At 34.1% G+C, this 72,089-nt stretch overlaps 1 protein-coding gene across 1 annotated transcript; it reads right to left on the reverse strand.

Moving 5' to 3' along the window:
- Positions 1 to 9,281: 9,281 nt before the first annotated feature.
- Positions 9,282 to 31,539, reverse strand: LOC103721995 (nuclear pore complex protein NUP1-like). Its single transcript, XM_008812399.4, has 9 exons — positions 31,105 to 31,539; positions 26,842 to 26,888; positions 21,424 to 21,548; positions 19,040 to 19,226; positions 17,994 to 18,308; positions 17,781 to 17,867; positions 14,479 to 15,231; positions 13,894 to 14,348; positions 9,282 to 11,313 (listed from the first exon to the last, which is right to left on the reverse strand). Exons 1-9 carry the CDS (start codon positions 31,355 to 31,357, stop codon positions 9,714 to 9,716), a joined length of 3,822 nt encoding a protein of 1,273 aa, XP_008810621.2. The 5' UTR covers positions 31,358 to 31,539; the 3' UTR covers positions 9,282 to 9,713.
- Positions 31,540 to 72,089: the final 40,550 nt, after the last annotated feature.

A 72,089-nucleotide genomic window follows, 5' to 3' on the forward strand; every position in this document is an offset into this window, starting at 1 on the left:
CATAATTTGTTGTGATAGGTAACTCAACCTATATACAAACATATTCTATAGTTTCTAATGATACCTAGAAACTCAATATAGATTTGTATAATATATATTTTTCTCTTGAATCCAACTTCTGAACTACACTTGAAAACGGTCTTAGTGAATTCTAAGTTTAAAATTTGGGACAAGAGACCATGTATAGTTAATTATTTAGTTCTAAAACCGGATCGTTATGTATAAGATACCAATATATCCACAACCATATTTGTTTTATTTGACAAACACAAATATGGATACAAATGTTAGTTACATGCAAATATTTATATCCATATTTGTTTTAAGTGTATTTGGATATCAATTGAATACTATAAGTATAGATACAAATATAAATATAAGTCAAATAACTAAACTTTGTAACTATAGAATCAAGGATACTACTAGAATTAAAGTTACTACTAAGTAGAATGTAAATCAAGTTAATAGTATGTTAATGTGGTCATTTATTTTTCTTAAAAGTTCATAAGTGCTATACAAAATTAAATAGGGTCATAAACAGAATTAGATATTTGGATATGGATTGGGTTCTTTGACGAATATAGATACATATATGAATATTAGTTGGATGCTCCAATTTCTATCTATATCTGAATAAATTTGGATATGAAAATAGACCTGGACGGGTATTATCTAGTCCACTTTCACCCCTATAATTGTTATCAGATTAGTTTACGTCAATTTAATCCAAATAGTCTTAAGCCGATCTCTTATTAAGGAGAAGTTTGGTATTGAATGCAAGCATGATTTGGGATAGCAAGGGTTCTCTCTCCTAATCAATTACATTGTCATACCTCTAACTCAAAATCACAAAACAGGGATGCCGCAAGCACCACATACTCATTGGAAAATCTCTCTACAAGCATGCAAAGCATCTCATCATGATATCATAAAGCAATACAATGAAAATAATTTCATTAACTAAAATCTAAAATTCAATAATTAATGAATCAATCTGACAAATAACGTTCAAAAATCTTACAACAATTACACCTCAAATAAAAAAATAAAGAGATTATACTAATAATACTAAATCTAGACTAAATTAATATTATCAAATCTCGCTTCTAGTCTCACTCCTATAGTAGTATTTACATCCACTTCTAAGTATCTAAATCTGTAAAGAAAGAAGACGTAATGAGCTCAACAATCCAGTAAGTAATTAATAATTTAACTAGATAAATCAAGTAATATAAATAGTAATTTTACTAAAAAATAAGCATAAGAATCATATCAGTTCACAAACTAAAACTAGATATGCAGTATCATAAAGACATCAAACATGCCAAATTCGATCTTTCTTAAAATTCAAGTTTCCTTCATAAATCTAATTTCTTTCAAAACATCAAGTTCATCTCGGCAGTTATGAACTATGACCATACTTATACCCTATTGTTAAGCCATATAATAAGCTTAGAATAGTATGCAGTATCATAAAGACATCAAACATGCCAAATTCGATCTTTCTTAAAATTCAAGTTTCCTTCATAAATCTAATTTCTTTCAAAACATCAAGTTCATCTCGGCAGTTATGAACTATGACCATACTTATACCCTATTGTTAAGCCATATAATAAGCTTAGAATAGTCAAAATACTAAAGCATAACCTCCACTAGCAGCATATCGATATGCCAATATATAACCCTTACTGGAAGGGTATCGATGTCCCAAGACATAACCCCTACTAGTAGGGTATTATATGCCAATATATAGTCTCCATTTGCAAGGTGCCGACATATAAACCTACTCACAAGGTAACTATATACCAACATATAACCTCTACTAGCAGTATATCGATATGCTAACATATAATTTTCACTGGCAGGATATCGATGTACCTGCGCAAAACCTCCACTGGAAGGGTATCAATATATCAATGCATAACCTCCACTAAAAGGGTATCAATATATCAACACATAACCTCCATTGGCACAGTATCGATGTACCAATGTATGATCCCCACTATCGAGATATTTATACATACTTTGGCTGGAAACAAATCCATCTTAAATAAAAGCTCTTTTTATTCAAATATATATATGTGTGTGTGTGTGTGTGTGTGTGTGTGTGTGTGTGTGTGTGTGTTTTATATTCCAATTCAAAACATACTTTAAACCATACATACGATGTCAAAATCAATCAAGCAAAATCTATATCAAAATCTATACATTCGATCATAAATCATATAATATTCTAGATAAAATCATATTCAATAATAAAACACTCCACGTAAAATTCATAAATTATAATAATTCAATTCAAAAAATATTTTATAGTTTGCTGCTAATAAATCTAAAAAAGTTAAACATCACTTATCTTGCAAGTACAGTCACTCAATAAATTCTCTACTCTAAAAATCTTTCTTAGAGCCTAATATTCAAAAAATATATTTTTATCAAAAATTTAGCCATGATTTTATTTTAAGAATAAAAATTCTAAGTCCCAACACTCTCATGGAGCTAGTCAAGCAGGAGTGCTCAATATTTCAGTTGGTTCGGTCATAGTAATTTCATTTGATTATGGTTGAATTAGGGTACAAGTATTTCAATAGAAATTAAAAGTAACAATTTTAATGGTATCTCACAAAGGCTAAAGTAGAGGCTGGTACACTGCCTGGCAACCATGGGTATAAACCACCTTATAGTGGTCAACTTATACTATAGCGGGCTCCACAAGTAGGGCCCATGGGTCAAGCATAGACAATCAAGTAGACCAAGTCCAACTCTCTATTGGCCCAAATTAGCTAGATGTTACATATATATTTAACTTGCATACATAATGTCAATAAACTATTAGAAGATTTTCAAAATGATATTTTTACCTCATAGAACTAGCTTGAAAAATTTAAATTAAAACATTATTTGAAAGCTAAATTCAGCCACTAATTGTTAGCTAAATCATAAACCTCTTGCTAAGACTATTAAATGGAATTTTAAAATGATGATTTGTTTTGGTTAGATTAATAATAATTAATATGTTTCGATAGATTTATAATATTTCAATAGTCATTTTGTCTCTTTGATAGAAAAATTAACAAAACGCATACTTCATTTTATTTTCTTGAATATTTACATATATTTACTATGTAAAATACTTAAAGGATATTAATTCGTTCTATTCTACATATTTTTCTACATCAAATAATAATTTGTATGAATTTTATAAATTTCTACTATTGGAAAGTAGTATAGGATGTTGATCTATGTGATATAAAGTGAAGTATTTAAAAAAAAAAAGTTTAGCAATAGCTGGCATGTTTTTATTTTAACATAAAATGAAAAGTATATATTCTATCTTATTTTTTGTATTTTTTTAAATGTTACTACTTAAATTAAGCTATCACATTTATTTTAAAATAATAAAAAATATCTATTTCAATTATGTTAAATGATAAAGATTTAACCTATCCAAAAGAACAAAAATGAAGTATGTTTATCATTTATCAAATATAAAAGGATATGGATAATTGTTGGTAATAATTTAATTGAAGTATTGCTCTTTAAATCACATGGATCTACATTCTATAGTATTTTAAAATTAACATAAATATATTATAATCATAAATCATCTAATATGTAGAAAAATTTCAGAAAAATTTAATATATAATGCAGAAAAATATGTAGAACTAACATAACTATTTGATATGCTTTACTTATTTTAATATCCAGATGATTAAAATAAAGTATGTAATTTATTAATTTCTCTATCAAAAAGGAAAAAGTTGTTCCATAAATATGATAAATTAGTTGAAGTAAATTAATTTTATCAATATAAGTAAAATGAATTATTGCTTTCAAGCATTATCAAATATCAACCAAGCGCTTAAAAGATTTATGTTTTATTCAATAGTTAGGGGCTCAATTAGCTTCTAAATATTTTCTTAATCTAAATTTTTGGAGCCAGTTTTGTGATGGTAAAAAAGGTTATTTTCATATTTTAATAATAGATTGATGGTGAAGTCTAATGTCAAAATAATCATACCTAGCTAAGGGGAAATATACAAAAAGAATTGGATCTAGGAGAAAACATGCCAAGCAACATTACAAGGAATATATGTAGTTGGACATTTATATAGGGATATGTATGTAAAAGTCCTTTTTAAAGGCCTATTTGATAGATGGCATACCCACGATTAGGCTACAAGCTGGTCGAATTAGATCGGGATGGGTGGAACCCAAATTCAATCCATATTTGAATCGGATTAAAAGGTTTGAATTTAAAACCTAGTCCAATTCCAATTAGGTTGGATAGGATCAGGTATAATATTACTTTTACTAATCTATCAGATTTTTCAGCTCATTTCAAGTCGACAATAATTATAATACAAATTGACAACCTAATTTATCATTAATATATTATACAATAAAATAATAGTATGCAACACGTATCATTATGAAAAACATATTCTATATAAGATTTGATTGACGACTACATATAGCTATAATTAAGAACACATACTATTCACTTGTTATACATACCAAATAGAAGATTAATATTCAAGGAGAATCTAAATTATATGTTACACTAGTCTAGGATTGGTTAGGTAGGTTTGGGTTTGAATTGAAAATTTAATGATCCAAAACCAATTCATATTAAAAAATGATCATGTTTTTGAATCCAAGCCTAATCCAAATAACTTCAATCTAAGTTGAACCAAAATTTAATTTTTGGTGGTTTCAAATTGAAGAAGGATCAATCCAATCTACTTGCAAGCCTAACCACGAAATAAGGTATTTATTCTATAGTTATGCTGCCAACCAAAAAATGACCAGGAATAAGAGATGTACAACGCTGTGGTAAAAGTGGGCCTACATGAATAAGAGATGTATAATGTAAACTAAAATTGGTGGAATAGAGCTATTATGTGGAGAAGGGAAAACTTATCCTGTCTAATTACCTTTTCACTTCTATCTACTGTGTAACCTAAGCAAAAAGTGGAAAGTAATCTTGTCTTTATGGTAAAATGAAAATCCGTCACTAAATCCAATGCACTTTATGTCCTCATCTTATTATGCGGTCGAAGATAAATAGACAGCCCATGAAAAATATTCATCAAAATATTAGGGATTGCAAGATAATAAATATGTTACACAAAAAAAAGGAAGCAGCATTCCTGTACACCATTGACTATTTTGTAGTATTAGGAAGACCACCACTCTAAAGGAAAACAAAGTCGAGTAGTGATTGCTTCCCGGGGGATTCACAAGTATTCAGAGTTATGTAAATGGCTTCAACGTCCTAAATAATGCCAAATCTGTTACTCATCCAAAATTAAGTTCCAAGATTAATTCAAATATTAGCAGGCAATCCAAAACAAATGGTCATTTTATATCAAACCATTTGTGAGAGATATATTAGGCCAATTATTTGTATAAGGAGTCAATATCTAGTCAAATAGTATCTATTGGATATTTTATAGTTGTAATGTGTTAATTCATATTGTATGTGACTTCTTGAGTTTTTTTTGACACCATTAATCATAGTTGATGTTCCACCTAGATAAAAAGGTAGCCATTATATGTATCTTTCCGAAAGTAGTCTTATGATATGAAGAGAATTGAAGTGTCTGTCTATGGTCATGTGGTAGAAAAATGAAGAACGAAAAGTTGGTACACCAATTCAAATATAGTGGTGGACCCCACTTTATATCTTCTCTATCGTAGTTCCTACTCTATCCCAATTTCTTCTTCCTCTGATGCTTGAATATCTATTATTCCATCATCAGTTATTATCGGAGTATTTGTTTGATCTCTCAGCTTTCTTCTAGAAGATATTTCCTTTCTAAAACAATTGTTTGCACCAAAAATAAATATGATGAACCTTTTTCAACATCATGAGAAGATACTCGAACTATATGAAGAATGCTTAGCTCAAATGGAAGGCGAGTCGAAGGCTTCAAAGAACGACCGGATTATTTTGAATAACTTCAAACCACAGTTTCAACTGCAGCAAGTGGAGCTTTCCCAGTTAACTATTAGCAAGTGTGATACAAAGTTGAGATCAATGAGAAGACAAGGAATTAATTATCAAGATTGATGAAATTGGAATTTCTCCCCAAACATCCTAACATGGTAATACTTCATCTTCCAAATTCACCTAAAGATTTTGCACCTCTCCCACCATTTCTTGAACTCTACATGGTTGAAGCAGCATTGTGTGTATGGTTAAACATTCCGATCAAGTTTAATATCGTACAATTTCGGTCCTAGATAAATAAAATCTGAAGTTCTAGATTTCATCTCAGGATTAGACCATGCCCCTCATATGATTTGCCAAGAGAGCACCAGCAGAAGGAAGCTTTATAATCTGATATGAAGAACCATTTGGTTACTCCTTTGAAGATTAATTTCCTAAAGGAAGCACCAAGACCATTCATCATGAGGATGAGCCATCAATTTTTGGTAGATTGCAAATTACTTGATTCAGTTTGTATAAAGTCGGATGATCAAGTTAATACACTAAAGACGCAAGGAAATTTACTTAAACTGGAGAATTCTAGGATGTGTTTCATGTACCATCTAATAAAAGGAACAATGAAGCAATTATTATGTATCCGCTCATTCTTAAAAGCCAGATGCCAAGCTCAAATTTTATTAGTCAAGAAGTCAGAGTCTAGTCAATAGTACTTATTGGATACTCTATAACTGGTAATTAAGTTTCAAATATCTGGTAAGGAATGTGGAACATGACTGTTGGGCTTTTAGATGATTAATGATAGTTCATGCATGTGTCTCTTAATATTTACAAAGGCAATTATCATGTCTGTCTAGAAAGCAGTCATGCCATATAAACTCATCATGTGGTAGAATAATGAAGAATGAGGAAATGGCATAGTTGAATTTATGCCTTTGATTATAGTGAAGGCTTCCTCTTTATATCTCCCCTCACCTATTTTCTTCCTTCCCTATCCCAATTTATTCTTCCTCTTGTACTTAAATGCCTAAGATTCCTACATCAGCATCAACAAGTCAGTTTAAACTCTAAAATATATCATTTATTTGGTTCCTCCCTCATATTAGCATTTCTCTCAATACTTTGTCCTAATACATAATTTTCAAAATTTAAATATGACCATCCAATGAGTCCCAAAGATTAATAAATGATTGCATTGGAGCAACCGTAAGATTCCTCAGTCGTTAATGATACATACTGAATTTGGAATTCTATATGAGGCACCAAATAACAAAATACAATTACAACAGAATCAACCTTATAGAAGGTAGTCTTTCATGTCTTGTTAGGCTAACAACTTTACTAATGTGAAACCAACAAGCAAATTCTGAGTTATCATCCCAATAATTATGAAAGAAGAATGTACACCATTTTCGATACTATTGAATCTGAATATATTAGCCTCAATATAGAACAGAATTGGACTACAAACTTGACAAATAAATCTTCAGTAGAAGATTTAACGATTTCAAATCAATGATGGAATCTATATATTGAAGATATCATATATCTTTAGTAAAAGATTTAACGATTTAAAACCAATGATGGAACCTATATCTTGAAGATCCATATAATGATGTAACCATAGAAAATAATGAGAAAGCAAAATCTTTTATTTTGGAGATCTTTTACATAAGCATCAAATGGATGAAAAAATCATCAATGGCTTTTGTAGCACAATACTGTATATGGCTAATCAAAACCTATGGAATTCGAATTATGAATATTATAAGACATCTAAATTAGGTTCAAATAAGGGGATTTTTCATTGATACGTCTTATCACATATTTTGGTGCACTAATGCAACCGATATTTTTTATTTTGTACCACTATATATACATATATATATACATATACATATGGCTCTTCAACATGAATGACCGATCATTGCTATTGGAATTGTTAGATCTTTTGGCAAGTGTTTAATGTGTAGTCTAACTTTAGAATATTCCCCACATATCTAGTGCTCAAATAATTTAGTAAAGAAAAATAAGGAGTTATTAAATGATTTTAAGGTGTATAACCATAATAGGACATGTAACAATACATGCAAAAAGTGAATGACAATGCTTAGGCTGTATTTGGCATCATCAACAATTTTTATTTGAAAAAATTTAAAAACAAGATCTCTATTTCACTTATTTTCTAAATTTCTAACAATAGAATCCTATTTGGTGATTGCTAGTGTCTTTTATTTTTCACAACAAAATATAAAAAATATCTTGGAAGCAAAAATTAAAACCATTTCAATCCCTAATAAGGTAAAATTCATCCCTGATCCTTGTGTTTTAACCCCTCCCCAGATCTTTTCCACAACCACATTATCATATTATCAACCAACTTTCTCACTTCCCTACCATCCTTTCTTCTTCCTCCCCTCCTCTCTATTCTCTTCTCCAGCTTTGATTTAAGCATGTTCTTAACTCTCACACTCCCCAAAACCTATCAAAAACCCTCTTTTCTATGTTTTTTTCTTATGGGATTTTCACCCTATTTTGCATATATTCTAGTGAAGCATTAACAGAGATGCCTTTCCCTGTGAGAGGAAGGAGTTGGAGCAGCAGCAGCGGCAGGGGATGGGGCAGGGGCCACGATTGAAGCAGTGGAACACAATGAACATTGGCTTTGAGGTGATAGCGGTGGCGGTCACCAACATCCGCTGTCATGATCCCCCCCCCCCCCCCCCCCCCCCCCCAAAATTAAAAAGATCCCACATTTGCCCCAAATTCTATTACCAATGTGATGACCGAATTCTGCTCCAACCATGTGCTACTCAAAAATGAGATACACCATCTCGATACCGAGATCCGTACCAATGTCACATTATTACTGTCTCGCTAAACATGTTACAAAAGCTAGTTCAACGTACTAAGTATCGATACGCCACCCGTACCACATACACATACCAAACTGGTACGCTATGCTACGCTCCGTACAGTCCAGTTCGGCATATTCTATCCATCCAGTTCGGTACAATATGGTATAACTTGTTCAAAAAGTTATTTTTAAACATGGTGAAAGTAAAAATTCCTCACATCTAAATTGTACATAAATTGTAATTTTTTTTATAAAATAAAAAAATAAAAATAAGAGAAATATCTTTCTCATATCAGATTTCATGCTTTCACCTTTAAAAATAAAAAACAACAAAAAAATTGATACCCAACAAAGCCTTAACACTAGCAATAGACTACTTACTTCTAAAAGACCTGGTCCAACTAATGTCACAAAAAAAATTCTGATCTAACAGTGACTGGTAACAAAGATACAGGCAAGCTGCATGATTCTTTGTCATAGGAATTGGAAAATACATAACTGCAGTTGCAATCTCAACTGTGGATCATATAAAATAAATAACCCAGCAAAAATGTACAATAGAACGCAGACCTGATACAAGATAACATTTGATGAGATACATGATGTCCAATGTTACAAAACAAAGTACACCATGCATGTGCTTGATAGCAACACAAGACATACTCCTTACACTCGCTAAAGCTACTCCAAAATTGGAAACATATAGCTAAATGGGCGCAGAAAGCAAAGACCAACCGACTTTGCAGTGCTGGAAAAGACACAAGAGCCTTGATAGCAGAAAACCTAGCACCAAAGCTGGAAATAGTAAACAATCATTACCTTTGCTTGAAAAATATTTGGTCATCATAGGATGAGTCAATGTTGATAAGAATGTCATAAGTCTTTATTGGGAGACAGATGTCTTATTTCTTTCGTAGCTTGTCTCGTCTTACTTTCACAAATTTTCGGCCAGACTTGTCCCCACCACCACTACCCAAAGAAAAGCTTCCTCCTGAAGGAAACTCTACATTACCAGCTGCCTGAAATGGGGATGGATTTCGAGAGGTTGAAGAATTTGGATGGCTACCAAATTGGAAAATGGATGATCCACCTGACAATGGTGCCGCAAGTGAACTGCTTGGTTGAGCAAATGTTGAAACCATAGAAATCTCTGCCTGGTTAGTGTCATCAGCTATGCTGTCCTCAACATTCATCTGATCACTTCCAGTAGATCCTGAGCTAAAACCAGCAGATGCAGTTGACATTCCAAATACAGGTTGTGCAGAAAAAAATGGCGTTGTAGTACAGCCCGCTGAAGTGAATGCAAATACTGAGCCTGATGATGAACCAAATGCAAATGAACTCCCTGGTGCAGATGTAGACAATCCAAATAAAAATCCAGTAGATGGGGATGCAGTAGATCCAAAACTGGTACCAAAGACAGATGATGTGGATGGTTGAGAACTTGAACCGAGTAAACTAGTAGTAGCTGCAGAAGAGCTGGTCCCAGGGTTGGAAGAGTTGGTACCAGCTGAAACAGAAAATCCAGAACTTGAACTAAAAGATTTAGTACCAGTGGATGCATGCCCAAATGGTGAACTACCAAAACCAGTTGAGGAAGAAGTACTGAGTCCAAATGTTGGAATTGACAGAAAGGAACCTATTGGACTTGCTGAGCTTTGAGAAATGTGTGAGACCCCACTTCCAGATTGGGCTGACTGTGTGCCAAAAATAGATGCAGATGTAGCACCAAAACTAGCAGCAAGGTTCTGAGAATTGTCAACAGCAACAGATGGACTCAAACTACTAGACTGCCCTGAAGCACTGGATCCAGAAATGCTGATTGCACCTGAAAATGCTGATGATGGTGCAAGGACAGATTGGCTGGCACTCATACTTCGTGCAGGAGCAGTGGAACTGCTGCCCATGCTTGAACTTGCACATACTGTTGCCACAACAGATGAATCACCACCAGTGTTTGAAAATGCAAATGGTATTGTCAGAGCAGATGAAATGCCGCTGCCTGTGCTTGAAAATGAAAATGTGTCCAGAGCAGTAGAACTCCTTGAGCTGAATGGTGATGCCTTGGTAGGCTTTGCCCCAAAATCCATGATATCAGATTTATCCTGGGGAGGAGAAACTGATATTGGAAACCCTTTTGAGGTACTAGACCCAAACTGAAGTGTATGAACTGCGGAAAATGTAGGTACTGCAGGTGATATAGATAAACCACTAGAACTGATTGCACTGGAATGGCTGGTGGAGAAAACCGAGCTCACAGTGATATCAGAAAATGTCACAGCTGGAGAAGTGGAAAATGAGGAGTTAGAGGATGAGTGCAGTGAGCCATTGCTTAAGCTTGGAGCAGTTGAAGCACCAAAAGCAAACATAGCAGGTGTTCTTGATGTTGATATGCCTGAGGAAACTGCAGTTCCAGCTGATTTGATCAAATCTCCACCCTGCTGCATTTCACCACTTCTATTCAACTTCGAGTTGTCATCTACAATTGCTGAACTGTCATTGCTGCAGCATAGACCAAAAAAAGAGTTAATTCAACTCAAGAAATGCATCTAAAACTTGTGAAGGTACAAGCAAAGAATCAGACTAATGTCCCAATGTCAGTAAGATACTAAAATTTCATTACATATTTATTATTTATTATTAACACTAATAAAATCAAAGATGCAATGTGCTAATAAGGAGATGCTGCTAGCTTCTTTTAGCTTTCTACAGGTAACACTGAAAACATAGATGTCAAGTTTTGATAACCAATGAAAAACAATACAATGGCTCTAAAAGTACAATTTCTGAGACCAACGTGGGTGAAAAGCACAGCAACCATAGTCATGAAGCATTTTGCCAACTATTTGGGTCAGTGTATAAGTCTATTCACTAATTATCCCTATTAAGGGCAATCAAAGCCATTATTCTGTCCTTCCTATATCCCTTCCAACAACTCCCATCCTAGACCTAGGTCTTTCGCTCCTTTTTTCTAGGCCTCTTACTACACGTTACAGAACATGCTCTAAGCGGATCTCATATCTTTGTCACACATGTCGCTACCATCTCAATAAGTTTTTTATCACTTTGTCTTCAACCATTGCCCCTTTGCAAACTAGTTTCCCACCCTTCTTCTTTTACCTTGCATCCTAAAATTCTTATTTCCATATTAATCACTCAACCTTTTCATGCCCAACACTCTAAAACTATACAATATTTCATGGCCTATTGCTGTCTCACAAATTAGCCCTTAAATCTCTGCAGCACACATCAATCAGATAACACCCTACAAATATCCTTCCGCTTATTCACTCAGCTCTAATACTATTAGCTATGTCATCATCTCTCTCACTTCTGTTGTATAGTCCAGACTAACAAAGTGGGGAAACACCTTAAGCAGAAAGTATTATGCCTTTCCACAGACCAAAATAAAATGGTTACCTACAACTCTGACTATGTCCGCCAGCATCGAGCACATGCATTGCACGTGATTTCTTCAAATAACATTTAATGGATGTCGTGATTCTACCATCATGATTAAAGTAAATTTCTAATGAATATGAATGGGCATACTTAATAAAAAAAAAATAATCTGTATAAAAATTAAGATTTAATTTTTCAGATAAGACTAAAGCTTACGTAGCATCAAGAATGTATAATGGATGTGATTTCTTCAAGGGAAGTAGCAATTGATGGTTATTATGTTCCCATCCATCATGACTAGAGCAGCTTGCTAAATAAAAAAATATGAAGGAATATGCTTAATAATAAAAGATATATTCTATATAGAGATTAGGGTTTAGATTTTTGGAGGAGATATATCAAAGATGGAAATAGTTTCTTTGGAAAGATTAAGTTTATATGCCATTTTTATTCTAAATGAAATAACGTGGTGGTCCAACTTTCCTTTTCAAAATAACAGTAGAAGGAAGAAAAGAGAGTTTCTATGCACAAAAAAGCTATATGATTTGTTAGACTTAGGTCCAAAGCTAGACTCAATTTTCACATGTTAATAACTCTAAATAGTAAAGATACCTCATGCTTAATTATAATTAATAAAGCCCCATCCTATTTTTCTATCTAAATTATTAAAAAAAGAAAATAAGGCTTCTAAGCAAGGTTCATACTAATGCATACCACCTGTACTGAGCATAACATATCATACCGATGGTAAACCCATACTTGGTATGGAAGGCGTACCAAGTGCTGGTACCCCAAACCGACAAGTACCAATACTGTATGAACATGTTATTGGTATAGGTACCGAAATCGGTATAGCAAACCTTGCTTCCAAAGGTACCTGACACTAAATGGATAGATGCACCCATACAGCCCACATAACTCATGATGGTTTTTTCCATTTATTCCTCATGATTGGGATTCCCAAAGTCTATCAACATTATGTAAGCATAATATAATATTTTTCACTACTATTATAATGGGAGAAGCATACCATGTGGTCTGGTTACAAAAGGCCAATCAGCCACAAAAAAATTCAGACACGGTCGGCTTCTCACATTAAAATGTTAGAAATTTAATTGGGCATAAAAAGGGGGCATTAGGTGTAGGAACCCTAGAAGAATAGAGCATAGCTTTTAGATAATATCTCCTCATCTAATTCTAATTTCATATATGCTGACAATCTTGGCCATTTACCTACTTAGAGGTCCAAGCAGTAACAAGTTTATATAAGTTAATCTCTCCTTTTTGTAGGCTATAATGATGAAGTTATTTCTCTTTAACTTCCAAAAAACATTATCTTGAATTAAAAAATATCATAAATACATATAACCCAAACTGCAAGATTAAACTTTAGGCATCCTGTAACAACTAATCATGATTTACAAAAACAGAAGATTACAACAGAAATTAAACGCTGATACATTCCTCAAAATACCTGTCTATATGACTAAAAGACTCAGGCAGGTGTAAGTAAGAAATGATCAGTGTCCTACAAAGAATAATTGTTTGACTAAGTCTATTCTTTAAAGGAAACTTTTTCATACAAGGAAAAGAGAAAAGTAGGAAATACAATGACAATTAAACAGCTGTAAATTTTTAAAAGTAAAAGAAAACCCAGTTCATTCAGTTTTTGATCCTGACCTCACACTAATTTTCATGCCAGCAGTCTCACTGAAACCTGTTGTACTCACAATTGATGAAAATGTAATGGTCGACTCATCTTTGGAGCCAAAACTAAACGGAGCATCTGTTTGTTCCTTCTGATAAGATGATCTGTGAAGCAGAAGGCTTGGCATGGCAGGTTTTGGAGGTGGCTGGGAATGAGTGCTGGGAGCAGGTGCCACAGGAAATGCAAAGCCAGTGCTTTTCTCAGAAACAACAGGTTTAACGGAACCCTTCATGTCAGCTTCTCCAGTAGATATGGAACTTGGAGAAGGGATGTGTTTGGATGAATATATCAGAAATCTCTTTGCTGTTGCTGACTCAGAAGTAACATCTTCATGCTTTAATATCTTTGCCTCAACATTATCATCTATAGTGTTTACTGGACCAGAAGTGTCTTTGTTATTATTATCATCATCCAGCTCCAGCGAATCCTTCAAAAAATGATAAATATAAGTCCATGTAATAAGATAAGTAAAACCACATAAAATCAGGATGATAATGTTCATATATCCAACTGAAATTTTGCTATCATATCACTAGAATGCATATAGAGTTTCATACCTCAGGTGCGATGCTTTTAAAAGCTAGATTCTTTTGTGAAGGAAAAGCAGCAGAATCTGAGATCCTAACATGTGCAGAACTGTCACCATGCATGGAATCTGCGACATGCACAACAGCATCATCTGCGCTATTGCTTTCAGATGCTGATTTAACTCCTGAAACAGAAGATTTTATGGGGCTATTTTCTTCCACCTTGACTTGCTTTTGAGGAGTATTTCTGATATCTAGCAGAGGGGAATCACTGACAGCATCCAAATTATCATGGTCTTCCTCATTTAGAGACTTAGATGAATCTATATCCTTCATGTTTTCAAAAACCCGTCCACGTAACGAAATATGAGTTAACTTTGAAGGTGATTCATCCCTAGAAAAAGTGTTTGCTCCAGATGATCTCTCTTTTGGTGAAGGCACTAATTTATCAAGCTGTTGCAATATTTTCCTGGCAGTCTCAATTGACTGCAGCGGAGTGAGAGCAATATTTTCATAAGCTTTTCTATTATCTCCCTTTTCTGAAATCTGTAAGTCTATGTTATCATGCTTCTGGTCATCCAGCCCAACAGTCTTTTGCATTGATGCAGAACCTTGGATAAAACCATTGTCAAGTGGAGTCGAGGGACTAGGAAGAAGATTTCCAGGAAGTCTTGAGTGTATATCTTTTGTAAGAGATATCATATTAGACTTCTGGCGAATTCTTCGTATAGGACCAACAGATCCAAAATCACTATCTAAAGCCGAAATACCTCGCTTCAAGACCTGCTCAGAAATATCAATAGCACATTCGGTAATCAGATCATGAAAATCTGATAGATCTAAAGAAATAATATCACACTTTGCTCATATGCCCTGCCCCAGAATTAATATATGCCATTATGTTCATCTTAAATAAGACAGTAACACACATAGTTACGGCAATATAGACAATAGTAAACTGTAAGAAGGGAGGTTAAATACAGTAACAAGGTTTTGAAACCGGGTGAGGGGACATATCTTAGAAAACATGAACAGAAGCAACAAGGTCTGGGGTAAAATATGTAACTATGTAACCTGAATCAAAAATAAATAGACATGAAGTTTTCATAAAATGACCTATACTGATAAGTCTAGTACATTGTTGTCGTGGTTCTCCATTCACAAAAGGAAACATAAAAAGCATTATCTCAAAACACTTCAATATATTAACTCAATTAAACTCAACTCAACTAGGCTTTAATCCCAAACTAGTTGGAATTGGCCATATGAATCCTTTTCCTCAATTCCAGTCAGCTTAGGATCATATTTTCTGAAAGATGTTGATATATTAAGTCCTTCCTTACTACATCTTTTCTATGTGACTTTCAGTCAACCTCTACCCTATTTTCCTTGTACAATCAAATCACTCCTTCGTACTAGTGCATCTCCTATATTGTACATATCCAAACCATCTAAGTTATCCTTCTCTCAATTTATTCTTAATTGGTGCTACATCCATCTTTTTATGAAAGACTTTATTTCTTATTCTATCTTTTCTTGTATTACCACACATCCATATCAACATTCCCATTTCAGCCAAACTCATATTGTGTACATGTTACTGTTTCTATTTGCCCAACTTTTTATATCACAAAGCATAGACACTTGAATGGCTATCCTATAAAATTTTTCCTTCAATTTGGCAAGTATACGATCACATAAGACCCCAGTTGCAACTCTCCATCATATCCAACCTACTTTAATCCTATGGATAACATCCTCTTCGATCTCCCTTTCCTTAGGAACAATCAATTCTAAATACTGAAAATGATCACTCTTAGAAACTTTATGATCCTCAATTTCCACTCTATTTTCATTTCTATTTCTAATTTTACTAAAAATGCATCCCATGTATTCTGTTTTGGTCCTACTCAACCTAAAATCCTTGAATTCTAATGCACTTTCCATAATTTCTACTTATGATTAACCTCGACTTTAGTTTCATCTACTCTGACTATACATCCGCAAAAAGTATGAACCTAAGAATATCGTCCTGAACATGCCTAGTACGGTCATCCATAACTAGCACAAAAAGGTAAGGACTTAGAGCAAATCCTTGATGTAAACCTACTAAGATTGGGAACTCATTAACATGAAAATCAATAACATGAAACTCATTATGGTTATGGACAAAGGTTCACAAATAAGTTGAGCATAAATGCCTCATATTAGATCATTTCAAACTTTCAGAGATGAGGCTACTTTCTTTTCAAATCAAATTATCAAAGGCATTCCAAATATCAAATTCACTCCTAGCAGCATAAGTCGTCTGATTTTATCTTTTCTATCAACAATTGACAATTTATTATTGAACATTCTTATCCACTTATGTTTATCTAGGTATGTTGTTCAACATGTATATTAACCAGCTATGCTAAAATAGTCCCTCAAACAGTAAATGTTAATCCCCAAATATAGCATTATAAAACTTATTCTGGATACTGTCACTCCATGAATAAGAGCTTGTTAAGCGGTAAACCAGGTCCCATAGTGGTCAGCTAGGAAAGTCCAAGAGGCAACATTATTAAATGTGCTACCTCAGCGCCTTAGTGCCCCTTACTCAAGGAAGGCAACTTCCATGTGCACTTAAAAAGCATGCCTTATGCGCACCTTGCTGAGACATTGAAGCACAGAAACACATGCCTTTATGATGAAGCATGTATGTTGTTTGTGCATGTGACAGTGTGTGGTCACAAGTACGTTGTACATGTTGCATGCTGCTATGACTGTTTGGTGTGAACATTCATATCTGCATTGTGATTTATTTGTCATATAACTGTCTGTGAACATATTGAGCATCATGAATTCATTACAAATATATATACACGCATGCATTATGTATGCATGTATGCACACAGATATTTGTGTGCATGGTGCCTTTCTAAGGCACACATCTTGCTGTGAACCTTGCACCTGGGCTCCAAGAGATCGTGGAGCCCTGATTCACCGGAAGCCTTACTAACTAGTGATTTGGACTATTGGGTCCACTACTATTAGCACTTTATCATTTGCTAGGCAATGCAATTTCAGTAATTTATGCGGAACCTCCTTGGAGCACTCCCAATCATGCTAAAGTACTCCAAGTTATGTCTAAAATTTGGACATAAATGGAACCAGCCAATTTGATATTCCAGTCTAGGGAGGGCCAAAGTCCATTTTTCCCAGTGTTATCCCACTTCAACCCTAAGTTTAAATTTATCAGGTGCTTGGCTAGCATTCTATGATAAAAATAGCATGCGGATATACACCTTGACAAAAGAAAAGGCACTACAGGACTAGAAAGAATGGGCTACCTGCCTGCCACCAGAATGCAGGGTGCTTGCTAGAGCCTGGTGAGATGATGATGGGCCATGAGAGACATTGTTGGAAGGTCCTGCACCCTGAAATGACAGAACAAAAGTTGTAGTAGGAAAGAAGAATTACACAGACAATGAACATCTATGAGTTCCATATCAGTTATATAAAAATGAGAGAGCATAATCAGTTTCCATCACATCAAATAATACCTTCATGTTTGCTGTAGGATGGACCTTAAAATATGGAGAACAGGACATTCTATATATGGCTGATCTGCCTCTTGGTTTTGGTGTCATAAAACCATTTTCAGGGAGATCAGGGGTTTCGGAAAATCGAACAACAGACTTTGGCATAACGGATAGGTCAAATGGTTTTGATATACAAAGTGAATTACTTGGCATATTTTTATCTCCATGAAAAACTTGGCTCCGCAAACTTAGAGCAGAAGAGGGCACTTTTGAAGACCTAGACCCCATATATGCTTTTGCAAGTTCTGCTGGTGAAGCAGCTTCATCCTCAGGAATCTGCAAAACATCATTAGATAAATACATGTAGAAAAAAAAGCAGAATAACAGAAAGTATATCAGCAGACAACTAGCTGAAAGTTACCATCATTTTGAGGGGAAGAAAATGTTTTATGAACAAACTTATGCATGGGTAGAATTATCTAAGGGGATTAAAAAAATGAAATTTGTGAACATTAAATTTTACCACCACAAATAAATTTTGGCTTTTGAAAAAAGGATCATGGTTTTATAGAAAGCATTCAGCAAATGAAAGCTAAAGATGAAGAAAAACAGAGGTGTTATTAACCATAACTTCTTTACTAAATTCATAACACCTACCACTCCTTTCAGAACTGTTTGAAGTTTATCATGAGGATAAAGCAGTTGGTTCTCCAGACCAGGCGAATACAAGACAAAGCTTGATGAATTTTTTATGATATGACACATAATATTGCTCTTTCAAGATATGTATGTTATATTTTTAGATAAGTGTTTACTACCACATAGATTCCCCATAGCAATGGCGGATTATCAAGAGGATGAGCTTTGGTGCAACGGTAAGGTTGCTCCATTGTGATATGAAGGTCATGAGTTTGAAATACAAAAATAGCCTCTCCGCACATGGGATAAGGCTGAGTATATCCCACTCTCCTCAAACCCTACAATGGCCGAGCCTTCTGCATTGGCCACCTTTAATGGAGGACTACTAAATCATAGTTAAAAGAACTTGAAAAGCAATTGCGACATACAAGTTTTCTTGCAATTAAACTTTTTGAAGGAGTTGAACAATCTTGTAATGATTTGGAGCCCCCTACTCCATTGTCTTGTGCTGAAACAACTGTCTCTTCCTTTTCTTCCTTATTGGTTGTAGGTTTTGACATGTCTGGATCAAAAGTTCTTGAGTGCAGTAATTGTGTCAAATAATCAAACTCAACCCTGTTTAACATAGAATGTTATTAGAGATAGAATCCTATGGCAACAGACAAAATAGTCTGCAAACATATGCATAACAAATATCAGATGACTAGGAAATTTACTTAAAAGTAAGAATTGCCAAATAAGCAAGAAAGAAAAGATGTTCTGAAATGTTCTAAACAAGCTCTGGCCACACCTGATGAGATTTGTAGGTTATAACCAAGGATTGAAAATTCAGTTCTGATATTGGTTTTACTTAGGCTTATGGAGCATCGGTTTTGGAAATCTTAAAAGTTTTGCTCCAAGTTTTGAAGCTTTTCAAAAATCACAAAAAAATCAGAAAAATGAAAAATCGAAGACAAATAAAAGAAGCCAAGAAAAGTTACAGAAAAACACTTGGACATTTTGTGTAGTTTCAACAGTTTTTGTCTGAAGTTAATGATGCATTTACTTAGGCTTATGGAGTATCATTTTTGGAAATCTTAAAAGTTTTGCTCCAAGTTTTGGAGCTTTCCAAAAATCACAAAAATTTCAGAAAAATGAAAAATCGAAGAAAAATAAAAGAAGCCAGGAAAAGTTATTGAAAAGCACTTGGACATTTTGTGTAGTTTCAGGAGTTTTAATCTGAAGTTAATGATGTATGTAAGTTCATCAAGTGTACTTATTTTTTGTACCATAAACAACAAATATTAGTTTACTTACTGAAAATTTAGCAGAAAGTTTATTATATTTAACAAATGCATAGCTTTTTAATGCCCAGTGTATTCAAATTGTTTTTTTTTACTTCATCTTTTTGAGCAAATAGGACAGGTGCTTTGTTTGTAAAAGTTTTTGGTAGAATTCAAAATTATTTCTCATATTTTTATTATAATGGTTATTTAACTAAATGGATGTAAATATAGATTATTATATCCAAGGTTCGCCGTCTCGGTACCGGACCCTGTACCGGTGCCACACTAGCATAGTATTGGAACCAAGGTCCGCCATACCGGTACCGGTCGGCGTACCGGTGGCGTCCCGGACCGGTACAAAACCTGTCCCGTACCGGTGGCGTACCGATCCGAACCGGTCCCGTACCGGTTCTTCAACAATAAATTACCGGTACCGGATTTCACGCTGATCCGGTACCAGTCCTAGGCCGGACCGGTACATACCGGCCCGTACCGGCCGGTACGGACCGGTACGGCAGACCATGATTGGAACGGTACGGTACGCGGTTCTTTTGGCATACCGAGTGTCATACACTACTAGTACTGGTACCGGCTCTGAACCAGTACGGTACAGTACGCTTGGTACCGTCCAATTCGGTATGGTACGGTATATCATGATTATATCTTACATTGAAAAGATGTCACTGCTAGAATGAAAGTTTCTTATGTTTAGTTGTTCACACTACCGTCCGGTTCGGTACGGTACGGCATACCGTGATTATATTTTATATTGAAAAGATGTCACTGCTAGAATAAAAATTTCTTGTGTTTAGTTGTTCACACTAGTCTTTATTAAGTGCTATAATAGAGACCTTTCTGGAGTGTTCGACCCATCTGGATTATATTTATCAATCATGAATAAATATCCCCCTCTTTCAACTCAGGGAAACAAAAATGACCTGAAACTAACACTACATAGCTTCCTTACTTGAAGAAATGACCTCAGTATGATAATAAATACCAAAATATGCTTAAAAGCATCATATATACCTGGTTTTGGTCAGTTGCAGCCAAAACCATAAACACCAAACAAATCCCCTTTTGGGGTTTTCTTTTTTTTTCCTGCAGGTGGGGGGGGGGGGACGACAAATGGCATGACAAAAATCTCAAGAGTATGTTGGAAGACTGATAACCATATCTACCCATATCTACCTGACAAAACCTTAAATTGTTTTTAGAAAAATAAAGGGAATAAGGTGTAGGCAATAAAGAGGAAGGTTCATGATCCCAACAACTCCAAGATTTTTGTGGTACTTTAATACAATTAAAATATAACACCCACTGTATCCTGAAAATCTTGGACTTAAAAAATCTACAACCTCTCCCATTGCCCTGTTTCTCCCTTTCTTTCTTTCCTTTCTCAGCTTGAATGGGAGGTTTCACGTTATATATCTCAACCACAATTCACATGGATAAGGAAGCCAAGCATCAAGACATCACTAGATAAGCACTAGCTATACAAAGTAACATTTTAATCAGTTCTCGAGTATCACATGGTAAGTACTTTCCTTGTGAATGTTTTCTGCTTCAGTAGTTCTTCAAGTTCAGAAATACCACCGATATCAGGATTATTCGTTTGCTCAACTTCATCATTTCTTCTATTTTCTAGCAATTTGGATGATCGATTCTGCAGCTGGTAATTCCAAACAACAAAAGATATTATTAATAATAGATTTATATTTTTTGGTGACTAATAATAATAAACTTATAGTTAAAAGATAATACCATCATGGATTTTGTGTTCCAAAGAAATAATGAATAATGAAAATTTTGAATAACCAAGAGCAGAGACATGATGAGATTAAATGTGAAATTGCAACAGAAAGAAAGAGTATCATAAGCAAGTAGCAGTTATGCACAGGAAAGGCCTTAACATAATTTTTGAGGAATAAAGAAGATATGGATAACAGAACAAGGAGGGCAAGTTCAGAGAAAGACACACACCCTCAATGGATATCAACTTCTTGGTAGCCTGAAGCACAAAACTAAGGAATCTATATAAAATAATAGTAATTACTTTAATTTAATGCAATTAAACTACTGGATGTTTTTGTTTACATCATGTCCTATTGATAGTGGTTGTTACCTGCATATTAAACTGCAAATCATACAAGCAGTGCTATCTGGACACTTAGTAGAGATGCTAGTATTTAAGCATCACCAAGTGTTACAAATGGAAGCCACCAAATATCTATGCATAAGATCGTGGTATATGTATAGTCGCTTTTTTGATGCATATCTAACATAGAAAAACTGAGAGAGATCTAAACAAGTTAATAGATCAACGATGAGTTTGTAGCATTTAAAAACGTCGTTTTAGGGAAAGATACTTAAAACCGATCCTTATGAAGAACCAGAAACTCCTAAAGCTATAAGTCATTAACATGAGAGGGAAAAAAGGTTTTGAGAGATCACATCTTGCTGCAGGAACACAATAGAATTCAACATGCCTAAGATTAAAAAGGACAATGTAGAGGCCAATTGAAAATGATTCCTAGCATTTTGAAAAGTCCTGAGACTCCAAAATCTCAACCTTAAATTCATGTCTGCAGGGAAAACAAAGTTCCCAAAATCCAGCTTGTGCACCTATGTAAAAGATAGTGATGCAGAGGAGAGGGTCAGGATGTTTCCATTTTAGGATAGATGAAAATGTACAGAAATGGAAGAAGAGCATTCTAGGGCATCTGTTCCAACAATTATTTTTCCCTCACACAGAAATAAAATCATGTGTTGTGAAACTACAAAAGATTACATTAGAGAAAGAGCATTAAGGAAGCCTAGGAGTTGCAACAAAAGAGGATATAATAATTAGAGACTGCTGAAAATAGTACAGGCATGTGCAATTTGAACATGGTAAGGCACTTGGTACTCAAAATAATATAAATGAATCAAGAAACAAGTTGACCTATATCAATCCTAAACAAAAGCTTTGAGACATTTTGAGATAATTTGCACTGACAACAAATGAAGACCTTGAAAAGAATAATTTATATGACATAATATATCAAGAACAACAGTAAGGTTCACTGATTTTAATATAGTTATTATAAAAAAGAGGATGATTAACCACACTCTGGAAATGCCTCTTAACTGCAACTATGTTGATCTGCTAAATGATATAAACCTTGTTCCGACAAAAGAAGGAACAATATGAGTAACCCTTTTATTTTTTTAATAGGAAGCTGAGGTATGGAAATTCTGAAAGGCATCTCCTAGCCACTGATTTGAGTTGAAATTAGATCTTCCTACATGTTCCAACCAATACTGAAATTCACAAACTTTAGCTGGTATGAGTGTACATCTTGATATGTACTCCATACTTCTCATAATTAGCATCAAGACACTCAAAAAACTATATGCAGCATTATGTCACAATAAAATAACATACAAAAACATCATGATATATATTAGCTGTTATTCATTATGTTACCAGAAAAATACAACGGTTAAACTAAGCATATTACATAGTCAGACCGCAAGTAAACTTAGAAGGCCTCTTGCATGTGTTTGCCAAGTAAGCTCTTCATTTTTTTCAGGATAGTTCTAAAGGCATTCAAGAGACCGTTGCATACCGGTTGGAAAGAAACATAGTCAAGAAACAGAGAGGAATAAACCAAAGGTTGAAAAATAGCATAGGTTAGTAAACAACTATAACAAAAAAGAAAAATTGGAAAGATAAAACATAAACAAACAAGGCTGCAGTTATACAACCTCCATATTGGAACTCATGAAGAACTCTGAGAGGAATACTAATGAACAGTATCAACTTGTAAACAGTAAACCCATTAACTTAGCTTGCATTGCAACAGTATAATCTAATCCAATTTCATAGTGTTTTCAAAAGCTTTTCTTTAGACACCTTTATTCCTAGAAACGCTAGCATCATTTTAACACCATGAGACATGCTCTCTTATTCCAGAAGTATTTTGGAGATAACATGAATGGAGTTTTAAGCATAGATATCCTCGATAGTAGCTTAGCAATCAATAATTTTCTTTTTAGCCCAATTTACCATGCTGTATGAAGCTTGAAAAATATTAAATCCTTAATTCATCTGAGCATATAAGGAGATTCAGCATCATGGAACATTATTATCGTTCACTCCATATACTAATTGTGTACGCTAGAAGTACCAAATAATACCTCCACTGGTGAATTTTAGATACCAAATAAACCAGCATATTAATTTAGAGTAATCAAACCCCTGTTCTTATGTTTACTTTTCGAAGACACCAAATGCATTCAGCATAAACTATCTCAATTTCTATAGAGATCATCATATATCACATGATAAATGGGTTTTATACATAAAGTCTTCTTAGATTTAGAAATGCAAACCCCAAAAAACACCTGCCCTCTACCCAACTAAGTTTTCCCGATTCTTCTGCAGTTTTACATATGTCACTTCCAAATAATATAAAGATAGGGAAACTAATGTTATTCCGAAATATAAAATGAAGTGCAATTTTACAGAAATGAACTCAAACCAACAGAGAATTATAAAGAAAACTTAGATTGATTTTGTGTCATCAGACCTATCGACGATGGGGTTATATAATATTAATTAGAATTTAAGGATTATTTACACTAGAAAGTTTTACCCAATGTTCGCAATCTCGATATTTGAAACCGTATTGGTCCAGTACCAGCATGATATGGCACCAAACCAAACCGCACTAATAGAAACATACTGGTTTGGTACCGGCTTATTATTTCTTGCCATTTTTTATGTTTTATTTTTTAAATTTTTGGACTTTCAAGGTTATTTTAACGTTTAGGGATCTTTAAATTATGATTTAAGTATATCTTAATGTTAGTTTATTTCACATTGGTCCAAGAAGATTGTATGATTGCTTCATCGATGCAACTGTAATAATTAAATATAGATTTGTAATAATTAAACAGATGATACATATTTTTGAGTTTGAAAACACGAATATCGAATTGATTTGAATTACAAAATGTATACCATTGAGTTCCTCGTGGAGTGTCTATGGCTCTATGCCACTCATACATATCAGATCTTGTTCATAGTTAGGGTTTTAGAAGACTTTTATAGTTTGATTTCACTTGATACATGTAATAATTTATAAAATTATGTAAAAACTATGCAAATTGTCCGAGAAAATATATCCTAATTGCCGATACACAATGCCAAATTCTCCATGATGTTTAGTTGAATTAATGATGATTTAAATTAACATATATATATATGTTACATATTAATGCAAAAATGGCTGAATTACTTCAGAAAAAATTATCTATATAGAATACTAATTCATATTTTCATGATTTTTTAATCTAAAAAATTATATGATCAACAACAATCATGATTTTTTCTTCAATACGTAGATCACCCTTAAATCTATAGCATATCATAAAATCAGGCCAAAAATATAAAATTTTAGCATGATTTCCTTTGATTTGACCAATTCTTGACCTATTTTAGGCATAAAAATGGAAAAAAAAAGAGAATGAAGAGGAGGGACTGACTTATACCTAATTTGACTTGAATTTGAGGTCAAAATCAACAAAACTCTCTTTTTCCCTGATTTTTTCTCACAAAATCTATCTCCCCTTTGTAAATTTTTAAGAAAAGAGCAAAGAATGGCATCCGAAGGCATTTTTTCTTTTTTCTCACAAGATAACCTAAAACAACTCAAGCCATTTTGTAGCAAGCGGAACCAGGCAGTTCCACTTAGTTCGAAGCGGTTTGGGCCGTTTCCACCAAGTCCCAAACCGATAGGCCAGTCAGTTCGATTCGACATGTCCAAATGGGGTGATTCAGGTCAGGTTGGCAAGCCTAGCTTTACCTAATATTGAGTGAAACTTGTGCAATTTACTAAGGCATGCAAAGATTCAGATGAGGAAAAAACAACATTCGTCAAAACTTCACCTCTCATTAAGAAAACTATTCATTTTTAACACCATATGTTTGAAAGATGCAAATTTCTTTTGGAACAATGACTCATTAAACAAGCCAATCAGAGTCATTAAGAGGATGCAAGTCATACAAAGGTCCCACTTGAAGAGACTAAAAGAAAACCCCATCTATAGTGTAAATGTGATCCAGAAGCCCCATAAGAACAACTTTCTTAACATCTTGTGGTTCTTTAAATACACAATCAAGAGAATTTGGGGCCATGGAGAGATTCTATATAGACATGAAGGACAACCAGTGAAAGAGCGAGATTGACAAAGATTTCATTTCTCATTCACAGATATGACATTGACCAAATTAACGTTGTAAATTATATATGTCAAAATTGCAAATATGTGAAGATCCTTCTTATGACCATAAGCTTGTGAGAGTATGCGTGTTTAACTGTGTTGCTACACAGTTCCACATGCAGCTTAGCCCACACATGCTAATATGAAAGTACAATCACTTCTACATACTGATGACACTTAGCAAATAAAACTTTCTTTGCAACAAATCAATTTATCTCTGTCAATTGCTTGGTATCCAAATATAAAATCTATTATCTACCATATCAAAACTTAGAATCTTTGCACAAATCATACATTTCACAGAAATCATATTGTCAACATAAAACAGACCAATGAATTCTTCACAAGAATGCAAAGAAGTATATAAATACCTATGCTTCGCCAAGTCCAATAATAAAAATTTGATATACCATCCAAGCAAGAACAGCACAAACACAATATCATAAAAATAGCATATAAGGTGGTGATCACTTAAAGATCTCCATAAAGAAGCTAATTAATTTAATATACCAATACATATCCACGGAAAACACAGCACAACTCTGCTTATATCAAAGGGTAATAGAAAAAATGCATCATTTCCAAAGTCAAAAAATAAGAAAACCAATTAAACAAAGATCTATATCAGGCCTAAATTCTAGGAAATATAACTTTAAAAAAATAAAACTTAATGCACTTAATGTACTGCTACTTACAGTGCACGCTACTTCAGGAACTTCTTGGCTCGATAGATGGTTTCCTTCTGTACAAATAGGTCAATATATGGTTATTTGGAACACAAATTTAATTTCAAGCGGTAAATTTGGAAAACATTGATACATTCCAGGCACTGCAGTAGAAAATAGACAAACCAGTACATAAAAAATAAGAGATTCATCCAGATAAAAAGCATACTATGGTTTATGAGTAACTGAGTGAATTAGCAAGTAACTAACCAACTCCCTGCATAAAACAGAGCAATACAGCAACATTGGCATCAAGAAATACAAATCATTTCAAATATCTTTCTAGGATCTGCATAAGGGCATAAGAGTCCAGCAATAAATAAGTAAAAGTTTTGAAAGTATATACAACAAGCCCTAGTGGCAACGGTTGATATCAAGCCCACAATTTTCAAGGTCAGCCATTACTGTAATTGCTCATCATACACCTGAACCGAAGTCTGCAGTGTTACTGTATGTAAGCAATAACCGACCTGATATTCACTAAATTAAATACAACAGCAGTATTGGATGACAAATTCATGCCAACATAAGAAAAACATATTTACAACAAAATATCATTTTCAGTTCTCATACACCAGTTATGGAACTGCATTAGGTAAACAGCAAACAACCCTATAACCTCCATTCCAAAAGATCAACTTGAGCAAGCAGCTAACTACGTAGAAACCATGATAGATCTTATTTAAAGCATCCCTAGTTAGGGGTGACTTCTGGTCACTCCAATTTTGAGGTGTAAAACTTACACAACCAGCTCCTTGTATGTCAGAAATCTAGTTATATGCTTTTGGAAAAGGTGTAACACAAGCAATTGGGATTCAGCTAACAAGGAGGACAAGCATCATGCACTGATGGGTGTACAAGTATTGCTCATCCAACCAAGTTGCAGCATTTAACCTGCTGCCAGGTCCTAAACCACTTCCAAGAAGAAACATAAGGATATATGCCTGCGTGTTATTTTTAACTATTTGGAGATACAGCATGCTAAGGCAGGCTATAACAGTTCATCAGATGTTCCTCTCAAGGGTGAAAAATAAACATTACTGCTGCACACCTGATAATAATTACAACAGACCTTAGAAGAAAAACATCGAGGATCTTTAGGCACTAGAATTCTCATTTTCTATTTACCCTTTATAGAACTACTATAGGGTCGACAAATCCGATTGAACTGATGATTCAATTCTTTTCTGTTCTAGAACAGAGCAAGTGTGACCGGAACTGCTGAACAATCAGCAATTATGATCATATATAAGGTATGGATAAAAAGAATCTGTTGAACCAAACAAGCTTGATACAAGAGTTATTCAGACAACCAAAAACCATACCATCCAAACAGATCACTTATTTATCAGGTACAGTTCCTGTTGACCAACTAAGCGAGAAAGCTGAAAAATTTCACAACCTGCAAGAACTGCAACATATCTTGATTGTGACCAGAGTAATTGTTGGAGTGATGTAATACCTCATCAATCAAGGAAATAGTTTGATATTATACATCCAAAATAGCCTGTAGCCCCTTGCATATCATACTCAGACATTGTGGTAAGCACATTATACAATTATATAGAGTCAATATCTTAACCATCTTCCCCTGCCCTCCCTAACAGACTTGCAGAAATTGGCATGACTCTTTGACTGTTTATGAATAAGTCTATTAAGTCCTAGCCATGTAAACTAGCTATAAGGATAAAAGTGGCTGCACGCATGCAGATAAGTTACACAAACAGAAATACCGTGTATACGAATACTGGAAAAAGTGAAGATTTATTCATGGTGCTTCTTTTTCTTGAACATAACATTTTGTTTGTGATCATAATTACCATGCTTATTCAGCTGAGAGGTGAGTAAGCTGGGAATGAGATATGGGAGTCAGAGAGGGTAAACCAAATGACCTCTCCCATAAGCGAGATACCACATGATACTTAGCCTGTGTACCAAAAAAGATAATATCCTTCTACTCCTACCAGAAATAAAGTTATCCCGAAGAAGATGTCGGAGCTAGAGGTAAAATTATCAACCAATTTGGGACAAGTTAAGTGAGAGAAAACAAACAAAGCTAAAACGAGGAGAGAACAAAATGAAAAAGCAAGCTAAGTTGGCAAATGAATTATCATATGATGTAACAACATAAATTATTGACAGACACACTCAATACAAGTAATCATGCATCAAGAAATACAAGGGATGTTCATATAAGCTCACAAAGTGTTGAAATCAAGCAGACACATAGACCAGTTTGTACACATAAATGAAGCTTCATATGAGCCTAACAGTAATAAAGAACACATGGACCAAACAGAGGTGTAATTAGATGAAAACAATTATGGCCAGCAAGAAAATGTGACCTTAAGCCCACCAAAGTTAAAGCATTTAAGATGCATGGTCACCAACTATATGTCGATGTTGCTTTAAATGAGTAGCAACAGAAGAATCAACAAGTCAAGACACTTATTATTGCCATACAGCAGAGTGATCTTACGCCATATGAGGAAAACCAAATTAACAGAATCACAACAGCTTTCTATGAAACTCACTTGATGGCAGCAAACTGTGTTCTGTAATTGCTAAAAAAGTAGTACTTGTAAGCTAATTGGCCTCATTAAACTAAAATTACATCTCACAGAGATATATCTAAATATCACAAGTTTCACACTCATGGCAGAGTAAAGCTAGCCAGCTAGAGGTCATGATGTAAGAGTAGATCTCAACTACACCGTACAAATGGAATAGTTGCTTACAACAACAAACCAAAATTTCATAGCCAAACTACGGTGGCATTAGGTCCTGTGGTGTTGAGGATAACAATGACAAAGAACAAACAAGTAGTGGTGTTGGTGAAGAGGCAAAAGATCAAGCAGATTGTTAGCCAAAGAAGAAATGATCCAGAGGGACAAGTTGTAGCACTTTAAATAGAGTAATTAAATAAATTTAAGAAACGAGTGCATGCCAAAAGTTGACAAAAAGATTGTCGAAGGAACTAAGACACAAATGGGCAATCAACAGGAGTAGTAGGAATAAACTGAAAAGGGTCAACATAGAGCTAAAACTCGAGCAAGAGTTCAAATGCAAATCCAATGTGAAGACGAAATATAAGAAATGGACCTCAAACCAACTGAACTAGTCTCTGGTTTAAATAGCTTTCACTAGAGGCAAGGTGGTGGTTCCCTCACAAGAAGAAAACAAGACTTGCTTAGCCCCCTATTGTAGATGAAAAAGGCATTAAACAACCCTAATGACCCAACCACATTTGCCAAAAGCATGTCAAACAAACAGAAAAATACAGGCAATAATAAGCTAAATTAAAATTGATGATTTGACGGATAAATTTTCAGATGTTGATATTGAAAGGTTAATAGAGATTGTGCCAGAGAGAATCTAAAGCTGCAGCATCTGTGCACCACAAGTAGAGTTAAGGAAAGAGATAGTAAGAATTGATTAACATTATGAATCCCAAATATCAAAAGCTTTTGTAGTTTATAATATAAATGATCAACCTGGCAGAAATAATATGATATATTTAGGCTTGTAAATTTCAAGAGTCTGAAGATAGAAATAGGATAAGAGACATATAGCTGAGGCTTGAGATTGCAGGACTAGCAGTGGAAGATGCATAATCACCAAAGAGGGATCAAGTTTTAGTACTAAGAAATACCAAATTAGCCGGTATTCATGTTATTCAAAGATGCCAACTTTGAAAAGTAAACTGAATAGATAGAATAATAAAGGGATGACTTGAGTTCCTGATAAGCAGCAACATAGTCCAAAATATGGGCAAGCTCTAAGCAATCAATGGAATTGATCAACCTTCCAACCAGAAAACAATTTTCTTTGGTAGTTAAAAAAAAATAAACAATAAAAAATCGGAAAAATATGCGGCAAGAAGTAACTTTAGATACCCAAGATGGCCGGCAAGAGACATAAACAACACGTCTTCCGAAAATCTCCTCATTTATTATTAAAATCGTAAAATTGATGTCCCCTTCAGGTTATCAGTCCTTCAGACCCAATCAAGAACCCTTAAAATATACAGAGAAGGGCCCTTTCTAAATACATACTATCTGGAACTCGTTTTATTGATTACAGGGTTCTCCTTCTTGCCAAGATTCACAAAATCTAACTCACAAAGCACGAGTTAGCACCAAAACCCTAGGCATTCCAAAACCCTAATCCAAGAACATGCACATAATAACAAAAGGAACAAAATACAAAGAAACAGAAGTGGGGAAATCCAACCTGGAGCTTCCGGTAGCGCCGCGAGACGCTTGCCGAACACGGAGGAGAAGATCCTGGAGGCGCTGCTGGCGATGAACCGCGAGGCGGGGTCGACAAGCTTCGACAGCCATCCGTTGCGGCCCGCCTCCTCCGTCCGGCCCCTGAGCCCACGAGCCACCGCCGGCGGGCGGTCGTAGGGCGTCGCCGCGGCCCTCCTGTGCGGCCGCCGCCGGAACTTCCCTCCGATCCCTCCCTCGTATCCCGCCGTCGCCATCGAAGAAACCAAGAGAGAGAGAGAGGGAGGGATAGAGAGGAGATTGATGAAAGAAGAAAGAGTGGAAACTATGAAGCCAAGCTTTGGGTTATTACAGTAGAGAGAGAAGGGGGGGAGGAGGGAAGGGGAGAGAGAAGGAGAGAGAGCGGTCGGGTCACCACCTCCATTGCCGCCGTATACCTTAAGGGGGCGTTTGGTAACCCCCACATGATCACCACGGTGATCCAAGAAGAGTGGCAAAATATGACCCGACCTGCCAATCCAATTCGTATTTGATCTACCATAAACTGGTTTGGGTTTGGCTTAAATAGATTCGGATCATAAATAGGTTGACCCATTTAACTTGTTTATTAATTGGATCGGATATAGGTTTTCAATGTCTGACCCATTTAACCCATATAACTTGTTTAATAGATGAGCCTCATTGGGCCTGATTTTATCCTAAATAAAATAGATGAAGGTTCCAAGAGAACCAAGATCCAATGGCTGGGAGATCACCAGATGAAAACTAACTAAAAAAAATTAAGAAACCCTAGAGCCCCCACTCTTTTCCTCTTTCCCTCCTCCATCTCTCCCTCTCTTCCCCCGGCTGTCGAGCCGCCAAAGGTCTCCCTCCGGCCGTCGCCCCTCTGTCGAAGACCGAAGCCGGCCATTGCCTCCCTTTGCCGAGGCCTTCAATGATGCCGAGGAGGTTGGTGAGGAGGGACTCGACGAAGACGGCAGCGCCACTAGCGTCGGGGTCGGAGGAGGGGGCCAAGGGTCGGAGGATTTCATCGAAATCCGGAGGGTCGTCGGAGAAGCGGAGGAGGGAGTGGTGGCCGCGGAGGGAGATGCAGGGGTGACGGCCCGGGGCTTGCCGTGGTTGGGGTCGTGGGACCTTCTGACTTCCGAGGCGGGGCTTCCGAGAGGTGCACGGCGGCTGCCGGCGGCGGATGAAGGGGGAGGCGGCGTCTTTGGGGCTGGAAGGGTGAGGAAGAGGAAGGAGGTCTTGCCATCTTGGAGGAGACGGGTGACGTTTTACCAAAAAAAAAAATGAAGACGGGTGAGGCCGTGAGGGGAGAACGGGGATGAGAGGGGGTCGGGTCTTAAACGGGTTTCTTGACTTGTTTACCTGTTTATTAAACAGGTAACCCGACCCGTTTATTAAACAGGTTAAATGAGTCGGGTCGGATTACCTGTTTAATAAACAGGTCGGATTTAGGTTGTAATTTCTGACCTGTTTAATAATTTCAGATTTATGATTTTTTGACCCGACCTGTACCTGACCCGACCCGTTTATACCCGAACCGACCCGATTGCCACCCCTATCTAAGATCCCCGGTGATCCAAATGTTGGGATGATTTGATCCCCAGTGATCTAGGGTCCACTAATTAATAATTTTCGGATATCCATAAGTAACTTATTTGATCCAAGATCACCGACTACATAATACCACAAATATCTCTGATATATCTTAGATAGATTTTTTATGTATTTTTAATTCTCATGAATCAAAAATATAAATCAATATGCAAATTCCTATAATAGCACCATAATTTTGTCACATATTCTACTTTTAGTAGATCTTATCATATATTTATTAATCATATAAAATATATTATAATAAAATATTAATATATTTATCAATATATTAATTATTAATATATTCTATAAAAATATATTTATTACTCCTATAAATTATTAATCTTGTAAAAATATGTTATTTTTCATTATAGAATTAATATTTTTATTTATACTTATAATAGATTTTTTAATATTAATAATTATTTTGACTAGGAAAATAAGGTAAATAAGAGTAATATATTAAATATTTTCATTATATAAATATAAAATATAATAATATATTTCTACTATAATTTAAAATTATCCTGCAATAATAATAGGATAATAATATGATTAGTAATATATTATAATATATTATAATATATTATAATATATTATATATCATTAATATAATATATAATATCAACATAATATTACACATATATATAACATAGACATAATATATTGATGATATATTGATATATCAATTTCTCTGCTAAATTGAGGGGTATTTTTGTCTTTAACTTTCAACCCAGGATCACTGTTCTCGGGTGATCTTGGATTTCCGACCTCAAGGATGGATATCCCATCACCAATTTGGGTGGTGATTTGAAGAGTGAAGGTGATTTAAGATCACCGCCACGTAGGATCACCGTGGTGCAACCAAACGCGGTGATCTCATCACCTCCATTCATATCATCTTTGATTCTGGGATGATGAGCCCATACCAAACGCCCCTAAGGTACGCATATCCCTACGGACCTCTCGCAGGTGAACCTCGTAGTATTAATCGAGAATCTATCACTCACAGTTAAACTGTCAATAAGAACCCTCAAATACGAGGTCCAATGACACTGAATTGGGTCTATTGCAAGTCCTTTTCTCGGTCTATTTTTTTTGTTCATTGGTCGGGTTGTTGAGCGTGGGTTACCACCGTCCTCCAGAGCGGAACCCTCCGAGGAAGCAATGCAGCGGACAACGTTCCCGGCGAGCAAGTGCTCGAGCGGTAGGTGGCCCGCAGTGAGAGGACGCCTGTATTCACGGGAGAGTGAGAAGAACCAGCCGACTACTCACCGTACCTTACGTCGTAGATGGGTTGAATTGGACCGGATCATGGAACCTGGCTCAACTCAGTCTTTTTTCTGTTTAGGTTCTAATATTGAATTCAGACCCAATACAATAGAAGATCGAATTGGGTCGAGTTTATATATAACTTGGTTCCAACTCAAAAAATTTAGATCTGAATTGGATTTATATATAAAACTACATCGTAGAAGTATGACACGACTTGGATGCTAGGTATATTTCAGTGCTCCTTTTTGTTGGCTTTTTTGAGCTCCTATGGAGGAAACAAAATGAATAGAACATATTTACTTAAATATAAAAAAGGAGAAATTGTATGTCATTGCAGGCTTAAATTTAGATGCACTTCAACATAATTGCTTGTGTATAAGATTTATTATTAGCCTCATGAACTTAAACTGCAGAGAAAAACTTGACATATGCATGGACCTTATTTTGGTGTGATAAGCTTAACAATACCAATACATGCCATGATTAGTGCCTCAGGATATCAAACCGATGTGCTGCTTCTTAAGTAAGTTCTGATGTCTATCTTGCAAACTAGCAACCATAACCAAAATTGCCGAAAATTCCAAACGGACCAGGTCGAGTTGGGTCGTAGGGTTGGAAATCCAAAATTATCCAAATTTCAAATCGATCAGGTCGGGTAAAATTCAGAAAACCCAAACCCAACCCCAAAAATAGGATGGGTCCAATTTTAGAACCCAACCCGAACTTACAGGTCCTTTAAAATGGGTCGGATTGGGTCTAAGCAAATCAGGTCATGAGTCAACCCAACCCATTTGCACCTTTAGTTGTACCTGGCGGTAGGCGGGTTTAATTTAGGAGTTTGATATTGTATTAGTTACTTTCTAAAGAGGGATTTATATCATGGTAACATGTCTCTTCACATAGATGGTTAAAGTCCGCCACTAGATTGATCGGAACGTCTATATCTCAAGGCAGGTGCATTGGACGGATGGTATTACTAGTTTGATTGGAGATAGGAATCTCTCCATGCTTTTTTTAGTGGTTTATAAGATTTGAATGTCCAAAGCACAAAAAAAAAAGAAGATTTGGATATCCAGGGCACCCAAAAAATTACAAACTACATGAATATACGCTGCGGGGATGGAAGTTTGTCATCCTGGCTAATGAACATTAGAAAATGGTGATAGATCAAGGAGCAAACGCTAGATACCTCTTCTTACCAAGGAAAAAATAAATGAATAAATAAAGAAAAGAAGCTTCTTAGAGCATGGTGAAGAAGTTATTTGACCCCGACAAGTGCCATGCTCATGACAATTCAACTCAAGTTGTCTTCATGATAACATATTTTTTTTTAGGCCAAAATCCAAAACCAAACATAGTTCAAAATAAAGCTAGTAGCAATGGTTTGAGAGGCCTCTAGTATCCCTATACTAGTGTTGTGATTCCAGATGATTTATCCAAGAAGAGGAAGTGCCATTGAATGTGTCGCTACGATCCCATCAAAGAAGGGCAAGGGAGTCTACATTCAATATCTCAATGAAAATTCTTGCATAGAATTGTAGGGGCAGAAAAAGCCCCTTTTGCAATTTTTTTGAGCTAGCTTATTTGCTCATGTTCTGCCTCGTCATATCCATAGGCTTATGGGGCCCTTGTGCGAGGTATATATTATTCCATCCATAGGTTTATCTGAAGGAATCACAGTTGCAAGGGGGACGGATGTGAGTCATGTTCAATTTACTCATGTAAATAGGCAAGAGGTTTTGGGGATTATTAGTTTGCATAACAGGCGCTCTGATAGTTTGCAGTGGAATTTTGAATCTCATTCAAAACAATTTTATTTTATCCATATTCATAATATGAAAATTTGGTGGAGTCTACGTCATTATTTGATGTACATGAATTCATATCATGGGACATACCTTAGTGATGATATTACTCATAAAAGACTTCACAAATGCAAATCCTCCTAAGTTCACACGCGATGCCTCTTCTCCAACTTTGGCTATCCTTTTTAATTGGTGAGAAAAGTTTCTTATATTTCATCTCTACTTGCTCTCTCCTTTTATAGAGGAAGGATAATAACATTTCATTCAATGACATTCATTATAATGAAACTTCTCTTATTCATGTTTCTTCATATACTAACATTTAGTCTAACATATTCATTCATATAATGAATGAAAATTAATTAATCAATTAATATTCATCTAATGAATAGTAAGAAACTATGTATAATATGACCCTTCATATTATGACCTTTTGGATGCTAATTAGGGATATTCTCTGGTAAGCCAAAATCTAATTTAGTTTGGCAACTGCAATTATGCCTATTAGCAAACTATACTCTCACCCAAAGAATAGAACATGTAGTGAGTATCCCTTGTTACATTATATTTCCATATGATTTTCTTCATCAACTAATATTTCATATGAACTTTTGAATTGATATGGACCACCACAAGACTATCTATTAGTAGTTCACGTGTGTTCTTTTATTTAATTAAATTAGACAATTTCTCAAAATTGTACCGGCTGGATTTCAAATTCAATTCTAAGGAACACAGTCTTGAATATTCTTTTCTTCCTAAGGAATGATGAATCCCATTTTTCGATGTTCATGACTCTTCACAAATCTCTATATTTTATTTATGCAACCCAATATGTCCGTATATAGTCTTTTACTGGACATCAACGGTTGACAATGTCAAAGCTACACAAACTCTATATGAGATTATGTAACATCCTTAGGTCGTTAAAAAATTATGATTATGTGACTAGAACCACTCTTTCATTCAGACAGATTTTATGGTCCAAGAGTGTTCTAATATGTGGTTCTGTTCAGTATTTGTCATCTTACAAATACCTACATGTTTACTAAGAATCTCTATTCTGATGATTGAGATGCATTATCCTATCACATATAGTAGTACAACATGTGACAACCATAATATAAATATATTTGCCTAATATATATATATATATATATATATATATATATATATATATATATATATATATGTATATATTAGGTTGTGAACTATTTTAGATTATAAAAAATTTGGAGTATCGTATCTCTCTATATTAATCTCTATTATTACATAATCTCCATACAATGTAATCATGCAAATTTTATCATCATATAATAAAATTAATTTACCAACAATATGCATATAACAGAACTTTATTAATATAATATTGGCTTTGATGGGCATATTAACTCTTTCAATCTCCCATTTGCACTTAAAGGCAATCAAATACAAACTTAAGTCCCATTGAATCTAAATGTTTCTTAAGCACCTTCTGACTCAAAGGTTTAGTCAACGAGTCGGCCATGTTATCTGCTGAAGCAATCTTAGAGATAATTATATCTCCTCTTTTGATAATCTCCCGCACTAAGTGAAACTTCCTTTCAATATGCTTTGTTCTTTGGTGAGCTCATGGTTCTTTTGCTTGAGCAATAACTCTATTGTTATCACAAAACAAAGCTATCGAAGATTCTATGGAAGGAATGATTCCCAATTCTATGATAAATTTTTTAATCCAGACTGCTTCTTTTGTTGCTTCACAATTTGCAACATATTCCGCTTCTGTTGTGAAATCTGCTACCGTAGCTTGTTTACAACTTCTCTAACTAAAAGCTCCATTATTAATTATAAAGACAAAACCAGATGTTGACTTTCTATCATTTGGATCGGATTGAAAATCTGAATTACTATATCCTTCAACCATTAAAGGACCACCTCCATAAACTAAACAATAATTTTTAGTTCTTCTTAAATACTTAAAAATATGCTTCACAACTATCCAATGTTCGTCTCCAGGATTGGATTGATATCTACTCACAATACTTACTGCTTGAGCAATATCTGGCCTAGTACACAGCATACATTAAACTACCCACAACTGAAGCATATGGACAATTTCTCATTCTTTTTATTTCCATATCACTTTGAAGGTGATATTTTCTTAGAAAGAGCAATTCATGTCGAGATGGTATCAATCCCTTTTTAGAATCTTGCATGTTGAACTTGGCCAAAATCTTATCAATATAAGTTGATTGGGATAAATCAAGTAATTTATTTGCTCTATCTCTATAGAGTTTTATCCCAAGAATATAGGATGCTTCTCCTAGGTCTTTCATAGAAGATTAGTTTGATAGCCACAATTTCACTATTGATAGCATTCCCACATCATTCCTAATAAGTAGAATATAATCAACATAAAGAACCAAAAATGTGACTGAATTTCCTTGTGATTTCTTGTAAACACAAGCTTCATCAAAATTTTGAATAGAATCCAAATGTTTTGACTGTTTCATCAAATCTAATATTCCAACTTCTTGAGGCTTGCTTTAGCCCATAAATGAATTTATTAAGCTTGCATACTTTATGCTCTTGCCCTTGACATATGAATCATATTGGCTGATCCATATAAGTATCTTCATTGAGATATCTATTTAGGAAGACTGTCTTTACATCCATTTGCCAAATTTCATAGTCATGATAGGCAACAATAGCCAACAAAATTTGAATGGATTTTAGCATTACAACTGGTGAAAAAGTTTCGTCATAATTAATTTCTTCCTTTTTGTTATAGCCTTTTGCCACCAGTCTTGCTTAATAGGTCTCTATCTTTCCATCTAAACCTCTTTTTCTCTTGTAGACCCATTTACAACCAATTGTTTTAACCCTGGTAGGGCAATCAACAAGAGTCCAAATGCCATTGGAGTACATTGAGTCCATTTCAGATTTTATGGCAATTATCTATCTATCCTTATTAATGTCTAACATTGCATCTTTGTAAGTATAAGGATTATTGTCATTGTATTGTCGTACATTCATTCAAAAGACTCAATCTTATTGGAGGACGAATAATCCTATTACTCTTACGTGTTGGAATTATAGATTTTTCAATCACATCAGGTGAACTATCCTTATGAAGCTCATTAGTAGACTCTTCTACCATTCGTTCATGTGTCTCTTCAAGAATAATCTTATTATCCTTGTTATTATTCAATGCAAATTCTTCTTCTAAGAAAATTGTGTTCCTACGGATGAAAACCTTTTTTTCAATAGGATTGTAAAAATGGTACCCAATAGTTTTTTTGGGATAGCCTAGAAATAGGCACTTATTTGTTCGTGATTCCAACTTACCAGTATTTTGTTTCCTGACATGAGTAGGACAACCCCAAATTTTCAAATGTCTTACACTTGGTTTTTTATTTGTCCATAATTTATATGGAGTCTTTGATCTGATTTAGTTGGAATTTTGTTTAACAAATAAATTGCAGTTTGTAATGCATAGCCCAAAAAAAATATAGGAAGATTTGACATACTCATCATTGAATATATTATATCTAATAAAGTACGATTTCTTTCTTCTGAAACACCATTATGTTGTGGTGTTCCAAGAGGAGTAAGTTGAGATGTGATCCCATATTTTTTAGATAGCCCTGAAGCTCGTTGAATAAGTATTCTCCTCCTCGATCTGATCGAAGAGATTTAATACTTTTTTCCTTCTATTTTTCAACTTCATTTCGAAATTCTTTAAACTTTTCAAAGGATTCTGATTTATGTTTCATGAGATAGACATATCCATATCTAAAAAAATCATCAGTAAATGTTATAAAATAGATAAATTCACCTTTTGCCATATGGTTTTAAGGCTACATATATCTGTATGTATGAGTTCTAAAACATCTATGGCTCTTTCACCTTTTCCTTTAAAAGATAATTTAGTCTTTTTTTTTTGTAGACAAGATTCACAAATTGGGTAAGATTCCACTTTAAGAAAAACCAAAGAACCATCCTTCACCAATCTATTAATCCGATCTACATTAACATGACCCAATCGTAAGTGCCACAAATATGTAGGAATCACATTTTCTCTTTTCCTTTTTCTTTTGTTGTTCACAACAACATTCTCATCAAATGTTAAAGTATCACAAGAAGAACTAATAAAATAAAAACCATTCTGTAGAAAACCACTAGCCTCAAATTTATTATTCAATTTAATAGTAACTTTTGTTCCAAACAAAGTAGAATTACCACATTCTTGTAACTTTGAAACAGAAATCAAATTTCTTCTAATTTGTTGCACATAAAGACAATCTTTTAGTGATAAATAGTTCCTCCATTAACACCAAATTAAACACTCCAATAGAAACTGCTACAACGATTGCATCGGTTCCCATAAGTAGTGTTACTTCTCCTTTATTCAGCTTTTTGCTTTTCTGAAATCCCTACATTGTATTGCAAACATGAGAAGTTGCTCCGGAGTCAATACACCAAGAGTCAAAAGAATTAACCAACATATTGGTTTCAGTAATGTGAGTATCAAACATACCTTTAGAAGACTTGTTTTTGAGTGAAGCAAGGTATTCGAAACAATTTCTCTTCCAATGACTATGTTTACCACAATGATGGCAAGCATCATTTGATTTGTCCTTCTTCACTCGCTTCCTATTTTCATCTTGGACTTTCTTGAATTCTCTTTTCTTCTTATGTTTGGACTTAGGTTTAGAGGATAGGCCTCTTTCAGATACCATAACAATTAGTTTGTTTTGTTTCATCAAATCTTCCGCACATTGTAACATATTGCATAGTTGTGGAAGACTCACCACCAAATTGTTCATATTGAAATTTAATACAAACTAATCGAACGGTTAAGGTAGTGAGGATAAAATGGCATCCACCTTAGTTTCATTGTCCATCATAGATCTAGGGGATTCCAATTCATTAATGCATCCTATCATCTTCATGACATGATCATGAGCTGATGTTCCTTCCAGCATCTTGGTAGACATAAATGACTTCATAGCACTTTGCCTTGCAGAACGATTCTACTGCCCATACATTTTTTTCAAGCTTTCCATCATTTCTTTTGCTATTGGCAAAGTTTCAAACTGCTTTTGAAGTCTATTTTCAAGTGAAGCAAGTATGTAACACTTTGCCAAAAAATCACATTCTTTCCAATACTCATAAGCATCCAGTACTTCTTGGGAAGCATCATCTTCGAGTTTTTTGGGTACATCATTAGTCAACACATGACTCAATTTTTGAGAAGTAAGTACAATATTCAAATTTCTTTTCCAATCACTATAGTTTAAACCCTTCAAATGATTGTCATCCAAAATCTTTGCTAAAGGAGTATAGTTGGACATCATGCCTACATTATGATGCAACAAGATGAAAAATTAACTTCACAACATATACATGCATATAACCATTAAAATTGGGATTTTTTGTTTTTTAATTTCAATGGTGCACCACAATTTCTTACAACAATAATTCTCTCATTTATTTATGCATAAAATATTTTCATAAAATATTATTGTGAGTAGGATGAACTTCATTCAGAAACTCAATAACCCATTTTAGGATATATTAAGGTCTTACAAGATGCAAATACAACTTATCTACCAATAACAATTAAAGGACTTACATTATAATTTGGCCTCCAATTACAATAGACCACTATCATTTTAGATTGTCACACTCCCATTGTTCAAGTAAGAACCCATTGTCTAAATATACCATGTTACTGTAGGTAGCAACCCCATTTTAGTTGTAGCTCCCACTAGCCATGACATATTTATTATCCAATAAAATAAATAGTAACAATGATTCTTCGAAGTAAGTCTTCATCTTTTTTGCACAAACATTGTACAATTCTTTCTAGAGAGGAATGCTTAATTACTTGAATATGTTAATGTTTGAAGGTAAAAGAAATTCTCAATCAAATAGAATAATATCAACAAATCATAAACTCCACTGACATAAACTAATGCATGTACTAATAGAAAATAATTATTGAAAAAATAGAGAAAATATCTCTACCAGCACCTGGATGCAGCTCCCGGCCCCTAGAGCATGATCGGGGCTGCGTCAAAGAGCTTCACCTTAGAGATCCTGTTCTCCTTCACGATCAGGTTGGCGTCGAAGAGCTTCACGCCAATCAAAAAGACCGATTGTTGGATTTGGAGGAACAACGAGAGGAGTTAGGGATCGGGGAGGAAGGGGGGGTGTTTAGGGATTTTGTTTTGGAAAATCGAAATGAAAGCTGAAGCCATTCAAATCGAATAATCCCCATCCTCTTGCCCAACTTTTTTTCTTTTTTCAAAGTTACCCAAATTGATTGGCCTCCGACAATATTTTAAAAATCATCATCTTAGTTCACGATTAGGCCTCCGATGACGCTTTGTAAAGCGTCATCCTAGGGAGAGATTAGGCCGGGAGGATTAGGCCTCCGATGACGCTTTCTAAAGCATCGCGTTAGTGCACTAAGGCTTCCAATAATGCTTTCTAAAGTATTGTCTTAGCTTAGGAATGCTGGATGGGCTTCCAATGATGCTTTTAGAAAGCATCGCCCTTCGACGATGCTTACAAGTATCGTCGGAGGCCAAAACTTGGTGATTTCTTCTGACGATACTAAGAAACGTCGGCAAATTTTGGCGCGGCGACCAAATTGCTGACGCTTCTTTCTCGCATTGGCAGGTAAGAGTCAGAAAAACCCATTTTTGTTGTAGTGTTAATAGAGTAACATCAAATAAGATTAGAAGCTTTTGAAGATAATTCAAGGACTTATGTCACTTATACAAAAGGGATGAGGTGCCAATAGTTAATGGTTGAGTTGTCTTATCCAAAAACACCCTGCCCCTCCCATCCTTTTTTCTTCTTTTCTTTGTATGAAAGTTTTCTTCCATCTCATATTTTAGCTATGATGCTTATTGTATCTACTTTTTTCCCCTTCTTCATCATGTTATAAGTGCACTTCAGTAACTTTGTAGGATCATTGTTCCATTAGATAATTCTAAGTGACAATTTAGGGACCCTGGGATTGAGAACGAGAATCATAATGTTATGTTGAGATTTTTAGGTTGATTTAGTCCCTGTTTGCATTACTATAGGTAGTAGAACTTTTATATATAATGTTTGTTTTGGTAACTATATTTCTGAGATACTATGAAACTTTAATATCTATTTAATAACCAAACTAAAAATGTACTTTTATTATCAAAATATAATAATAAAATATATTATATGGCCTTTAATTATTTAATTATTTGTGCTATCAAAATTGTTATTATAAAATATTATTAATATAATAAATAACAAGTTTTTAAATTTATTATAAAATATAACAATATTTTTATCATATTATTACATAATAATATATTATTATAATATAATAAAATATTATTATTATTTTAGTATATTACAATAATATTATATTATAATATTATTATGGTATTTAATATTATATATTAGGATATTATTATTATATAATAATTATGATAATTATACTATATTATACTATATTATAAATTATTTTTGACTTGCAAATTATTTTTAAATTTAAATTTTTGGAAAAATCTCATTGCTATGATTTGAATTGGCCATGTCTCTCAAGAAAAAAAATAGCTTTCTAACAAATGCTAAGTAGAGCTTTTGCCCAAAAGCTATAAATTGGAGCATTTTTCTAGTAGACCTTTTTCAGCTTTTAGAGGAGTCAGAAGCTATTTCAAAAGAGTTTCTGACCCTCCAAAAAGCATTTGTTGCCCCCCCAAAGGTAATTCCAAATAGGGCCCTAGGGGAGTACACATATATATAATGTGGGATAAATGTCATCCGCTATTGCTTTTAAAAATTATCAATTAAATACTCCAATTTAACCTATTCCTACCAACACAACCATTATACAAATCTATTTATAATATTTATTTTAAATCATAAATAATAAGATAGATAAAATAAATAAGGATACAGTTAGCAACTTTCATGGTGTTTGGGCTAATTTATGCCCATAGGAACCATGAGAGACAATGAAACCATCTTGTGTGAGACAAAGTAACGGTATGACTTGTATGATATATCAATAAAAGTTTTCTTGGCCACTGGATGGAGATATGGTATAAAGAAATTTAAATAATTTGAGACTAGTGATTTCAATTTTTAAATTCCATATGAATTAGAGAATGACAATAAGTCTGGTCCAACTAAAGACAAAAATTTAATTTTCATAATCCTATTAATATTTTGTTTTCCTTTTAATGAGCTAACAAGAAGAGTTGCATGCTAATAGATTTGTTAGGTTTGTTTTGTGTGAATTGATATTCGCTACTAAGTTTATTTGTTAATAACATCTTACAAGTAATCTAAATTATATAGAATGGGTATAGACAATCCACATTCTAATTAATCTATAGATATAAAATATAATATTACAAACATAGAAAAACTATAGTAATATATATATTTTTTACATTTTAACTCATATACATTTTACTCATATATAAGAAATTGAAATCTAATATTTTAAATAAAGAAACTACCTTTTTGATATGATATGAGTTTTGGTAGAAAAATTTGGAGCAAAGAATTGCCATATATGCATGCATTTGCCAGCATGCATGTATCACACACATACATGCACAATTGTCATGTATTTTCATAAATACATGCATTTATTTCTTTCTATAATTTTATATCAAAAAATTTATATAAGGATGCTGGCTGAAGTTGCACTCACCTTGACTTAAATATATGCATGAATGTTGGCGATATAGGAGCTTTAAATATAATTATTATAGCCCCATACATGTAATGCTTAATGACTTACCAAAAAAACTAAACCACAACATTTGAGAATATGAATTTTTAATTCCTTATAAGTTTTTTTGAATATAAAATAATCTACTAAAAGTTTAATATATTATTATATTTCAAAATTTGTCTAGGTCCACTATAAAGGAGACATTAAAAGACTATTGCACACTCTCTTATAAGACAAAATGGATTTTGAAATTCATGTGCACGACAACAAACTCAGCAGGATATTAAAAAATGAGAATCGTGAGCTGTACAAATCTCAAAGTCTATCATGTACTATAAGTGGGACTAAGAATGATACTTAGTTTCTGATCAATAGGGGACCTAAATGGTATTATATGCTATACAAATAGAATAAATGACTATACTAACCGTTATCTGCATTCTATTCTTGTCTTTTTCTCCTCTTCTACTCAAATGTTGCCAACCGTTGTATCTAGTCTGAATGCCAACCCATTAAGTATTCTGCTTTCAATGCATTGGCCACACCATAAAAGTAGTGAACCACAACCAATGTATCCTTCCTTTCCCCTCTCTAAAATTCAATGAACTGAGCAATTGCTTTCCTCTTTCCTTTCCCTTTGCAATCTCTTGATCCATGGAATCCATCTCTATCTCGATTGATGCCATCCATTCCTACTACATGAAAGAGCGTGAACTCTATTCTCGCATGGTCTTCACCCTTGGAATGGATCCAACTCGTGCTATGGAGGTGATCGCCTTTTGGTTATGGGTTGAGGAAGGCGATCATGTTAATATTATTCGTCGAATCTACTCCTTTGATGATGATACTGTGCTTAAAGTCGCTTTGGTTGCCTTAAATTTTGTAGAGTCCCTTCGTCTAAATCATCAATCAAGTGTTGATGATTCCTTCGTCAATGTCCAACCCCACCACAAATTCCGTCAGAATGCTATTTGTGGGATCAACTACTATCTTACTAATGTATGCTGTAAGACTTTTGATGACATCCGAAGGAAAGCTGAGAGGGAGACCGAGATTCGCAGGATGAAGGCATTGGTCCAACAATTGAGCGAGGTCTATCTTGATTGCAAAAGTCCAAATAGGCGATTCAAGAGTGATGGAGACACAATCAATCCATTCAGAGATGATGCGGTGAGATTTTCTAACTTTACATCTTTAGAGAACCAAGATTTCAAGATAAAAAATCCTCCTATTGGCCATTTTTATATGCCCCATGGGGAAGGCACTAGTAGGAGTGGAGTTGGAAGAAAGGGAAATCTTGTGGACCCTTATATAAATGGAAGTTGGTTCCATCCTGACCTAATAGATATAAAAAAGGCAAGCCTTGTTGATTATCCATTCAATATACATTTTGAAAAATATATGGAAAATCCACAATTCCTACTAGGAAGTCATAGTGGTAGTGTACCAATGGTTGGGGCTTCCTTTGATCCACACCAACAAGTAGCTCCTGATGAGCACATTGTGATTATGGAAAAAAATGCCTTACTACAATACAATCCTATGAGACTTGAATCAAGCTCAAGATCTGTGGGCTCATGCTCTCAGCCACAACCCAACATTCCACGAGATGAGAGGACATTGTTTGTAACATTCTCCAACGGGTATCCATTGACCGAAGATGATCTGTACAATTTTTTCATGAGGTAAATTTAGTTGCATCTCTCACCTTTTGATTGAACTTTCTTTTGTTACATGTTATAAAGTTTTTCTAATAGTATCTATTAGCATGAAAAATATGCTTTTAATAATTTTGATCGATTCAATCACAATGGTAGAGATGAAGACTTTGATTCTCAATAAATCTAAGGTTAGAATATACATACATACATACATATTATATATATATATATATATATATATATATATATATATATATATATATATATATATATATATATATATATATATTGAATGTTTTCAATATGTATAGTAAATTTGATGAACTCATTGCTGCCACCAAACATATCAAGATATTGTAGCTATAAAAATTAGACAAACTTGGATGCTTGAACAAATATACTCGAATAGTAAACAAATATTTATTTTATGTAATATGTCATTTCATTTGTAATTTTGGTTAGTTATTGTCTTGTTCTATTCATTTAGGAATCATATAATTATTCTGTATGATAACTTTTGAAATCTCATACTATTAGTTTCATATCATGTTGTAATAGATCATTGTCCATCAATAGTTAAGGTGCATTAAATTATCAATGCTCTACTTTTAGTAGAAAAATATGAACTCTAAAGATGAATTTTTAAATTTAATTCAATATACAACATCCTTCGTTTGTGTCTGTTTTCTTTTTTTAAAAGAGTGGGGAGGGGAAGGGAAATTATCCATGGTTCTTGTCAATTTTCAAACAAGAAAATAGAGTCGTATAATCAAATCAAAAGTTTAGTTTATGTATAAAATATGCCTTTTCTTATTTAATATCATAACATATTATTTGGATAACCTCCTTTAATATGGAAACAAAATAAGAGATACAAAATTTAAATTACTATTATTTATGCATGATAACTTTTTAAAACTAGCTATTTTAAGCTACTTCTTGTTATATTATACCATACCCTTGGAGCTCGATATAACTCCTCTAAGCCATTTCTTTGGCCTATCAAGTTTAAGCACTTTCATTTCACTTCAAAACTTGGAGACACCTTAAAATACATTTCCTCCCACTAGACTCTATTTAAGAATGTATTATTGATATTGAATTGATAGACTATTCAATTTTCAAAGATAGAATAATTGGTGTTGTTTCAATTTTGTTAATTATTGTAAGTAGACAACATATTTCAACTAATGAATACTTAAAATTACAAACTAAAACATTTCTTGTTCCAAGTATCTCTAAGAAGTAGAAATATATATGAAAATAGAAAATGCTTTGGATGTTTGATAAAATATATTGGATATAAATTAAATATTTTATTTGTAATTTTTATAAGTTATTATCTAATTCTACTTAATTATGAACCACATAATTCTTCTTTATGGTAGCTTTTGAAATCTCATATTGTTATAACTTAATATACAACAAATAGATCATTATCTGCTTATAGATAAGCTGAACTGAATTGTTGATGCTCTAGTTTTAGTAAGCATTACGGACTTTTAAAAAGTTCAAGTCACACACTCGCATAATCCATCCTCTCTTCGAAAAATCTACTTCAACTATTTGTATAAATTAAATGAATCTTTAAACAAGACATGCTCCACAGCAAACAAACTCTAAACTATGTGGTTTGATTTGATCAAAATTAATTCTTGTTTCACTTAGTAAGTTTTGGTCACAGTGATTCAAAATATTGTAGGGCATCTTGAGGTTCTATTTTTGCCGGTCCTACGTCGGACCAAATTCTAGCCGTCACCAATCGAGTGATGGAGGATGTGATAGACATCGCTCATTATCCTAGGGGAAGGACTCCAAAATGCCTTTGTTATGACTTTCTTAGCTTACCCTCTTGTTATATATCAATTCCTGCTTATCCCGCCAAAGAAAAGAACAATCTCTATGACCAACAAAGGAGCAGGTCCATCCCTCGATCAAGGCTAAACCTCAAGAGTGACATAGAATCTTCTGATGTTTAACTCTTATCTCAGAAAAAGAAAAAGAAAAGAAAAGGAAAGACATAGAATCCTCTAATGAAGAAGAAGAAAGATGTGAGCAAGCAATTAAGGCTTTTCATAGCTTGAAGCACTGTTACTAGTGAAAACATATTTGAAAGACGAGGGCCAATGAGAAAAGAATGGAATGATCAAGAAGAGGCCAAGTCTCAAGCCTTATTCACTATTAAGACAAGGTTATTTTGGGCCTTCTACAATCTTGGTTGACCTCAACCAAGGTTTAGTTAATAGAAACCAACAAAATGATCAAGTCATAAAAATTGAGAACTTTACATGGGGCCATAAGATCTTTCTTCCTGATATTGCCCTTGCTTGCTCACTCACTCTTCGACTACATGAAAGAGCATGAGTGAAAGAGTGATAGAGAAAGACAGAATGAGAGCATGAGGGAGATTTTATAAGTGTGATAGAGATAGAGAGCAAGAGTGTGAGAAAGAGCAAGACTAAAAGAAATGGGAGATAAATAAAGGAGATAAAAATAGAGAGCCCTATAAAAACAGGAGTGGGAGAGAGTAGAAGAGAGAGAGAGATAGAGTGAGAGAGAGTAGAGTAAATGAGAGAGTGAGAAAGAAAGATGATGTTATTCAAAAATTTGCTATTAAATCAAAATTCTATTTATCGCAATAGAAAATATGAAGAATAGAAATATTTGCATATACTTTGCCACTTTTAAATTTTAATGCATATCTATGAGATATATTAGGTTATTAACCACTTAGAAAAAGATATCTAAATTATTCATTTTTTAAATATGGAAGGTCCCCAAAGTATGTGCCAAAGCAAAAACTCAATAAAGTATCAGTTATAATTTTCTTGGTTGTGAAAAGTATTCCAGTCCCTTTCATTTAACAGAGAGATTACATACTATAAATTTGTTTCTTTATTATAACTACAAAGGTATTTGATTGTTCAACTATTTATAATCATATCTCAAAATGGAAAAGAAAAAAAAATCCTCGTTGGATATCAAAAAGATGACTTTATAACTAAATAAATACTCATTTTTCAATTAAGGATTTTCATATATTTATCCTTTTTCCAACCCACTTCCAAAATATTTTTTTTTGAAAAAAGATATTTGGCAGCTAATTTTAAAAATAATTTTTTAATTTTATTTAACAGTAAAATCATATTTTTTATTATTAAAACACCACATGATTAAAGGAAAAACCTGTAGGATGATATTGAAAAGAATGGTGTTGGATGTTAAACCATCACTATTGTCAAATAGAAAAGTTTAAGGTGTTCCATCATTAATTGGGCAATAAGGACTGCATTGTTTTGTTTATCAAAAATTATATAGTAGATGTTCCATCTCATAAAGTCTTCCAAACTAATACATTAATATCCCATGAATTAAATAAAAAATATTAATATTTATTCATATAAAGTAAAAAAAAATTAAGGTTCAAAGTTATATATATCATTTTCATTTTAAATTACATTTAGATTCACTTGAGATGATACTACTGTATTCTTGAATAGATTTTTAAAACACAGTTGTAGTAGCAAAAATATATGAAAATGTAAAAATATCCTTATCAATGATATAACCTTTTATCATTTGCTAATGAAGTGGAGTTGGAAAGAGCTCTTTATTTACGTTCAAGCAAATTGACTATAATAAAGACATTTTATCTAGTTGCAGACAGCTAAAAGAGAATTAGAAGGTGCTAGGATATTTTGGCGATAACTATCTAGTGAAAAATTGTGGAAGAAAAGGAATGCTAAGATTTTCAATTTTAAGCCAAATTGTTCCAACTACCCGTTTCTAAAGTTATTTAACTTTGGTGTGGTTGGCCTCTATCTTGGATGCTTGGTATTATTTTGATGTTTTATATTTTAAATCATTTTTGATGTAATTGTTATATCTAGTAGGCTATGCTATACTTGTTCCATGTTCTCATTAAAATATTAATACAGCTCTTTATGGTTCCCCATCCTTTCACAAAAAAAGATGTTGAATATAGTTATACCACTGGATAATATGTAGAGTATTCTTTAGATTAGGCATAACATTTTTCATTGTAAAATCAACTTTATGAAGGAAAGATATACAGAAGAAGTGGTATTAGAGAGTTAAAGATTTTGGAGATGTTAAATTCTACTATCTTAACCACATGCAAAAAGTCTTAAATTCAAAGGAAAAAAAGATACTAAAGACATTTTAATGTAGTCTCTTCAGTACCTAATAGTATAGCTTAAATGTGAACTAGGCAATGATGGAACCAGCATTTAATAGTTGAGTTAAACAATTTTTTTTATCTAATAATAGAGTTGGGCTCTATTTCAGATAGATTGATACAGTTTTTCATTCTTTTAGATTCTATCAAGTATCCAAACTACAATCTAGTTATTCCATGTAATTTAATTTATAGATGGAACTAAGCAAAGTCATATTTATTTAAATATTGGACAAAATAAAAAAAAGAAAGTAAAACAAGAAAGAAAACTGGCATAAAATTTTTATCGAACATTTAATAGAGATCAAAAAATAGAAAATAACAAGTGTTTAGTTAAAATGAGTAAACTTAGTTCATATTTATTGCCAACAATATACCAAAGTAGAGTATGCATCCTTTTTATTTTTAAAAAATATAATTAAGTTGTAGAAGATGAGAGACATTTATCTTTCTTCTTGAGGAATAGTTAAGATTTGAAATTTCATATAAACTAACATGGGATTTAAAAATAAGAACTATTCAAGTTAATAGGACAATATTCTTCTGTAACATCATTTATGAATGGAGCAAAGATTTTTGAGGCTAAAAAGTTTGATGCCTTTTGATTCTTCTAGCTTCTATGGAGCTAATTGACATTTTCCCCTTTTAGTTCATTGTTTGATTCTAGTTATATTCCTATTGATTTTTTAGTGTGAATTAAAGTAATGTAGTATGTTAATATGATACAATTTATGTATTGATGGAGAGGTACTTTATTATATATGATTTATACTTTTCTTGGTTTTGGAAAATATTACTTGTACCTTTTGATACTCTACTTATGAGAAGTAGCACTTGCTAAATGCCCATTGGGATATGAATAGGTTTCTAGAGAAAAGAATGAAAATTATGTGGTTTTTAGTTTTTGATGCTTTAAGAAAAGCCTTGCATTCAAAATTATCTTGTAGAACAATTGTCTACTTTATTAGTTATGCATTTGCATTTTAATATAAGAAAAGTAATTTACATTCTTTTATTTTAAAGAATGTTTCTATTAATTAAAAATTGTAAATAAAAAGCAATCAACTTAGATGTGATTTCCCCTCCACACTTTATAGGGTTCATAATTTAGGTACAACCTAGAAAAAGAAGAAAAAATAAAGCATACTTTCTTCTTCTGCTATTTACATTAGTACTTTAATTCGTTTGAAAAAATATTCTATTAATAATTTGTTATTTATTATTTTGTTTCTTGTAATTAGCAGACACTATGGAGATGTGGAGTTGATATCTGTGGAAGAGCCAAAAGAAGATAGACTACCTCTTTATGCTCATGTGTCATTCCACTCATTGGATACGATACTACGTATCCTAAATGGTAATGTTAAAGTGAAGTTCATGATAAAAGGCAAGCACCTTTGGGCTCGACGTTTCATCCCAAAGAAGAAATTTAAGTCAGATGAGTAAGTTATTATAGATAATATCTAGGGTACATGTCCAGTTAGTGTTGTGTCTATCTATGCATGTTTATACTGTGGTCCTAGTGGCCTGTGCCAGTTCCTCTATGTTTGCTCATGCAAAGAGATAACCTTTACTATTGTTAGTTATTTTTTTAGCTTGTGCAAAGTCTTTGCAAGTTCAAAACTAGCTAGAATGAACACAAGAAGTCTCTTATAGTTGCTATATCTCTTAATGTTGCATCATTAATTTTACCTGACTTGCATTTCTTTAACAGATTAATTAATTGCTTTACGTGGTCATATGGTGAATCATTATAGGCTTGTGTAGAGAATTATTATAGGTATGTGCAGCTTTCCATAAACTCTACTTATCCTTCTCTCTTCTGTTGATAACAAAAATAACAATAAAGTCATTTAGATCCTGGTAGATGGATTAGTTAGTACTCACAAAAAATTTGGTTTTGAATGATTTATTATGTTAAATTTCCTTTTGGAGTAATTTTAGTCGAACTAAGATGACTTCTTTGTAAGCAAACTTCTATGGAGAATGACAACCATTTTACAAAGAGTTTATGATATCTCTAATACATCAAAGCACGATAGTTTTAAGTTTTGGCATAATCACCTCCAGATTCTATTTTCATCTTTCCAAATAAATTGTCCTTACTAGTTTTTCAAAATGCTAGTCTCTCTTCAGTAGATCTCAGGAAGAAAATGAAGATAATGCCAATCAACAAGTATGTCTTGTGTATGAACGGGGTAGTATATTAGCTCTCTTACCTCATTTTTGCTTTCTTATTTCAAGTACTTGACTCATATAACTCTTCCCCACAAAGAAATTAAACTATTGTAGATTGATTAACCTAAATATTGGATTGGTATAATAATTCAATAAAAAACTTTTTGTCTCCAGATGATAACATTTTTTGGGATATGCTTTCATTGTCTTAGATTTTTATGAAGTAAACAACCCTACTTGTGTCCCTATATTCATGTGATGTACTGGTGCTTAACCGTTAGATACAGGAAGCCTATTGCTAGCAGGTGTTCTCTATAGTACATGTTGAAAAAAAAAAAAACTTAAATGCGCACGCGGCCAAAATCTCGGGCCGCGTGCGCGTTTGAGAAAAGGTAACGCCCAGCGGGCGTTACGCATTTGAAAACGGACGCGTTTGAAAACGCGTCCGCAAATGACCAAACGGCCCCTGTAAAAATCTCTATTTAAACCCCTTGATTTCATCTCTTTGGAAGCACGAAAAATTTCAGAAAAATAGTGAAAAAATTCTGAAAAAATTCTTCTCCCTCTTAGCCACTTCCAAATTTTATTTTTACATTTTTATTTAGTTTATTTAGTTCTTTTCATTCCGTTCTTTGCTGGATCTGCAAGTTCGATCGGGTTCGCTTTGACTTCTTCCGAGACGTGCCGAAGAAGAAGTTGTAGGGTCGTCGTATCTCCAAGAAGAATTGCCGGGTGACCCGTACGTAGGGGCAAATACTTCTTTGGGACAGCGTCTACGCGCTTCGACCTGCTTTCAATCAGGCTACTTTCTTCTACCTTTATTTTTAATTTAATATTAGTAGATTGGTAGGATTTGAAATTCTATGATATAAACTTATTAAATGCATAGATTTACTTTGTGCTAGAATAGATTTATTTTATATTAAAATAGAATTATTTGGATGCCGAATGATATGCATGTATATTATTTCCTTTAAGATTTTTTATTAATTGAATTTATAGATTTATTTATTTAGTTAGGAGATATATTGCTAACAATCTAAAGAAGTATTTTTTTTTGTTAGTAATATATAATTAATTAAATTCTTTATTACAATTGTGGCATATTAGATTTTAATTGCAATAATTGTTTTTGCTAGCACATCATTAATAATAAATTATTCTAAAGAGTTAATAATTTGGTTAACCTCCAAGAGGTTTATTATACCTCCATTTGGACTCCTCAAGGAGTAATTTCCAGATCCCATTCAAACGGGAAATTCGGAAATTGGTTGATATATAATAATTAATCTATTGAATTGACTTATTAGATCTTAATCAATTATTCTAATAAAGAAATAAATCTTTTAATTCATCGAATTGACATCTTAATTACAATAATTGATTTGCTACAAAATTAGTAATTAATTATTCTAATAAGAAAATAAATCAATTCTACTATATATAATTTATTGAATTGATAAATTAGATTTCAATTACAATAATTGTTTTGCTAGAATTAAATTTAGTAATCAATTGTTACTAATTCGGAAAGGTCAAACAAAAAAAAAAAATCAAAAATTAGTTAATTCGTTTAAATTTGCATTTAGGTTATTTTAAATATTGAATTTGTGTGATTTCTAGTGATTATATCCACTAACTAATAGTGTCTAAGAAAAGCTTGTCAAAAAGGCATACATGCCTAAGAAAGGCTGGTACTTAAGTGAGCCTAGTGCTCCACCACCGATCTGGAGCTGATCTGGCTATTAGTTTTTTGGATATATCAATTAGACATCCAAAGTTCAATATAAATATTAGTGCAACCTTTTGACATAGATTTTTTGCCTTCAATCAGGTTTCTGTCACTATTCTGTAATCCTGATCTTATGGCCTCAAACACTAGTGACCATCTTAGTGCCAAACCTGAAAAATTTGATGGCCATAACTTTAGGAGGTGGCAGAACCAAATGCGGTTCTGGCTCACCACATTAGGGTTAATCTCAGCCATAGGTGAAAGTACGATCGAAGTTGATAACGGGTCCAACCCAACTACCTCTTCCAACACTGAACATTCTGCCTCCACTAGCACACCCTCTAGGACACCTGATGAGATAGATTATCATTGTATCCATAGAATTCTAGGTGCTCTTTCTGAGAGGCTGTATGATATCTATTACACAGCCAAGAGTGCCAAAGAACTCTGGGACACCCTAAATAGCAAATATGGTCTTGATGATGCTGGGGTAAAGAGGTTCAAGGCCTCCGATTTCAATAAGTTTAGGATGGTGGACTCAAAGCCTATGAATGACCAAATTCATGAATTTGAAACCCTGATCCACCAGCTTAGGGCTAATGGAACCAATTTGGATGAATCATTCCAGGTAGCCTGTCTGATAGATAAACTACCTACTTCCTGGTCTGATTTTGCCAAGACCCTGAGCCATACCCAAGGAGTTCTCACCCTAACCCAAGTCTTAAACTCCATTAGGATTGAAGAGCAGCATAGGCTCAGAAATAATACCTCTACTGGACCCAAAAATAATGCATATAATGTAGAAGCTCCTCCTAAGAAAAATCAGAACCGACCCTTCCGTAAGAATTTCAAGAAGAAACCCTACAACCCTAGAAACCCTAACCACCACTACAATGGGAAGCCTATTCAATCCCAGGAGCAGAAGAAGAAAAAAGAGGAAGGTGGTGCTCGTTTCTGTTATGTGTGTGGTCGGACCAACCATTTGTCTCCCCAGTGCTTCTATAAGAAAACTGCACCTCTTCAATCTAAGAAGAAGGGTCCACACACATCCAGTGCTCAAGTCAACATGGTGACTTCCGGCGCTGGCTCCTCTGAGACAGCTTTCAGGTCTGTTTCCTTCACTCCTGAAGTTAACATGACTTTACAAGCACTTGATTGGTGGATTGATACCGGAGCTGGTATTCATATTTGTTCGGATCGCTCCTGGTTTTCTTCTTACCAGATCTCAAGTGGAGGAGCTGTGATCATGGCAAACAGCTCGGAGGTGCGTGTGTTAGGAGTAGGACGTGTGGACTTAAAGCTTACATCTGGAAAAGTCCTGTCCCTGCACGGCGTCCAACATGTTCCAGTTGTTAGGAGAAATCTCATTAGTGGTTCCTTGCTTGTCCAGCAAGGCTTTCGTCTTGTTTTTGAGTCCAATAAGGTTGTAATTTCTCATGGTGTAATGTTTATTGGAAAAGGATTCCTTAGTGAAGGATTGTTCAAGTTGAATGTAATAGCTCCTTTAATAAATGAAAATCATTTGATTATGAATATAGAACCCCCTTCTATTTGGCATGGTAGATTAGGTCATGTAAATTATAATTCAATTAAGCAACTTATGAACCTAAATCTAATACCAAAAAGTGATCTTAAGAACCATGAGAAATGTCAAATTTGTGTAGAAGCTAAACTCCCTAGGAAGCCTTTTAAATCCGTTAATAGGGATTCAGATCTATTAGAGTTGATCCATAGTGATGTTTGTGACTCTGGTAGAACTTCTAGAGGAGGTAACAAATATTTTGTGACCTTCATAGATGATCTATCCAAATTCTGTTATATCTATCTAATTAAAACCAAGGATGAGGTGCTCAGCAAATTTAAAATATTTAAGATCAAAGCTGAGAACCAACAAGAAAAGAAAATTAAAATTCTGAGATCAGATCGGGGAGGTGAATATACATCAAATGACATAACTCAATTCTGTGAAGATCATGGAATCATTCATGAAGTGACTGCACCCTATTCTCCCCAATCAAATGGAGTAGCAGAAAGGAAGAATAGGACTTTAATGGATATGGTGAACTCCATGCTTATAAGCTCAGGAGTACCAGAAAATTTGTGGGGGGAAGCTCTTGTTTCAGCCTGTTATATCCTTAATAGAATTCCCTCTAAAAATAATGATCTAACCCCATATGAAGTTTGGAAACATAGAAAACCTAATCTTAGCTATTTAAAAGTGTGGGGGTGCTTGGCAAAAGTAAAAATACCTGATTTTAAGAGAAAGAAAATAGGCCCTAAAACAGTGGATGCCATATTCATAGGTTATGCAGCCAATAGTAATGCCAATAGATTTCTAGTGATAAATTCAGAAGAAAGTGATATTAGTAACAACACCATCATAGAAGCCAGAGATGCAACATATTTTGAAGGCACCTTTCCACTTAAGACTAGAGTAGATAGTGGTATAGCTAGTAGCTCTAGTAAAATAAGGACAAGTGAAGTAGAAGTAGAAGCAGATCCTAGAAGGAGTAAGAGATCTAGGGTAGAGAAAACATTTGGAGATGACTTCTATACTTTTCTTATAGAGGACTCTCCAACTACCTTTGAGGACGCAATGAAATCCTTGGATTCACCTTTTTGGAGAGAAGCTGTGGATAATGAGATGCAGTCAATTATCCAAAATCATACTTGGGAATTGACTGATCTTCCTCCTGGTTGTAAAACTATAGGGTGCAAATGGATCTTTAAGAAGAAACTTAGGCCTGATGGCTCTGTAGATAAATTTAAGGCTAGATTAGTTGCCAAGGGCTTTACTCAGAGACCTGGGGTAGATTTCTTTGATGTTTATGCACCTGTAGCTAGGATTACTACTATTAGAGTCCTTATAGCATTAGCCTCCATTCATAAATTAGTGATTCATCAGATGGATGTTAAGACAGCTTTTCTAAATGGAGACTTAAATGAAGAAATTTATATGGACCAGCCAGAGGGATTTAAAATTCCAGGCCAAGAAAATAAAGTTTGCAGACTAGTCAGATCTCTTTATGGTCTTAAACAAGCACCCAAGCAATGGCACTTGAAATTTGATGAAACCATACTGACATTTGGATTTGAAATCAATAGTACAGACGAATGTGTATACCACAAGAGAGTTGGACACAAATTTGTGATCTTGTGCCTCTATGTAGATGATATACTGATCTTTGGGACAGATCTTCAGATAATTGATGAAGTAAAACAATTCTTAACTCATAAGTTTGATATGAAAGACTTGGGACAAGCTGACTTAATTTTAAATACCAAAATAATTAGAAGTGCAAAAAGTATTGAGTTATCCCAAAGTCATTATGTTGACAAGATACTTAATAAATTTAATTATTCCGATTGTCAGCCTGTCTCTACTCCATTTGATCCCTCTACTCATCTTAAGAAGAACTTAGGAACTCCTGTCCTTCAAAGCCTATATGCTCAAATCATAGGCTCACTAGGATTCCTAACAAACTACACCAGGCCAGACATAGCATATGCTGTAAATAGACTTAGTAGATATACTATTAATCCAAATAGAGATCACTGGACAGCATTAGAGAGAATTCTTAGGTATCTTAAGGGTACCAAGTCCTATAGTTTGCACTTTAGTGGGTTTCCTGCTGTTCTAGAAGGCTATAGTGATGCCAACTGGATCAGCGATACCTTAGATGTTAAATCCACCACAGGATACGTCTTTCTCCTAGGAGGTGCTGCTGTGTCTTGGAAATCCACCAAACAAACCTTAATATCTAGGAGTACCATGGAGTCTGAACTGATAGCTTTAGACACTACTAGTACTGAGGCTGAGTGGCTCAGAGATCTACTAATAGACCTTCCTGTAGATAAGTCACCTTTACCACCTGTCTCCTTACATTGTGACTGTAAATCTGCAATAGATAAGTGCAACCAAGAAAATGCCAATGTAAAAATGAACAGGCACTTAAAAGTGCGTCATAAATCATTAAGATATAAATTGAAAAATAATGTTGTTGCCTTAAATTTTGTTAAATCAGAAAATAACTTGGCTGATCAGTTTACTAAAGGCTTGTCTAGAACAGTAGTTCTAGAGTCGTCGAGGGGGATGGGGCTTAGCCCATAAAGATAGATCACCACGGTGGGAACCCAACCTTAAAAGGTTCAATGGGTAGAAACAAACCGGAGTGTGACTAAGAGGAGCACTATTTCATGTTTTCCTCATCCCTATGGCGCTAGTGCTCATAAAAGCAAGCGGTAGGATGAGTTCGTTTGTATAACTCTTAATGAGTCCGAGACCCAAGAGGCAGGAGCTTCCTTGCTAGCTTCCTTATTAGGACTCACCTATATGTGCAGTCGTGAGGCCGCGATTATGGGAAATGGGCGATTCCCTAAAAAGCACATGATAGATATCTGCGCATGGCCATAACAGCGCAACCCGCTTAGAACCCAGATCGGGCTATATTATGTGTGTTGTTGATTTAATCTGAGCCATGGACCGAGGTTCAAGGTTAAGACCACCTTGGCTCCACAGATGTAATCAATTGTCACTAAGTGAAGGTTCAAACCGAAAGGTACCTACACCTATTACATAATATAAGATATCCAGCATTTTATTTTGATTTTAAAATTATTTAAGTTTTTTTTTTGTGGGGGATTGTTGAAAAAAAAAAAACTTAAATGCGCACGCGGCCAAAATCTCGGGCCGCGTGCGCGTTTGAGAAAAGGTAACGCCCAGCGGGCGTTACGCATTTGAAAACGGACGCGTTTGAAAACGCGTCCGCAAATGACCAAACGGCCCCTGTAAAAACCCCTATTTAAACCCCTTGATTTCATCTCTTTGGAAGCACGAAAAATTTCAGAAAAATAGTGAAAAAATTCTGAAAAAATTCTTCTCCCTCTTAGCCACTTCCAAATTTTATTTTTACATTTTTATTCAGTTTATTTAGTTCTTTTCATTCCGTTCTTTGCTGGATCTGCAAGTTCGATCGGGTTCGCTTTGACTTCTTCCGAGACGTGCCGAAGAAGAAGTTGTAGGGTCGTCGTATCTCCAAGAAGAATTGCCGGGTGACCCGTACGTGGGGGCAAATACTTCTTTGGGACAGCGTCTACGCGCTTCGACCTGCTTTCAATCAGGCTACTTTCTTCTACCTTTATTTTTAATTTAATATTAGTAGATTGGTAGGATTTGAAATTCTATGATATAAACTTATTAAATGCATAGATTTACTTTGTGCTAGAATAGATTTATTTTGTATTAAAATAGAATTATTTGGATGCCGAATGATATGCATGTATATTATTTCCTTTAAGATTTTTTATTAATTGAATTTATAGATTTATTTATTTAGTTAGGAGATATATTGCTAACAGTACATACATGGGAAGTGAATGTGAGCCCTTCAAACATTGCCTCAAATTAAAAAGAATCAAGAAGCGATTTCCATAATTTGGATGTCAAAAGTGGATGAACAATGAAGTCCTAGGAGCCATTTTATGATTTCTAATGCTCTCACTTTCTCAAGCCATCCTAGAGGGTTTGGAGGCTTGACAAGCAGCCAGAATATTCTTCTCAAAAAACAAAAACCCTATATCTTTTTCATGGAATTAATGACTTTGTTTTTTTAATTTTCATCCTCTGTTTTAATGATAAAAACATACATCTTTCTTCTCAAAATGCACATTCAACCTAAAGTTATTTCAAAAAGTGTAGCCAAATGAAAATAGGGAATATCTTATGAAATAAATAATCCTAATGATAACAATCTCTGTTTCACTTTTTGTCATTCTCAAACCAAATGCATCCTAAGTCAACTTTGATATTCAATTTTCCCATGTATCCTCTATGATGGTATTTGGTTCATAAATAAAGCAGAACTAAGGATTAGAATAAGCCCTATTTCTCCTAAACAAGTTCAGGAAAAGCAGTCATGAGATATGATTGTTCCGGTTGAAATGCTTTCTTTTATTTCTTCCTCCTTTTTAAGGATAAAAACACCCTCAGCATACTATAATTTCAGAAATTTTGGCCAACCAAACAAAAAACATAGCTTGTGAAACAACATTTTCCTGGCACTTTTTCTTATTCCCAACTCAAATGCACCACAAGTGCCAACTAGCTAGAGACCAGCATTTTCTTTAGTTTCATCAAGTTTCCTAAGTGCCCACTTTAGTTAACTAAATGATTAATATGATATTTATGCCCTCTTTTATTTGACTCAGAAAAAGTTCTCATAGAAAAAGACATATTCATCATTAGATTTCCTCCCCACTCTCTTTTGTTTTTATAGAATCATCTGTACCTGAATTTAAGTCCTGTGGACCAAACATCACGAATGCCCACTTTTAGTTATAAGCACAAGATATCTATTTTTCGATCCAAGTCAAAACTCAGAGTAGATTGGATCAGCCAAAAGTTTATACTTAATTGTTTTTTGGATTGGATGTCTAAAAATAGAGCAAAATTCTGAATTTTTGAGTTCCATATCACCAGATAACTCAAGTCATCATATTCATACATTCTAGAGGTTTTGGGTCCTAAGCCATTTGCTAAAGCTATGGAGGCCAAGCATAAAATGATAGGTAATTTATGCCAACTTTTGTGCAATAATCTTTTGCTTCAACACCCATACGTAGAAACAATGTCATATATGTTTGCAAATATTCTAATATAAGTTTTACTCTTTTACAGTCCCAAATCTTTATATGTCAGATATATAAGATGATGAATTATTACATTTAAAAATTTCAATTAACACATATCTTTAATCTCCTTCATTCTGTTATATTTGAGTAAAATTAATCAAACAACTATTTAATTAAAGGATAATCATGATAATTGAAATTTTATCATGATATACATGTCCAAATCAAAACATGTCATAACTTAAAATTTGACATTGATTTATCAAATGAATATATGCTTATAATTTTGTAGATGTACTACTACAAGAGCCAAAGACTCATTATCCAAACAAAGCTTTGGTCATCATGAGCCATCATAAACCATTACAATATATGAAAAGAACATTCTGGAGAAAAAAGAAGATAATACTTCAGATCTACTGAGTAGAGAATCTAGCATGCATCGCTTTGGCCATTTTAATCATACAATGTTTCTAAAAGATTAATTCATTACCAGATATTTGAAAGTCACCATATAAGTTATGGTGACACCCATATTTCCCCTGGCATTCTTGGATGACATCCTTTCTTTCCGCATAGATCCTCGGCTTTATAGATCATCAGACTGCCAACATGCTTCTCAGCATCTGATTCCAACCAATAACCTTACTTGCACAACTGAAATGAAAAGGAACAAGATGTATGTGATATCTCAGGGACTCTTTGGATGTTGGATGATGTAATCCGGCGATAAGACCTGCAAGTGCTCCACCTTCTTTTAAAATTCTGCAGCAAAGATGGCATGATCAAGACGACAAGAACAAGGGATCGTGGGAGAGGCAAATAGACTCACAATCCCATTATTGCTCAGATAAAAGATCCGATTAAAATGGTGTTTTTTTATCTTATCCCTGATGTTCAAGGATAATGGATTCAATAGCCTCTCTCCAACCTCAAGACATCTCCTTGAACGGATTGTTTTGTCTCACAACGCTTCCCACGGTGCGGAAGTTTTCACTAGGTAATGTAGATCTGTTTAGATCGTTTGCATTCACTGATCATGTATAGATAAGTGTCGATCAGAAAGGGAAGAATGGAAGAGAGGCTAGGAGGAGGTGGGGAAATGTAACGTTGACGACAACTAATGGCCATTTATAGAATAAGACTCCGAATTCCTGAAAACAACTAATGAATATTTGACACTCGCGAATTTTGACGCAATGAAATACATAGTAGAGATATAACGTTAAGATATGCAAAATATGTACAAGCACATGTAAATTTATCATTGACACATTGGAGTCAGTTTTAGGATGCAAAGTTGATAATATCAAACATCTTGCTTGCTGCCCCCCCTCACTATTTCAAAGCCCAAGAAGAAAAAGGGAACCTGACTGAACAACATGTATGACAAAACCCTTTTGTTAGTTTGAAATTCTTCAACTTTTTAGCAGAAAAGATTTTCGCTTTCAAAATAGACGCCAACATGTACTTTGGATGGTTTGAGATGTCACCGGAGAAGGATATGAAAGCATGGTGACTGTGCAAACCTATGACCTCACATGAACATGAGAATTCTTTAAGCAAAGTTATGGAAAAACTGCTAGCAATATATCACCTAACCAAGCAAATAAATCTATAATTAATAATTTTTTTAAAAAAATATTATATATATATATTATTCGGTATAAAAATAAATCTATTTTATCATAAAAGAAATCTATTCTAGCACAAAATAAATCTATTCATTTAATAAATTTAAATCATAAAATTACAAATCCTACAGATCTACTAATATTTAATTTAAAACATAAGAGGAAATAGCCTGATTAAAGGCCGGTCAAAGCGCGTAGACGCTGTCCCAAAGAAGTATTTACCTCCACATACGGGTCTCCTGGCAATTCTCCTCAGAGATACGATAATCCTAAACTTCTTCTTCCGTACGTCTCGGAAGAAGCCAAATCGAATCCGATCGAACTTGCAGATCCAACGAAGAACAAAATAAAAAGAATAAAATAAACTGAATATAATTGCAAAAATAAAAATCAGAAGTGGCAAAGAGGAAGAACTTTTCTCTAGAATTTTTTTGATATTTTTCTCTAATTTTTCATTTCCAAAATAGGATAAAATAAGGCCTATTTGAGCAGGGGCTTTTTGGTCCTTTTGCGGACGCATCCACGCTTTCCGCGGACGCGCTCGCGATGATTTCACAAACGCCCCAGCGGGCGTTTCGCAAAATTCAAACGCGCATGCGGCCGAGTCTCGGACCGGGTGCGCCTTTAAATTTTTCCAACAATCTCCTACAAAAAATTAAATAATTTTAAAATCAAAATAAAATGCTGAATATCTTATATTATGTAATAGGTGTAGGTACCTTTCGGTTTAAACCTTTACTTAGTGACAATTGATTACATCTGTGGAGCCAAGATGGTCTTAACCTTGAACCTCAGTCCATGGCTTGGATTAAATCAACAATACACATAATATATTCCGATCTGAGTTCTAAGCGGGTTGCGCTAATATGGCCATGCGCAGGTATCTTTCATGTATTTTTTAGGGAATCACCTATTTTCCATAATCGTGGCCTCACGACTGCACATATAGGTGAGTCCTAAAAAGAAAGCTAGCAAGGAAACTCTTGCATCTTGGGTCTCGGACTCATTAAGAGTTATACAAACAAAATCATCCTACTGCTTGCTTTTATGAGCACTAGTACCATAGGGATGAGAAAAAATATAGAACAATGCTCCTCTTAGTCACACTTCAGTTTGTTTCTACCCATTGAACCTTTCAAGGTTGGGTTCCCACTGTAGTGATTTATCTTTATGGGCTAAGCCCTATCCCTCTCGACGACTCTAGAGACAAACTTTTTGTAAGCTGATCAGCCAAATTATTTTCTAATTTTACAAAATTCAAACTTATAATGTTATTTTTCAATTTATATCTCAATGATTTATGATGCACTTTTAAGTGCCGGTTCATTTTTACATTTGCATTTTCTTGGTAGCACTGATCTATTACAGATTTATAGTCACAATGTAAGAAAACAGGTGGTAAAGGTGACTCATCTACAGGAAGGTCTATTAGTAGATCTATGAGCCACTCAACCTCTATGCTAGTGGTGTCTAAAGCTATTAGTTTAGGTTCTATGGTAGTCCTAGATATCAAGGTTTATTTGGTGAATTTCCAAAATACAGCAGCACCTCCTAGGAGAAAGACATATCCTGTGATGGATTTAACATCTAAGGTATCGCTGATCCAGTTAGCATCACTATAGCCTTCTAGAACAGTAGGAAATCCACTAAAATGCAAACTATAGGACTTAGTACCTTTAAGATACCTAAGTATCCTCTCTAATGTTGTTCACTGATCTCTATTTGGATTAGTAGTATATCTACTAAGTCTATTTGGACTTAGTATATCTACTGATCTCTATTTATAGCATATGCTATGTCTTGCCTGGTGTAGTTTGCTAGAAATCCTAGTGAGCCTATGATTTGAGCATATAGGCTTTGAAGGATAGGAATTTCTAAGTTCTTCTTAAAGTGTGTAGAGGGATCAAAGGGAGTAGAAACAGGCTGACAATCGGTATAATAAATTTTTTTGAGAATCTTGTCAACATAATGATTTTGGGATAACTTAATACTATTTGCACTTCTAATTATTTTGGTATTTAAAATTAAGTCAACTTGTCCCAATTCTTTCATATCAAACTTATGACTTAAAAATTACTTTACTTCATCAACTATCTGAAGATCTATCCCAAAGATCAGTATGTCATCTACATAGAGACACAATATCACAAATTTATTTCCAACTCTCTTATAGTATACACATTCATCTGTACTATTGATTTCAAATTCAAATGTCAGTATGGTTTCATCAAATTTCAAGTGCCATTGCTTGGATGCTTGTTTAAGACCATAGAGAGATCTGATTAATCTACAAATTTTCTTTTTTTGGCCTGGGATTATAAATCCCTCTGGCTGCTCCATATCGATTTCTTTATTTAAGTCTCCATTTAGAAAAGCTGTTTTGACATCCATCTGATAAATTACTAATCTATGGATAGAGGCTAATGCTATAAGGACCCTAATAGTCGTAATCCTAGCTACAGGTGTATAGACATCAAATAAATCTACCCCAGATCTTTGAGTAAAACCCTTGGCAACTAATCTAGCCTTAAATTTATCTATAGAGCCATCAAGCCTAAGTTTCTTCTTAAAGATACATTTGCCCCTTATAGTTTTACAGCCAGAAGAAAAATCAGTCAATTCCCAAGTATTGTTTTGAATAATTGACTGCATCTCATTGTCTATAGCTTCCCTCCAAAAAGGTAAATTCAAGAATTTCATTGCATTCTCAAAAGTTGTTGGAGAGTCCTCTATAAGAAAGGTATAGAAGTCATCTCTAAATATTTTCTCTACCCTGAATCTCTTACTCCTCCTAGGTTCTACTTCTACTTCTATTTCTCTTGTCCTTATTCTACTAGAGCTACTAGCTATACCCCTATCTACTCTAATCCTAAATGAAAAGGTATCTTCAAAAAATATTGCATCTCTGGCTTCTATAATAGTGTTGTTGCTAATATCACTTTCTTCTGAATTAATCACCATAAATCTATTGGCATTACTATTGGATGTATATCCTATTAATATGGCATCCACTATTTTGGGCCCTATTTTCTTTCTCTTAAAATTAGGTATTTTCACTTTTACCAAGCACCCCCACACTTTTAAATAACTAAGATTATGTTTTCTATGTTTGCAAACTTCATATAGGGTTAGATCATTAATTTTGGAGGAAATCCTATTGAGGACATAACAGGCTGAAACTAAAGCTTCTCCCCACAAATTCTCTGGTACTCTTGAGCTTATAAGCATGGAGTTAAGCATATCCATTAAAATCCTATTCTTTCTTTTTGCTACTCCATTTGATTGGGGAGAATAGGGGGCAGTCACTTCATGAATGATTCCATAATCTTCACAAAATTGAGTTATATCATTAGATATATATTCACCTTTCCGATTTGATCTAAGGATTTTAATTTTCTTTTTCTCTTGGTTCTCAGCTTCGATCTTAAAAATCTTAAATTTGCTGAGTACCTCATCTTTGATTTTAATTAGGTAGATGTAATAAAACTTGGACAGATCATCTATGAAGGTCACAAAGTATCTGTTATCTTTCCTAGAAGTTCTACCAGAATCACAAATATCACTATGGATCAACTCTAATAGATCCAAATCCCTATTAACATATTTAAAAGGCTTCCTAAGGAGTTTGGCTTCTACATAAATTTCACATTTCTGATGGTTCTTAAGATCACTTTTTGGTATTAAATTTAGGTTCATTAGTTGCTTAATTGTATTATAATTTACATGACCTAATCTACCATGCCAAATAGAAGGAGGTTCTATATTCATGATCAAAGGATTTTCATTTATTGAAGGAACTATTATATTCAACTTAAAGAATCCTCCACTAAGAAATCTTTTTCCAATAAACATTACACCAAGAGAAATTATAACTTTATTGGACTCAAAAACAAGACGATAACCTTGCCAGACAAGCAAGGAACCCCTAATTAGGTTTCTTCTAATGATCAAAACATGTTGGAAGCCATGCAGAGATAGGACTTTTTCAGAAGTAAGCTTTAAGTCCATACGTCCCACTCCTAGCACACGCGTCTACGAGCTGTTTGCCATGATCACAGCTCCTCTACTTGAGATCTAGTAAGAAGAAAACCAGGAGCGATCCAAATAAATATGAATACTAGCTCTGGTATCAATCCACCAATCAAGTGTTTATAAAGTCATGTTAACATCAGGAGTGAAGAAAACATACCTGAAAGCTATCTCAGAGGAGCCAGCATTGGAAGTCACCATGTTAACTTAAGCACTAGTTGTGTGTGGACCCTTCTTCTTGGATTAAAGAGGTGCAGTCTTCTTATAGAAGCACTGGGGAGACGAATGGTTGGTCCGATCACACACATAACAGAAACGAACACCACCTTCCTCTTTCTTCTTCTTCTGCTCCTGGGATTGGATAGATTTTTCATTATGGTGGTTAGGATTTGTAGGGTTGCAGGGTTTCTTTTTGTAATGCTTATTTTTGAAGGGTCGGTTCTGATTTTTCCTAGGTAGAGCCTCTATTATAAGCATTATTCATGTGTCCAGTAGAGATTTTACTCCTGAGCCTGTGCTGCTCTTCAATCCTAATGGAGTTCAAGACGTGGGTTAGGGTGAGACCTCCTTGGGTATGGCTCAGGATCTTAGCAAAATCAGACCAGAAATTAGGTAGTTTATCTAGCAGACAGGCTACCTGGAATGACTCATCCAAATTAGTTCCATTGGCCCTAAGCTGGTGGATTAGGATTTCAAAATCTTGAATTTGGTCATTCATAGTCTTTGAGTCCACCATTCTAAAGTTATTGAAGTCGGAGGCCTTGAACCTCTTTACCCCAGCATCATCAAGATCATATTTACTATTTAGGGTGTCCCACAGTTCTTTGGCATTCTTGGCTGTGTAATAAATATCATACGACCTTTCAGAAAGAGTAGCTAGGATTTTATGGATGCAATGATAATCTATCTTATCAGGTGTTCTAGAGGGTGTGCTGGTGGAGGCAGAAGGTTTAGTTTGGAAGGAGGATGAACTCCGATTTGGGTTTGGGTTTTGGCGAGTAGCAGGTCGTGAAGTAGTTGGGTTGGACCTGTTATCAACTTCAGTAGTGCTCTCACCTATGGCTGAGATCAACTTTAATGTGATGAGCCAGAACCACATTTGGTTCTACTACCTCCTAAAGTTATGGCCATTAAAATTTTCAGGTTTGGCACTAAGGTGATCACTAGTGTTAGAGGCTATAGGTTCAAGATTATAGAGAAGTGACAGAAACCTGAATAAAGACAAAAATTTTATATCAAAAGATTGTACTAAAATTTGTATTGAATTTTGAATGTCTAGTTGATATATCCAAAAAATAATAGCCAGATTAGCTTCAGATCGGTGGTGGAACACTAGATTCACTTAAGTACCAGCCGTTTTTAGGCATGTATGCCTTTTTGACAAGTTTTTCTTTCACATTATTAGTTAGTGGATATAATCATTAGAAATCACATAAATTTAATTTTTACAAAAGCCTAAGTGCAAACTTAAATTTGTTATTATGGATTAATCAATTTTCAAATTTTTTGTTTGAATTTTTTAAATTAGTAATAATTAATTATTAATTTAGTGCTAGCTAGACAATTATTGTAATTGAAATCTAATATGTCAATTCAATAAATTATATATTAGAATTGATTTATTATCTTATTGGAATAATTGATTACTAATTTTGTGCCAGCAAATCAATTATTGTAATTGTGATCTAAAATGTTAATTCAATGAATTATAAGATTTATTACCTTATTAGAATAATTGATTACTAATTTTGTGGTAGCAAATTAATTATTGCAATTGAAATCTAAAATGTCAATTCAATGAATTATAAGATTTATTACCTTATTAGATTAATTGATTGAGATCTAATAAGTCAATTCAATGAATTAATTATTATGTATTAACCAATTTTCGAATTTTTCGTTTGAATGGAATCTGAAAATTACTCTTTACAGAGTCTAAATGGAGGTATGATAAACCTCTTGAAGGTTAAACAAATTATTACCTTTTTAGAATGATTTACTGAATTATATATTACTAACAAAAAAAAAAAACCAAACACTTCTTTGGATTATTAGCAATATATCACCTAACTAAGCAAATAAATCTATAATTAATAAAAATTCTTCAAAGAAATAATATATATATATATATATATATATATATTATTCCGTATCAAAATAAATCTATTTTATGACAAAAGAAATCTATTCTAGCACAAAATATATCTATTCATTTAATAAATTTAAATCATAAAATTGCAAATCCTACGGATCTACTAATATTAAATTTAAAACAAAAGTAAGAGTAAATAGCCTGATTGAAGGCCGGTCGAAGTGCGTAGACGCTGTCCCAAAAAAGTGTTTGTCCCCACGTACGGGCCTCCCAGCAATTGTCCTCAGAGATATGACGATCCTAAACTTATTCTTCGGTACGTCTCGGAAGAAACCAAATCGAACCCGATTGGACTTGCAGATCCAGCAAATAATAAAATAAAAAGAATACAATAAACTGAATATAATTGCAAAAATAAAAATCAAAAGTGGCTAAGAGGAAGAACTTTTCTCTAGAATTTTTTTGATATTTTTTTTCTAATTTTTTGTGTCCAGAATAGGATGAAATAGGGAGTATTTAAAGAGGTATTTGAGTAGGAGCTTTTTGGTCTTTTTGCGGATACGTACGCGTCTTCCGTGGACGCGCCCGCGCCTTTTGCGGATGTGCCCGCTGTGATTTCGCGAATGCCCAGCTGGTGTTTCGCAAAATTCAAACCAGGCCGCATGCGTATTTAAAATTTTCCATCAAAAACCAATCTGCTGCTGTAAATTGGATGATACAAAGATCCAAAAGTTTACAGTAAACAAAACTCACAAATCAAATACCAGTAAAATTATGGAAAGGGAAACCTCGAAATGCTTCAACATAGAGGCTCTAAAAGATGCAGGGTACGTTGTTAACATAAAACTGAGATTCATCCAACCGTGAATCCAAGTTATATATTAACGCCGTCAGGCTCTGGAGGGGCTGCCTCTACCCTTCAGTTCTCTCATGGAGGAGCTTCGGCATCTACTCATCGGGTTTTGGTGCCGTAGCTGCAGCAGTCACAGGGCCAGTCAGTGGCTCTACACCGCTTGCAAGGAGAGCGTAATCTTAAACCTCAGGTATATCGGAGATTTTATTATGCTTCTTCTATTTCTATATTTTTTCTTTTTTAATAAAAGTTTGATGACTAATGAAGATTTAAAATTTTTAATATCCTTTTATATATTAAATAATAATAATAATAAATTTTTTTGGCGATCATTTTCCTTTATAAGCTCACCAAGTGAAATAAAAGCCCTGGTCATGCAAACGGAAAAAAAAGAGAAAAGAAATGCTTGGTTGAAATTGTTAGACTTATATCATATGAAAAGATGGACTCGTGGATTTTATCATGCGAAAAGACGAACTTAAGGCTTTACTATGAAAAGACTCACTACTGCCTTTATTATGCATCTGTCTTGGATATTAAAAAAGAGATAAAGTTATAAGAGTTTGGTGGTGATTGAATTAGAGTATATTTCAACTGTTGGACTAGCTTTTGTAGTAGAGAAGTCGACCCCAGAGCTTTAAGAGTCGACGCAGAAAGCCACAGGTCAAAAATAGAAGACAACCACTTTCAAACATCTTAGGAGTCGACTCGAGATGACCCCAAAATTTTAGGAGCCGACCCCAGGATTCTGCAGTGACAGCTTTAACAACTAGTTTTTTGGCGAGCATAGAACATTCAAAATAGCTTCTAACCGCTAGTTTCTCCTCTCTAATGGATAGAAATAACTCTCCAACAATTTTTCAAGCTATAAATACTTCCAAATTGAATTAGAGAAGATGAGGGATTAAAAAAATTGAGTGGATAAAGTAAAGAAAAAGTAATATAAGTGAACACCACTTCTTGAATTTCAACTTGAGGATCAATATGAGAATTGATCATTTAAATCCTCCTCTCACTTTGAAGTGAGCTTCAAAGCATCCATAAAGAGAGAGATTCAATTGCCAATCATTGAATTCCAACACAAGATCAAGAGCAAGTAAGAAAAAGAAGAGAAAAGAGATGAACTCTACTCATTGAGATCCCAACTTTCAGAGCAATCAAAATTGAGCTTCAATGGCATCAAGCCAACCTTTGTAGAGGTTATCATGTATGTATTTTTCTATCCTTGTTTTGTGTACGAGATTAAGAAATCTCATGTGGGGTTTTCTGGTGTGGCTAACACCATGAAAATCAACTAGTTTGCAAGGTTTGGATGTACCCGTAAAATAGCTATATTGCAGTCGATTGGCCTAAAAAATTGCCTGGATTGATTGTGAGCCTGAGTAAAACAATCGGAGTAGACTTTGGTTGATTTTTTGAAAACATCAACTGGGTTGATTGTGATTCCGTGTAAAATAATCGAACTATAATCTAGAATAGATTATAGTGAAATTCTCAATAAGGAAATTTTGGAGAGTGGACGAAGCTGCAGAGTTGGCACCGAATAGCTATAAATCTTGTATGTTTGTATTGCTTGTATTGTTTGTATTTACTTTTTGCATATCTACTTATTTTTCTCGCACTGAAATTAATATTCTTTTGTTAAGTTTTTTTTATTCGGCTACATTATTTTGCTAAAGTTTTTGAAAAACTCAAGTCTTCCCCCCTCTTTGGTTGCATAGTCGGGTAATAGTGGTATCAGAGCATATGCTCTTAAATCTTTTGAAGACCTAACCATCTAAAGCTCAAGATTCATATGCAAGCTCTTGGAATATCTTTTCCTGAGGGATACTCCTTTATTAGGCCTCCTCTTTTTGGTAGATTTGATTATGCTTATTGGAAGCCTAGAATGAAATTTTTTAGTTAAGCACAAAACTATGATTTATAGAATATCATCATAAATAGAATTTAGATTTCCAAACTCAAAAGTTAATGGGACAGAAAGAAAAAGAAATTAGCTCAACTAAAAACTAAAGCAATGAATATACTTTGTTATGCTCTTAATGAAAATGAATTTAATATAATATGCACATGTTCTTCTACTAAAGAAATTTGGAATAAATTGGAAATAATCTAGGAAGGAACCAATAATGTGATAGAATAAAAAATTAATATGCTAATATAAAATTATGAAATATTTAAAATGCAATCTTATGAATCTATTTCTGAAATGTTGTCAAGATTTTCAAATATTATTAATGATTTGAAAAGTTTAGGAAAATCATATACTACTACTAATCTTGTAAAGAAGATTCTTAGATCTTTACCTAGGTCTTGGGAAGCAAAAGTGACAACCATTCAAGAGGCAAAGAATTTAAAAGAGCTATCCTTGGAGGTGCTCTTGGGTTCCCTTATGACCCATGTGCTGGCCATAATGAACCAAGAAGAGGACAACAATGAAGGAAAGAGAATTTTAGCATTCAGATCCTCAAGTCAGTAAGCTAGCCCAAAAATTGAGGAATCTAGTGAAGAGGATGAAGATCTAGCATTAATCACTAAGAAATTCAAAAGCTTTCTAAAGAAAAAGAAGAAGAAA

This window comes from Phoenix dactylifera, unplaced genomic scaffold, assembly GCF_009389715.1.
Source record: "Phoenix dactylifera cultivar Barhee BC4 unplaced genomic scaffold, palm_55x_up_171113_PBpolish2nd_filt_p 000538F, whole genome shotgun sequence".
NCBI classification, from domain to species: domain Eukaryota; kingdom Viridiplantae; phylum Streptophyta; class Magnoliopsida; order Arecales; family Arecaceae; genus Phoenix; species Phoenix dactylifera.

What these genes read in the sequence shown, in the direction of transcription:
- LOC103721995 (XM_008812399.4), bottom strand. Translation starts at nt 31,357, where the DNA reads ATGGCGACGGCGGGATACGAGGGAGGGATCGGAGGGAAGTTCCGGCGG. An exon ending in TTCCTGAAGTAGCGTGCACT is followed by an intron (nt 21,549 to 26,841) that starts GTAAGTAGCAGT and finishes TGGAATTACCAG; the next exon opens with CTGCAGAATCGATCATCCAA. An exon ending in TGCATTCTGGTGGCAGGCAG is followed by an intron (nt 15,232 to 17,780) that starts GTAGCCCATTCT and finishes ATTTCTGAGCAG; the next exon opens with GTCTTGAAGCGAGGTATTTC.